The sequence below is a fragment of the Azolla caroliniana genome, unplaced genomic scaffold (assembly GCF_043228905.1).
Source record: "Azolla caroliniana isolate FFs.n. ecotype wild unplaced genomic scaffold, voAzoCaro1.0.p SCAF_22, whole genome shotgun sequence".
In the NCBI taxonomy this organism is placed as follows: Eukaryota; Viridiplantae; Streptophyta; class Polypodiopsida; order Salviniales; family Salviniaceae; genus Azolla; species Azolla caroliniana.
In genome coordinates, this window is record NW_028230457.1 from 3,359,791 (window position 1) to 3,419,391 (window position 59,601).

General features: G+C 44.8%; 1 protein-coding gene across 3 annotated transcripts; it reads left to right on the forward strand.

Moving 5' to 3' along the window:
* Positions 1 to 41,882: 41,882 nt before the first annotated feature.
* On the forward strand, positions 41,883 to 51,735 carry LOC147849835 (uncharacterized). Of its 3 annotated transcripts, XR_015531740.1 has the most exons (16): positions 41,884 to 41,951; positions 41,989 to 42,444; positions 42,535 to 42,726; positions 43,594 to 43,715; positions 43,791 to 44,080; positions 44,503 to 44,570; positions 44,787 to 44,844; positions 47,919 to 47,958; positions 48,111 to 48,153; positions 48,443 to 48,538; positions 49,530 to 49,655; positions 50,051 to 50,121; positions 50,200 to 50,361; positions 50,496 to 50,569; positions 50,903 to 51,184; positions 51,343 to 51,476. XR_015531740.1 is itself a non-coding variant. In XM_087337217.1 (15 exons), the coding sequence occupies exons 2-15, from the start codon at positions 42,283 to 42,285 to the stop codon at positions 51,507 to 51,509; spliced, it is 1,668 nt and encodes a 555-aa protein (XP_087193343.1). In that variant the 5' UTR covers positions 41,883 to 41,951; positions 41,989 to 42,282; the 3' UTR covers positions 51,510 to 51,735. The 3 variants fall into 3 exon arrangements, 2 of the variants coding, with proteins under 2 accessions (XP_087193343.1, XP_087193342.1); XM_087337217.1 differs by lacking the exon at positions 50,903 to 51,184 and having other exon boundaries at positions 41,883 to 41,951; positions 48,114 to 48,153; positions 51,343 to 51,735; XM_087337216.1 differs by lacking the exon at positions 50,903 to 51,184 and having other exon boundaries at positions 41,885 to 41,951; positions 51,343 to 51,735.
* The last annotated feature ends 7,866 nt before the right edge of the window (positions 51,736 to 59,601 follow it).

A 59,601-nucleotide genomic window follows, 5' to 3' on the forward strand; every position in this document is an offset into this window, starting at 1 on the left:
TTTTTTCTAACTATAGACTCCATGCTTTTCCTATAGATAGACTATATGCTTTATCTAAAGTGATCATGCTTTTTCTATATTGTGCGTTTTTTATTGACTATAGCGTTCATGCACGCTAGATATGCATGCATTTTTCTTTTAACTAAAGTTTATCCTACGTGAACTTAACTTTCTATGTGGGACATCTACTTTTTAACACTAATGAAATGCTAGTGTAATGGTAAGGTTTCACATTATTAACATGGAGGTGCAAGGTGCAAATCTTGCTTTAGACATGTTTGATTTATTTTGACATTTTCTTCTATTTCTTCATATTTACTAAAACGTTACTTTATAAGTTTTTCATGTAGTGTACGAAATACACTACGACAGCGGAAAGAAGTGTGGGGCAATCTCAAGAAGATCTTCGCGGCCAATACAATTGCCCGCAAGCTCCAGCTTCGTCAGGAGTTGAATGACATTCAACAAAGGGACATGTCAATCAGTAGCTACGCCTTGAAGATCAAGGAGTTGTTCGATGCCCTCGGGTCGATCAATGTTGGCATTGACGACAAAGAAATGGTGTAGATATGCCTTGGAGGCTTGGCACCTCGTTTCAGCGCAATAAGGTGGGAAGAGAGAATCTCCCACCTTTTTCGATCTCCAGTCAATATTGTTGGTCGAGGAAAATCACACCTGACAAAGGAGCAACGCACCAGAGGGTCAGATGCTCTACTCCCAGTCGGATGATAGAAGAAATTTCGGCCGTGGAAATAGAGGTTGTTTAGGACAAGGCTGTCACGGTCAACAGACCCAAGAGTGTAACTCCCACCAATGGCAAGCAGACAGGAACAATCCCAGAGAGTTCGGCTGAAGGGGGAGTCATGACGCCAGACCAAGCAATCGTAATAACCCAATCAAATGCGGATACTACGGAAAACTCGTTCACTACGAAGAGGAGTGCCGAAAGAAGAAGCGAGAGTCGGCTTCAACCAACTGATAGTTCACGAACTACGCATCGAATTCCGACTACGACAATTGTAGCGGAATGTTCATGAATTACGCATCGAATACCGACTACGACGATCGTAGTGGAATGTTCATGATGAGGCACAAAGCGCACTCAATGGCGACACAAGGTGAAACAAGCACCATGCCCTCAGAGAATGTATGGTTTGTTGACTCGGGAGCATCTAACCACATGACATCTCATCAAGATTGGTTTTGGGAATTACGAAAACCCGAACGTCCCGGATATGTCGAGACGGGTCATGACATGACTCATCCAATACAACATATCGAGAACGTCCCATTCAGAAACGATGGCAAACAAATCTACCTCTAGAACGTACTGCATGTTCCTACTATCACGAAAAACTTGGTCTTGGTCGGCCAGATTGTCAAACAAGGAATGCAAGTACAATTCAACAATGATGGGTGCTTTATTGAAAGAGGCGATTGAGTCGTTGCTCACGGCGGTCATGAAGGTCGTATGTTTGTCCTCAAATCGAACGAGGTAAAATCAGCCATGTTTGCAAAGGGCCTCAAGTCGAAACCGATTTAACTTGTGGCACAAGAGAATTGGTCACATCAATTTCCAGAAGCTTCAGAACATGCAATTGAAAGGAGTCATAATCAGATTCCTGAACTTTATTGCGAAGGAGATTATGAGCGTATGTGTAGCGTGCTAGTTCGGAAAGCAACGCAGACATCCATTCCCGAAAGAGCAGAATATGAGCAAAGGGATCCTGGATGTCGTACATTCAGATGTATGGGGACCGGCCCAGACAACCACAGTCGGCGGATGCCGATATTACGTCACGTTCATCGACGATTTCTCTAGGCACACCTAGATCTACCCGATGAGATAGAAGAGCGAAGTGTTCGGACACTTCCAGAGGTTCAAGGCTGAAGTCGAAAAAACTACGAGTCGGCACATACGTTGCCTTCGATCAGATGGAGTTTACGGTTAATCTCCTAAAGGAAGGAATCCGACGAGAATTTTCATGTCGTCACACACCTCAGCAAAACGGTGTAGCCAAGCGGAAGAACCAACACACAGTAGAGGTTGCACAAGCAATGATGAACAAGAAGAACCTGCCGAAATAATATTGGGTAGAAGTGGTGAACACGGCTGTATACCTCATGAATAGGTGCACAACCTCGGGAGTATACGATGCAACCCCCCATGAGAAGTTTCTTGGTAAGAAGCCGGACTTATCACATGTTTGTAATTTCGGCTCAATAGCTTATGTGCATATTCCCGATCATACGCAACAAAAGCTCGACCCAAAGTCGGAGAAATATATCCTCATGGGATACTCGCTCGAACAGAAGGGGTACAAATGCTACAATCCATCTACCCGAAAAGTTCAAACAAGTCGAGATGTCGTTTTCAACGAGTCCGCATTCTGGTATGCCCCAAAGACAACTTTGACTCTATCTCCGCTCGATTTGGAATACCCTGAAATAGAGGCAGAAGCCGAAGATCGACTTGCACGCATGTTCGACGAAAGCCCAATCATGACCCGAATAAGTGGGCCACAGGAACCTACGAGTGATCAAAGCACATGTCGGCCGAGTTCGAAGCTGGACAAAGGGAAGGCGGAAATGGTGGAGTATGAAGACGATCACTTAGACGACAACAAATCGACTCACTCCTTCGATAGTGTGTTCGAGGGCCTCGACATCCGGACACATGGAGCGAAGAAAGCCTTAGTATCTGCGAATGAGAAGAACCCTGTAAGCCGTTATGGCTACAACGAGTACATGGTGTATCATTGCGCCTTTATGATGAAGGTAGGGTCAGTATGGGAGCTGGAAACCCTTTCCGAAGCCATAAAGGATCCGCAATGGGTCGACGCGATGAATGAAGAAATGCAAGACCTATGCAAAAATGAGACATGGATCTCGTTCCTCCCATTCCGCACAAGAAATCAATTGGTTGCTGATGGATTTACAAAGTCAAACACAATGCTGACGACTCCATAAATCGCTTCAAAACACGGCTCGTTGCGAAAGGATACGCACAAACACACAGAGTTGACTACGAAGAAACCTTTGCTCCAATGGCAAAGATGACATCTATGCGAACCGTGGTTGCAATCACAGTAGCAAAAGGGTGGCACCTTCATCATATGGACTTGAAGAACGCTTTCCTCCACCCGGCTTTAGAGGAGGAAGTGTACATGATCCAACCACCCGACTTTAAATCGCGCAATCATCCGAACGTCGTGTGCCAACTCAAGAAGCCACTCTACAGCCTCAAACAAGCATTGCGTGTGTGGCATTCGAAGATCACGCAATATCTTCATCAAATTGGATTTCGAATGTCAAAATCTGATAACTCTCTGTACATCCAAAACAAGTCGGATAGCCCAATTGTCATCATCCTATACATGGATGATTTGGTCATCGGAGGAAAGGAGCTCGCCGAGATTAACAAGGTCAAATCACTTCTCTCCGGTAGATTCGAAATGAAAGACATGCACAAGCTACATTACTTCTTAGGCATCGAAGTAATTCGGACACCATCCGGGATAATGATCTCACAACGACACTATGTCCTCAACTTACTCTACAAGTTCGGGATGACGGAGTGCTCCACCCCGTTTGACCGTAATCTCAAGCTTGATGTCGATTCTGGCACAACCGAGCGCGAGCCCACTCATTATCGCTAATTGATCGGCAACCTCATCTACCTAACCATTACGCGACCCGACCTCAGCTATTCGGTCGGCCTACTCAGCCAATTCATGTAGAATCCACGAAACCTTCATCTTCATTGCACAAAGAGGGTACTTCGGTACGTTGGTGGTGCGATGGATTACGACGTTAGATACAGGTCAAATACGATAATTCGACTTGAAGGGTACATAGACACAGACTAGGCAGGTTATAAAGCGAATAGACGTTCAACATCAGGATTCGTCTTCTCCCTCGGCATTGAAGCAATCTCATGGAGTAGCAAGAAGCAACAGACAGGCGCACTGTTGAGCACGGAGGCTGAATATAGGGGCGTGGCGGTCATCGTGTGCGAAGCCGTATGGCTCAAGTGTATACTGAAGGATCTGGGCGTACCCATCAAGGATCCAATCCGTCTATACTGCGACAACATGAGCATTATCTACCTGGCGCAGAACCCCATATTCCATGTGCAGACTAAGCATGTCGAAGTGCACTACCACTTCATCCACGAACGTGTACAGGACGAAGATATAGACTTACACCACATCAACACGAATCTACAGGTAGCCGCCATTTTCACGAAAGCCTTGGGTATTGACAAGCTGCAGCAGTTCGCGTCGAACCTTGGCCTATCTCTTCCCGACTAGCCGAGCTTGATGGGTAGTATAGAACAGTGAACCGATCGATTGATCGAAGCTGAACAAGGAACTTACGCAACCGAAAAGCCGAACAATCGAAGTTCGAAGCGTTCCGAAGACCGATCCGAAACAATTTTTCGATATTCGGAAGTTGTGTTCGAAGGGGCATGTTGAGAATAGAACTCAACTTCCTATAGAAATAGGTTTCACACTAGCTCATGGACATACCATGCTAGTTTTGTAAATAGTAGAAAGGGCCCTTGCCCTAGTTTAGTTGGTATTTAAACCAACCTTTTGTAACGTTGTTACTGTTGGATGATAATTGTTATGTACACATAACGTTGGTGAGGGTAGGTCACCAATATTTACATTAGTGAAGGCTATGTTCACTAATGTTAAAAAGGGGACTAATGATTGGATAGAAGGAATGGTAGGTGCATGCACTATCATGATTTGGACAACCAATGAATGGAGAGCCTTTTAGAAAGGCACATCTATTCAAGGGGCCTAGGAAAAAGTATAAATATGAGGCTTAGCCACCCTCATAATCACATTACGTCGGAAGGTTGTTGTCTTAGACACCGGTGGTGCAGGCTAGGCTTTCGTCTCGACGATCGTGTTTATCTTTTCCAAGGTATTAATCATCCTAATATCCGGCGGTATGGGACGTCGGTGGTAGGTTGGCTATGTGTAGATCATATCTCGGGGGTGGTCGGGTGGAACGGGTTCTTCTATCCATTCTATTTTCCTTCTTTTACTTTAGTTTGGTCTATTGATTAGTAATAGACTCTTAACAATAATATACAGTCTTCTTGGTTAAGAACTTTCTCTCTCCTTTCTCTCTGTTGTGTAACACACACAATCCTTCCACTACATATAATCAGTCTCATTTCTTTACATAAGAGCTCTAAACATTCCTCAGTCTGATGGATAAACTGAACGAGTTAATCAAATTATTGCGGACATGCTTCGAGATTATGTAGTAAAAACCCCTTCTAAGTGGGAGAAATACCTTCCTATCTTAGAGTTTGCATATAATAGCTCTAAACATACATCCATTGGTTATAATCCTTTTATGTTGATGTATGGTTTTCAGCCATGTGCCCTAGTGGATGTCACAATTCATTGCGATACAACTCAAGACATGAACCAAATGTTGCATATTGCCAAAGAAAATGTTCAGTCAGCTCAAGATCGTGCTCAATTTTTTGCTGATCAGGATAGATGTCCTCATGCATTTACTATTGATCAAAAAGTTTTTTTGTGTGTCCCTATTGACTCTATGTCATTGTCTACGGGCAAGTGCGCTATGTTAGCCCCACAATATTGTGGCCCATTTGAAATCCCTAAGCGAGTTGAGTCATTTGCTTATCACATTGCCTAACCCCATAACGTTGGTATTCATCTTGTTTTTCACGTCAGTCGTCTAAAACCATTTTTAGGCTCTGGTGATAACACCATCGTAGTCCAAGATCTTGTAACATTAGAGGCTTTTTCTTACAAACCTCATGTTCCTGAACGAATTCTTGATTCTCGTTTCCTTCTTTTTACTTTATTTTGGTTTATTGACTAGTAATAGACACGTAACACTAAGTGCCCAACACAAAATGTTTGCATGAATTGGTTAAGAAAGACAACCATGTTTGGTAAATTGGGGTGGATGGTTGTTAAAAAGATAAGAATTTTGATTATTCATTGGTAGTTTGTTAGCTTGCATATAATAGAGTGAGAGTTGGCTCAAATATTCAAGTTGTTTTCAAGTGGGGCATCGATCCACTCACAATCCTCCATACCAATGTGGAACAAGTTCCAGATGCATTAATGATGGTTGGAGAGCAAGATTTTGAGAGGCATGTGGTTATCTTTATTAAGCATCCATCAAACATCTTATATATTAAGTATTTTCCATTTGTAGCATGATCCATGAAGACATTTGTAAAAGTAAATATGCGGAAGCTAAGACAAAACTGGCTCACCGGATAGCAACAGAATACAAACACAGGTTTAATGGAAACCTTACACACAAGAGACAGAGACAGAGAAAGAGCATAACACAACTCAATTCAAAAAATAATAAGATTATGTGTACATACAATGTCCTACATAACACTTTTTATACGAGTCCTTAAAAGGACTGACAGAAATACTGACAAATACTTCAATGCTCATATGAGCGACTGACACTGACTCCAAGGAATCTGCCTATGTACTAGGCTAGATTCGTAGGCCTCTAACGGCCTACCGGTTACAGTCCGATCCGTCTCTCCAATCCGGATACCTATCCGGTTCTCTGTTCTGGACTCCGATCCAGCTCTGGCTTATTCAATCGATCCGGATCCAGTTGAGCTTGTCTGCTCAACACTTCCCCTCAAGCTTAACTTAACTTGAGGTCGGATCGCAGTGTCAGTGTCAATGGTAGCCGATTCTCTCCTCCGGCTCTCCCTGGCGTCCTCCCGCCTGGCTTGCGCTCCTCGACCCATCTGGTTCCGCTTTCCACGACCCGTCCGGTCCCACGCACCTCGACCTTCTCGGTCGGCTTGTTTGCTCATAAGGCCCTTTTTAGCTCCTTCACTGTTGTGACTTCGACGCTTCTCGACCCGTCAGTTGCTTCGTATCGGCGTCAACTTCCGCTGCCTCCTCATCTCTTTGGCCTTCAGTTGATCTGGCTACTCCAAATCAAACTCCTCTTCAGAATCGACTGCCTCCAATTCATTCCAGGCTCTTCCAGCTCTTGTTCGAATTGGTTATCTCCAATTCGTCTTCATCCTTCAGACCCTTCACGACATCGGCCCATGTCTGTGTCTTGGTCATTCCGGCTTTGCCTCCCCCTTTTCTCGTTGGTTTCGGCTTGGGCTCTCCGCTCTGGTAGCTCCCCCTGCGTCCGGTCTCGGCTTTCTCAACTGTCCCGTGCACTCCGGCTTCTTCAGTCGGGCCGAAATCGAAATCGGTTTTCGACTCAGCTTTTCGGTCCTCTTCCTCATTCCTCTCATTCCACCCCCTCAAGTTCGGCATATCGAGGTACTACAGACGTAATGCACTAGAAAATTGCCGCAACTTGTCCAAGCCGAGGGGTTTGGTGAAGATATCGACCACCTGCCGATCCGTCGGAACATGTAGCGTTTCCACTTCACCAAAGAGAGCGCGCTCTTGGACAAAATGATAGTGCACCTCGATGTGCTTAGTCCGGGCGTGAAAGATGGGGTTCTTTGCCAACTAGATGTTGCTGAGGTTGTCGCAATAGATCGTCGTCGGGATCAAACACCTCCACTCGCAGATCCTTTAGGAGCCTCATGAGCCATATGGCTTCGCACGGTGCGATAGCCGCTCCTCGATACTTGGCCTTGGTGCTCGACAATGCCATTGTCGACTGCTACTTACCACTCAAGGCGACCTCATCGCTTCCAAGTGAAAAAGCATATCCATATGTAGACCTACGATCACCAACATTTTTGGCCCAATCGGCATTTGAGTAGTCGACAAGTTGTTCGGCTACACCGGTCTGATACATCAACCCCCTGTCCTTAGTGCCGCTAATGTACCTGAGTATTCGATGCGCACACTGAAGATGCTCCACAATCGGATGCGCCATGAATTGACTAATCAATCCAACCGGATAACTGAGGTCTGGCCAGGTGATGGTCAGATATATAAGGCTTTCGACTATTTGTCGAAACCTTGTCGGGTCACATGCCATTCTGGAGTCGGGGTGAAGCTTCACATTCTGGTCCAGAGGAGTCAAGACGGATTTGCATTCTGTCATACCGAATTTGAAGAGCATACTCAGCACATAATGATGTTGGCTTATCAGTATGCCTTTGGGGTTGTGGATCACGTCGATCCTGAGGAAGTAATGAAGGTCCCCAAGATCCTTCATGTGAAACAATGCAGCAAGTTGGGATTTGACATGGCCGATTTCGTCTAGGTCGGCGCTGGCGATGACTAAATCATCAACATAAAGTAAAATACTAACTGACTTGTTCCGACCTTGCCGGATGAAGAGTGAAGAGTCTGATTTTGATGGAGCAAACCCCATCCGACGCAATCTCTGCGTGAACTTCACGTTCCAGGTGCGCGGGGCTTGCATGAGTCTGTAGAGGGTCTTCTTCAATTAGCATACAACCGATGTGTTCACTCCAGACTGAAATCTGGGGAGCTGAACCATATACACCTGTTCCGTAATATCACCTTGTAGGAACGTGTTCTTGACATTCATTTGATGTAGATGCCGCCCCTTCGCCGTTGCCATCGCAAGCAAGACACGGACGATCATCATCTTTGCTATCGGCGTGGACGTCTCATCGTAGTCAATGTCGTGTTGCTGCACGTAGCCTTTGGCCACTAATCGGGCCTTGTACTGGTTGACGGAGCCCTCAGTGTTGTATTTGACCTTATATACCCAAGGGCAACCGATCAGCTTCACTGCTTTCGGTACGTCCACTAAATCCCACATCCCATTTTTCGTGAGTGCGTGCATCTCTTCCTCCATAGCGGCATGCCAATTTGCGTCCTTCACCGCTTCTGCGTAGCTCTTCGGCTCACGCACTGCTGCCACCTACACCATGTACGCATAAAGATGCGCCATATACTCATTGTACCCGTACCTTGTCACAAGGTTTTTTTGGCGAGTGGATTGGCACAATTCCTGATTCGCCGATTTCGTGGCCTCCTTGGCTGATTCCATCCTCTTCCTCAGAGGTGCATGTTCGGTTCTGTAAGAGTTGGATTTGCTCCGATCTGACTCGGCTCAACCGGTGTCATACTCCAACATTTTCTTCTTCCCTTTTCTTTGTACGTGAACCGTATCCTCGATTCCTTGCGCAGGGAGAGCATGGCCGACTCTTCACTACTCGTCGGCTCATCATCTGGTTGTTTGCTCCGGCTCAACCAATCCGGATTCGGTCCACTCATCCGGAGAGAAGTCAGACTATCTGGTTGTCTGCTCCTGTTTGGATTTTGCGACGCTTCTCTCTGTTCTGGATTCCACCGGATCATCAATTGCAATCGGCTCGGGCTTGGATGGAGAGAAGTACCAAGATGTAGATTCATAAAAAACGACATCTCGGCTAACTCGAACCGCTTTTGATCGGGGGTTATAACACTTATAACCCTTCTATTCATCCAAGTAGCCGATGAGAATGTACTTTTCTTCTTTCACGTCTAACTTCCTTTGTTTTTGCTTCAGTACATGCACATATGCAATGCTACCGAACACCCAAGGTGTGCCAAATTCGGCTTCCGCTCAAAGTAGAGTTCGTGCGGCAACACCTTTGCCCCTCAGGCAGATATCTAATTCTGGATGTAGACGGCTGTCTGAATCGCTTCGGCCCAATAAAATTTGGGCATGCTTTTCTCCTCAAGCATCGCCCTTGCCGCTTCTACCAACGTCTTGTTCCAACGTTCGGCCACGCCGTTCTGCTCCGGTGTGTATCTGCAAGAGAATCCTGTCGGATTTTCGTCTGCAGATAACTCGTGAACTGGCCAGAAAAGTACTCTTTTCTGCCATCGGATCTCAGAACCTTCATCTTTCTTCCAGTCTCACGTTCGACAAGGTTCTTCAAATCCCAGAAACACGAGAAGACTTCACTTTTCTTCTCGATTAGATAGATCTAAGTGTGCCGTGTGAAATCGTCAATGAAGGAGATGAAATACCGACTCCCACTGATGCTCACGTTCTGCACCGGTCCCCACACATCCGAATGGATGAGATCAAGCCGGTTTCGGTGTTGATTCTTCTCATTGGGGAATGGAAGCCTATGCTGCTTCCCGAGCTAGCGCGCTTCACTGGCCTTTCCGGCCATTGAACTTCGGCAGTTCGAAAATTACATGTGTCGACTGCAACTCCTGAAGCTTCCAGAAGTTGATGTGGCTGATCCGCTTGTGCCACAAGTTGATGTTTGACTCAACCCTCTGCCCTTTCGCAAACATTGCGGTGCCAACATCATTTGTCTCGAGGATAAACATCCTCCCGTCTCGACGCCCTTGCGCGATGACTTTGTCCTCTTCTTCGATGAAGCACCCGATATGTGTGAATCAGAAGTGCATCCCTTGGTCAACAATCTGTCCAACCGACACAAGATTCTTTGTGATTTTTGGGACATGCAGAACGTTCATCAGCTTTCCCTTTTGGCCGACATGGCTGAGACGGACTTCACTGATGTACTCGATGGTATGAGGAGTGTCGTCTCTGGTTTCGACAATTCCCGGTTGCTCCGGTTTTTCCAAGAATGAAAACCACTTTTCGTGGCTCGTCATATGGTTTGATGCTCCGGAGTCAACATACCATACCTCATTCAGTTTCGAAGTGTTAGTCTTCATTGAATTAGCCTTGTGTTTCATCACAAATGTTGGGCCCGATCCATCTCCAAAACCGGATCCTTCCGGTCCTTCCGCGTAGTGCGAGCTTTGTTAGTTTCCCCAACCGACCTTGCCTGATTCGGATTTGTCTGCATTGGTGCGCTTCTTCCAGCACTTGCTCTCTCTGTGGCCCTTCCGGCCACAGTACTATCATGACCTTATGTTACATGGGTCGAGCTCTTACCATTAGGCTATGTATTGTAATACGAATGATATTATTTTCATTTAAGTTTTACTATAGAAAATTGATGTATATTCTAGATTTCTCTGGAACATTCTAGAAACTTCAGGACTACTCCTGAGAACACTATAAAATGAGGCGGAAGGCATTATTTCGAACCAAATCGGTTCAACGCCAGTCTTAAGCCTCATAGCTACTATTGTATATTCTCTTAGCATAATATATATCTTTTGTTATCATCATTCTCTCTCTCTGTCTCTCTGTCTCTCTATCTCTCTTTCTCTTCCTCACTCACTCTTTCCTTCTCTCGAGAGTTCTACACCTCCCTTAGTACTAATCCTCATCTTTTAGTACTAAATCCTTCTCTGTCTTAGTACTGTTCCTAACAATTTGAACTGATTTCCTTCTCCTTTCTTCTCTTCCTTTATCTTCTTACTTCTCCCTCCCTTCATACTAATCTCTTATTCCTCTTTTCTCTCATACTATGGCCACTGTTAGCGCTCAAGAATATCAATCCATTTTTTCGGAGTTGCAATACTTGAAAGAGAAGTTTCTCGCAATGGAACAAGAAAATCAACGACTGTTGGGGGACCTTCAACAAATCTCCTTAGAGAAGCAACAGACGCAACAACAACATGGGGAACTAGTGTTACACGTGCAACAACTCGACGCAACCATAGTCACGATGCAACAACAAGGACCCGGTATGCAAGGGGTTCATAAAGAACCCAAGATCGGCCTTCCCATGAAATTTGATGGAACGCGATCGCAGTTTAGAGGATTCCTTAATAAGGTACGATTAGTCATTCAAATGCATCCTTCCCGATATCCCACCGATGCATCACGAGTGGGTTTAGTAGGCACGTTGTTAAGTGGCTCAACTTTGGCATGGTTCACTTCGTTGTTAGAAAAGAAATCTCCTTTACTAAATTTTTTTGAAGAGTTTTTAAGTGAGTTTAAAGCCTGTTTTGGAGATACTGATAGCATAAGGACAACAATCAACAAAATTCGACAATTACGTGGTCACGATGTTTCGTGCACGCGTGTTACTTGGGCGGGACCACGGGGGTCTTGGACTAGGGAGTACTCAAGGGATAGAGAAGACCTGAGGTTTGCTTTACGACAATACTACTTCCTAACCCCTTCCCGAGCAAGGTCTCGTTGCCCTTTATTTTGTGAGGCTGGTGGCTCTCATTGATCACGACTCGTCGACCTTTCGAGATCACCGCACGAGCCAAGTGATCAAACGGGTGTTACCGATTAGGAACACGGTCTTCGGTCAGTCCTTCGACCTAGACCTCCAAGTGATTGTGGAACAACGAATGGGGCGTCTATGCGTAATGCGTAGGGGAATGCTCCCCGTAACCTATCAGCGTATAAGGGGGACGACTACAACCGACTCCTTAGCAATGGTTACACTTACGTTCTTACACGCTCAGATATTCCAGATACAGAGTAAATTAGCCGTAGCTATACACAGACTTTCAGAGAAGATAGAATTCTATTATGATACGCTTCTTTACATTCCAAAAATACACGCTCCCTTTATATACGCAGGGTCTATTTAGCCGTTCATGCTTCCTACGTGAACCATTACATGCGTTATGATCTTATATTATTTCCTATTCCTACGCTCTTGTCCGTCGGTTACTATTCCGGCGGACAACACCTGGCACGCCTGTGGGACAGTGCCTTGGCACGTCGGACCCATCCCGTTAATCTTCTTCCAAAATGGCTCGGATGTTTGGCTCTGCTACAGTGTCCGCATCCGGAGGCGACGTAGGGCCCGTAGGTGCATCGTGGTGTGGCTCCTGTGTTTGGTCGGAATGGTTTCTCCCGCTGTCGTAGGCGTCGTGTGGGGGCGGTCCGGGTTCGGTGGCCTCTTCTTGAGCTGGCGGGTTGGGCTCCGTCGTCGTCATGCTTGCGGTCAGCTGCGACTCTGTCTCAATCGTTACTTCCTCCGTGGTGTCAGCCGTCTTTGTACGTTCTGGGGAGTGGGGCTGCGATTCCGCCTGGCCCGCACTGTTCTCTGTGTGGTCCGACGATAGCGTGGGCTCCTGCGGATGGAGCTCCTCTTGGGCAGCGGTTTCGCTGTCTGGTACTGTGGGGGACTCCGTTCGTCGGTCCGCGCAGTTTACCATCATTGTAATTTCTGGTGATCTGGCCTGAGGTTCCTCTTCCTCGACCATGCCTGGAATTGGCGTCGCGCTGGATTCCTCATTTGTTCGCGTGTTGCTGGCTTGTGTGATCTAGTGAAATAGCTCCTCTTGGCTTTCACCAAAATCATCCAAGAGTTGCGCGAGCTCTTCGAAATTTTGGTCCGCTAGCGCATGATAGTCTTGTGCTAGGTCCTCGCGTATGGCCGCAATGCTCTCCTCATTTAGCTTATAGAAACCTCGGCCGTCTTTTTGCCGGTTCTCCCAGTCTGCACGATACGCGTGCAATTCCGCTGCTTGGGTTGCCCACTCCATCCATCCTTTTTCCAACGCCGTTTTCAATTGTGCTGTGAACCTCTCCCGATTTGTTTGGAGAAGGATACACATGTTGTTTGTGATGGCTTGGCAACGGTTGTGTGCGTCCTCCATCGACTTCTGGAGGTTTGCAATTTCTTGCTACCTAACCGCCGCCGCTTCTTCGTATGTGGCCTTCAGGCCCGCCCATAGCTGGGATTCCTTTGCATGTTGTTCTTCTAATTTCCCCATTTCATTGTTTAGGTGGATTTCGAGCTGATGCCTTCTTTCCTGTTCGACCACCAGCTGCTCGTCGAACCATACCTTCTTTTTCTCTAATAAGGCCCGGAGTCCCGCGATTGCCGCCTCCGATTTCTTCGCCTCATCCCATAATTGGGCATTTTCGTCTTTTGTCCATATGTGCTGAGTTACCTCCGTAGCAAGTTTCTCTTCAAGGGTTTTTACTGCCTTCCGGCCATTAGCCCGGATCTCCTTTCCTCTGTTTGAGGATTGGCGCAGTTCAGCTCGAAGGCGGTCAATTTCTGATTCCGCTAGTTGCACGACCCTTTTCGCTTTTGAGGCGATGGCGGTCTGAGCCTCAATTTCTTCCTTCAAAGTATTGATGGTGTGGTTTGGTGGCGGAGTTGCGTGTTGCGCCGTAGTCGCGTTAGCTTCCAACTCCGCGATGCGTTTGTTGGCTTTTTGCAGCTCGGCTTGGGTCATTTTCACCTTCTTCCAGACATTCTTATTTTTAATGGCCATCTCCTTGGCGCCCGTGCTGACCTTTGCCAGTTCCCTATGGACTTCGACTAGGGCCGTGTTTAGTGGGGGTAGCTCCATCCCCACTCGGCGTACCCCGACGTTCCTCTGTCTACCGACCCTGGCTAGTCGATCCTCATCGTCGCTCTCCGCCATTTGTGTTAGGGCGCGCTCGATCATCTGGCGCTCCGTGTGCTCCTCGGCCATTCGTTGGGAGGCTTTTTTATGTTGTGTTGCCAGGAATTCCATGAGCTCAAAAGAGGTTCCGAACTGTAAGAGGGCGTTGAACTCATGGGCCGTATCCGGGATATTTGGATATGCCAAAACCTCGCTTTCCGCCGTCAATACGACTTTCCCTCGTTGGGACTGGGTCGTAATGATCGGTCGTGGCTCCCGGATGATTTCGAAGGTGGTATTGGGCTCTGTAGCTGCGGAGCCATCGCCTTCTGTTGTTGTCTCTGCCGCCGTGGGGACGTCTTTGACCAATCCCCACCCATCTTTCCTATCCAATCTACGCCGTTTCGGTCTGGGGCTATCCTGCTGTGTTTTGGTGTTTGGCTCTAGGGCTGCTTCCATAGAACGTGCCGACCATTCATCCTGCGTTGTCCGTGTGTCTGGTTGGGCGGGGGGTGTTGTCCGCGTGTCTGGTTGGGCAGGTTGGGGTTCCTCTTCCCACTCTAGGGCTGCTAACTCCGCTAACCTGCGCTTCGCGGATCAGGGCGGGGGCGTGGGTCGGCTGGGTTGCGATGCCTGCAGGCCTCGGGGTGGGAATAGTATCGTAAGGTACTGTTGTATGATCGACCTAAGCTTTTTTCCGGCCTGATACGCATGCAGGCCTTCCCTTAACGTTGGCCCTGTGATGACCACCCAATCGACCGCACACCCTTCAAAGGTATCGATAATGATGCTCGCCTTCTGTTTGGGCATCCCATATGCATTGACATGTATGCAACCGACCTCTAACAGGAACTTGGCAACTTCACGGAAGAAGGGATCTGGGATCTGCTTCGTTCTATAGGCCTTGGCGGAGGAGGAATAGGGCCTGAAATATCGTTGCAGCGCCTCTATAGGAGGGATTTCGAAATGCCTTTCGCCTAGAGATGACATATCCAACTTTTTCCAGATTGAAGAGTTGGTGACCGTGTCGATGTTAAGCTTCCTGGCGATGTTTCTAGCATCCGGGTGTGGGGGTGCCTCTGCGACCCGGATATACCCATCCAGGCGTTTCTCCACGAGCCATCGGCGTAAGGCAGTAGAGATGAAGATCGGCATCGCCAGAGTAGGTTCGTGGGAAGGTGACTGGTGGTTGCGGTGGGCTGGAGCTCTGTGATAGGATGGAGGAGAAGGTGAGGGGGAGGAGCGATGGGAGCGTTGATAGTTAGAGGGTGGGTTTCTGTTTTGTGCAGAAGATCTTCTATTTCCTTCTTTTTGTGGCCTAGGGTTCATTGGGCGGTGAGCCATCGTGGTGCCGCGTGTTCTTGAACTAGGAGTTTGTGCATGCATTTAGTCCTTTTAATAGTGTCCTTTTCGTAACGGTTATATATAGCTTATTTTTACATTATGGTACAAGTGGGGCCGCCCATTTACGCTGCGGGTTCTCCGGCTTTGTCCTGTTTGGTGGTGAATGGGTTAGGTGGCGCAGAGCCCAGGTAAGGTTTAAGGCGAAACCTATTCACCTTTTGTTGTACTACTTCCCCAACCAGCGTACCTAGTTGGAACGTGCCTTGCTCTGTTCCAATTATCCAGTATGGGCCGGTCCAGCGGAATCGTAACTTCCCTAGCATATGGCCCATGCGGGTTTGGAAAACCAGCACCGCTCGACCGACGGAGAACTCCTTTTCCCTTGCGTTCCGATGTCGATCCACAAACGCTTTACGCAGTCGTTGTTCCTGCTCCAACACAGCCATGCTGTGTACGCATTGTTCCCCGAGTTCGAGTAGCTGGTGGAGCCGTACCTCCTCCGACTTGGCTTCCGAAAGTCGGTCCTGTACCTGAATCCGCAAACTGGGTACCTGAAATTCGACCGGCATCACAGCCTCCAGCCCAAACGCTAGTCGAAACGGTGTTGATTGTATGCTTGTTTTGTAGCTAGTTTTGTACACCCATAACGCACTCTGTAATTTTGTATCCCAATCTGTTCTATTTTCATTGACGATTTTCTTCAAGATGGTCTGCAACGTCTTGTTGGTGGATTCCGCTAACCCATTCACCTGTGGATAATATGGCGTACTCTTCTTATGGACTACGGCGTAATGATGTGTTAGTTCCCGAACCACCGTATTGAGAAATTGACTCCCCTGGTCACTGATGAGCTCAATCGGGCAGCCGAACCGGCACCAGATGTGCTCGTAAAGGAATCTAGTTGTGACGGCCGCCGTATTTTCTCGTAGTGCATTTGCTTCTACCCACTTGGTGCAATAATCTATAGCTACCAATATGTATTTATTGCTCATACGGGCTGCCGCCGGTGTGAAGGGCCCCACAAAATCCAATCCCCATTTTTGGAAGGGGTCTAGCGGTAATACGGGCTGGTGTGGCATCCTTGCGCCCTCCGTGGGTTGGCCCATCCGTTGACACAAATCACACTTTCTACAATACTCGAATGCGTCCTTCTGCGTTGTTGGCCACCATAAGCCCGCCTGCCATATTTTCCAGGCTGTAACGTCGTCGGCGTAATGGCCGCCTGCCGTGCCGCAGTGCGCCTCCCGTTGTCGTAGTGTATTTTGTACACTACGTGAAAAACGTATATAGTATTAGATTCAATAAAAAATGAAGAAATAGAAGAAAATAGCAAAATAAATGGAACATGCATAGGGCAAGATTCGAACCTTGCACCTCCATGTTAATAATGTAATGTCTTACCATTACACTAGCATTTCATTAGTGTTAAAGCATAGATGTCCCACATAGAAAGGTAAATTCACGCTAGGATAAACATTAGAAAAACGCATAACAAAAGAAAAAGCTACACATACACATCTAGCGTGCATGATAAAAAACGCACAAGTTAGAAAAAAGCATGATCACTTTAGATAAAGCATATAGTCTATCTATAGGAAAAGCATGGGGTCTATAGTTAGAGAAAAAGCATGGATTACTAAGACTTCCTCATCACTACATAAGGATGGGGAGCACAATGTAATTGTGTGTGAAAAATATTTGGAAACTAGATATGTTTCTAAAAAACACCAATTAATAAACTATACTCGTGGGATTCACGAGAATTCTATATCATTCTCTTTCAACCGAAGTTTATATTCTTATATTCATATTGATTAATCTAATACAATACACTCGTGGGATTCACGAGTTTGCTATAACTCTTTCTTACAACATATTTATATTCTTATTAGCCTTAAAACTCTCTTCTTCCTAGTCCAAAACCCCAGTGGTTCCCACCCGACTCACGCAAACGATCCGGAGCCGAAAGGCACGACACAGTTGGTGAACCCGACGTGAAGACGGGTGGCAAGGAGATGGAGGCTCAACAAGCTAACAATATGATGGCGATGTTCGAACGGATGCTTCAAGAACAACGCACGATGTCGGAGATTTTGGCATCAGTAGAGCGGCTCGTGCAACGCAATGGGCAATTTAATGGTAAGGATGTGTCGCGATATTTGCAGGACTACAAGGCGGAGATGCTCCGGTGCCGGGCTTCGGAAGGACTGCAAGTGACATCCTTTAACCGGGTGACGACCGACGGGCTTCAAGGGAAAATCCACAAGATACAACAACAAAACTCGACATGGGAGTCCTTTGAAGAAGCTTTACGGGAGGCATATGACTATGAGAGATGGACGGGACGAGATCGACGAGAATTCGACGAATGGGTGGCGTCGGAGAAGACTCACCGAAGTGCAACGCAAGCGTTCCTAGAGTTCGAGCATCGTTTTGCTCGACTCTCGGAGCGGGAACGAAGATTGGTGGGAGAAGATAAAGTCTTAATGTTCGTAAGATCGATCGATCGGAAAGAAAGGATGGACATTGGGATCGAACTCGAAGATGATGACGGTGCGAACGGCCTTACCGAGGATTGGGCTAAAGTCGAAAGGGTATGCCGAAGACATGATGAAAGGAAGCTGAGAATCTCGTCAACAACGACATGGCCCATGAAGGATGGTCGATTGAGGAAAAACGATGAAGCCAATATGAAGGCCGAAATACAACATGATGGTACCACGGGAGAAAGAGTGGAACAAGACACCCACTCGTCTTGTGAAAGAACGATGGCGAAGGATAAGGCCGATAATTCAAGTGTAGAAGGAAATTTCGGGATACAAGTGCCTGAGACATCGGGTCAAAAAGGGGTAAGCATAATAGATGTTTGCATAATTGATGCAGATAAAGAGTGTGAAGCGGATGTGATTAAGGAGGTAGCCACAAAAGACGAAATCGAATTGGAGGTGGCTATGGACGAATCAATGGCGGATTGCCATATCGAGACTTCCCCACCACTGATTCCAGAGACTCCGGCGGTTGCGATCGAAAGGCAACGTGAGACCGAAGAGACGGAAGGTGGCGGAGAGAAAACGAATGTCGAAGCCGACGAATACGATGAAGAGATAGCCGAGAAGAATGCTAAGGGTGAAACTACGAAAGAAGGTAATACCGAGGATTCATGCCAACAATATCTAGAGACTTCGGCGGTTGTGTCCGAGAACCAACGTGAGACCGGAGAGACGGGAGATGGCGGCGAGGAAGGTAAAGTCGGAAGTCGGTTCGGATGGAAAATGATCCATCCGAAATTCCAATCTAAAAGAAAGTGCGACAATGCGGAGGTCGGGTCTACGACGGGAGAAGCGCGTAATACAGAGCACGCTCTACGGCGAATAAAGAAACGCGTGTTATGGCGAATAAAGAAGCACGCGCTACGGCGAGAAAAGAAGCATGCATTACAACCACACGAGGACCGAACAACGAGCACATATCGGAGGACCTACGTAGCGAACAACGGAAAGAAGTGCCGAAAGTCGAACCGGACAAGGCAGGTGAAAACGAAGAAAAGAAAGCAAATCCGGACGAAAAGAAAAGAAAAGAAACCGATCCGAAAGAGCACTGAATCGGTAAAAACCGATCAACCGAGTCCGGATCGACCGAATACAAATCGGAAAGGAAGCCGAACTAAACGAAAGACGATCCGACGAGACCGAATCGGAAGTAAGCTAATCCGACTAAACCGAAAATCCGAAAAGAAGTCGAGATTGATGAAGAAAAGAAAGAGGGCAAGAAAAGATACTACCGCGGATGACAAGGATCAAGCGGACCATGCAAAAAGCGAACGAAGACTATGGTGGATCGGATGTCGACAATGGTTCGGGTGGAAAGAATGGATGTGCTCCAAATGGAGAGACAAAGTCAACATAACAAGAGAAGTCGAGGGTACTACGAGCCGGCAACGAAACCAATCGGGTAGAGACCGGACGGAGGAGACTAACAAACACCAACAACTTCGGCACATACCGGAGGATGTGCGGGTTTGGAGGGGGTGAGTGTCGTAGTGTATTTTGTACACTACGTGAAAAACGTATATAGTATTAGATTCAATAAAAAATGAAGAAATAGAAGAAAATAGCAAAATAAATGGAACATGCATAGGGCAAGATTCGAACCTTGCACCTCCATGTTAATAATGTAATGTCTTACCATTACACTAGCATTTCATTAGTGTTAAAGCATAGATGTCCCACATAGAAAGGTAAATTCACGCTAGGATAAACATTAGAAAAACGCATAACAAAAGAAAAAGCTACACATACACATCTAGCGTGCATGATAAAAAACGCACAAGTTAGAAAAAAGCATGATCACTTTAGATAAAACATATAGTCTATCTATAGGAAAAGCATGGGGTCTATAGTTAGAGAAAAAGCATGGATTACTAAGACTTCCTCATCACTACATAAGGATGGGGAGCACAATGTAATTGTGTGTGAAAAATATTTGGAAACTAGATATGTTTCTAAAAAACACCAATTAATAAACTATACTCGTGGGATTCACGAGAATTCTATATCATTCTCTTTCAACCGAAGTTTATATTCTTATATTCATATTGATTAATCTAATACAATACACTCGTGGGATTCACGAGTTTGCTATAACTCTTTCTTACAACATATTTATATTCTTATTAGCCTTAAAACTCTCTTCTTCCTAGTCCAAAACCCCAGTGGTTCCCACCCGACTCACGCAAACGATCCGGAGCCGAAAGGCACGACACCGTAAAACTGCTTCTTTCTTATCCTGACGTACCCCACGTCGCCAAATGTCGTCACTTCCTTTGTGATATAAAACTCCTTCTACGAGGCAGAAGTGACGGCATCAGACGGCTAGTTGTTTCTTCTCATCCGTGCGTAATTGCGGTGGAGGCAATCCCGTAGTAAAAAAGTATGTCATTTCCATAAGCCACCGGTTTGGAAAGGTCGATTCCGTTCTTTCTGCTAGTGCTGCTACACGCAGGATGTCGGTGTCCGGAAAATCGTCGTCATCTTCTTGTACTGTTTCTCCATTCTCGAGTTTGCTCAAAAAATCTGCCACTGCGTGTTGCGTCCCTGGTCGGTGCTGGATTACGAAATCGAATTCTTGAAGTAGCAGCATCCATCGCGCCAATTTCCCCGTTAGGGCTTGTTTCTCCACCAAATACAGTAGCGCCGAATGATCCACGTGGAACGTGAACTTCCTCCCTAGTAAATAGTGCCGGAATTTATTGATGTTATAGATCATCCCTAGCGCCTCCCGCTCCGTTGTGGAAGAATTACACTTTGTTGTTGATAATTTGCAACTAGCGTAGTACACTGGCCGGTACCAGTTTGGTTCGGTGAGCTGCATTAGCGCACTCCCTATTGCTATGTCTGAGGCGTCGACGAATACGTGGAATGGCTTCGCCCAAATTGGTGGTTGTACGACGGGAGCCTGTGTGAGCATTATCTTAAGTGCCTCATAGGCCTTGTCCTCCGTTGTGGTCCATTGAAGGGAGTCCGATGTACGGCAGCATGTAACGGCGTGGCGAAGTCTGCCAAATATCGTATCATCCGAGTATGCCACCGTATTTGTCCTAAAAACCGGCCAAGTGATTTCGTGTTTGTCGGGTTTTGGCTTGTGTAATCGCGGAGATCTTGTTCAGATTGACCGCTATTCCCTCCTTGCTAACTATGTGGCCCAGGAGAGTCCCGCTGGTCACGCCGAAAGCACATTTCGCGGGATTCAGGCTTAAGCGTGTGGTGCGGCAACGTTCCAGGCACAGTTGCAGGTGCGTAAAATGGTCTATTGTTCTCCCATATACCGCAAAGTCGTCTAAAAAAACTTGCATGAACGCTGGAATGTATTCCCCAAAGATCTCCGTAATTGTCTGTTGAAATGTTGCCGGCACCATCTTTAGCCCGAACATCATGACGACTACCACATAGACTCCTTAGTCCGTGACAAATGCCGTCTTTTCTTGGTCCTCGGGATGCATGCGTACCTGGTTATACCCACTGAAGCCATCTAAAAAATTGTACATCTCATGTCCTGCGACGGCGTCCAGTACACTATCGGTGAAGGGTAAAGGGAATGCGTTTGTAATGGTTATGGCGTTTAATTTTCGGTAATCCACGCATACCCGTATTTTGCCGTTTTTCTTTGGAACGACCACTATCGGGCTTCACCATGTGGCATGAACCCCGCCTTCAGGAGTTTGTCAATTTCTTCTTTTACGCGGGTCGCGTAGTTCAGGTTCATGCGGTAACGGCGCTGCTGGACGAGTTTTGCGTCGGTTGCTAAATTGATCTTATGCTGATAGAACTTGGGATCTAACCCCTTCATGTCCTCGTGAGCCCAAGCGAACACATCTTTATATTTCGTGAGTAGTGCGATCATCGTTTTTTTCTGGTCCGGCCTTAATTCCTTTGCGATGGAGAGGAAACGGGGTTCCGACTCCGTACCCACATTTACTTCTTCCTGGGCGGAAGCGGTGACTCGTCATGAAATCTCCATTTCCCTTTCGAATGCCGCCCGTGCTCTGCTGAGTTCCAATATGGACTCTGGGTTTGGTTGGTAAACCTCGTTGTGGAGAATAGTGGCCATGGCATATCCTACCGCGGTTGCGATGACGTCGATTTCGAACAGTGGAATGATCCGTGGGTGCTCATCTAGGTATGCCTCTAATTCTACATCCTCCACCCCAGCCACCATATTTATATCTTCTACGTATAATGGTTGTTGAGCGGCAAGCTCAACCGGAGCCGGATCGACTGAATAAGCCGGAGCCGGTAAGCGAGACGGATCGGGCGAAACAGATCGGTATGACGGTGAACAACCGAACCGGCAAGCAGTGGAGGCCGGGTGCAATCCATAACCGGCAGTCCAATCGGAAGCCTAGTATAGGAGAGACTACTAGGTAGCTATAGTCTCGTAGTAAGTGTCAGATGCTCGTGTGAGCATTGAAGTACATGGTACTTCTGTCAGTCCCAAGAGGACTTGTATAAATAGTGCTACTTAGCACAGTGTGTAGTGTGTGAGTCTTGATATAATTTTGAAAGTGTGTTCTGCTCTCTCTCTCTCTCTCTCTCTCTATGTTGTTCTCTGTTTTACGCTTCCGCAAACACTTACGTTTTCATGGTATCAGAGCGCGAGGGTTGAGAACCTCTGCTGCAGACATTTACTCTTGAGAAGAAAACCCTAACAGGTCGAAAACAGACACAATAGAAGACATGGACAGAGGCATGGCTACGTCGCTCCCGGTGGAGAAGCTCGACAGGAGCAACTACGCATCCTGGTCTTACAAGATGCACAAGTACCTGCTTGGACACGGGTACTAGAGTTATGTCGAAGGAGCGAATGATGCGGCGCCCGACTCGGCACACAAGGACTTCCCGGTATGGGAACAGGCGGCAAGCAGGGTGATGTACTGCTTCGCGTCAAGTGTCGGCGATCAGCTGCTCAGCCACATCCGTGACGCCAAGACACCGAAGGATGCTTGGGGGAACCTGAAAAAGGTTTTCGCCGCAAGCACCACTGCCCGGAAGCTGCAACTCAGACAGGAGTTGAGCAATGTTCGACAGAAGAACATGTCCGTGGCAGACTACACGGGCCGGATAAAGGAGATCTGCGACTCGCTCGCCTCTATCAACGTTACCGTAGAGGAAGACGAGATGGTGCAGGTATGTCTTGGAGGCCTGGTGTCCAAGTTCGGAGCGTTTCGGACTGCGGTGTGTACAAGGGAGAATACGCCCTCATTCTTCGACTTACAGTCGATGCTCCTTATAGAGGAGAACCACGTCGGTGCATCTACCAGTGCTACCCGGACAGCCGTATGCTGTACACGGGAACGGATCGGCTCCGTGGGCGTGGTGGAAGAGGTGGGTCGGCACGCAATGGAGGCGGCCGGCAAGAGCAGGAACGGAGGCACTATGAGCTTGCCGATAGCAGTTCCGGGACTTCCACAAGTAGGGGGAGTCAAGGCGGTGCCGGAGGCCGGCAAGACAAATCCGCTACGGGATGTTGGTACTGTGGCAAAAAAGGCCACAGGGAAAGCGAGTGCTGGAGAAAGCGTGCCGATTCAGCCGATTCAGACAAATCCGGATCTGGCAAGACCGGTAAGGATGGCCGACAAAACTCGCACTACGCAAACGGATCAGGAGGATTCGGAACCGGAAAGGCCGGTAAGGGGCCAACCTTGGTGATGAATCACAAGGCAAACTCAATGAAGAAGACCACTTCCAAAACGGAGGAAGTGTGGTATGTTGATTCCGGCGCGTCGAACCACATGACGAGCCACAAAGAGTGATTCTCCTTTCTGGAGAAACCGGATCAACCAGGAGTAGTCGAAACCGGAGACGACACTCCTCACCCAATCGTGCACGTCGGAGAAATCCCTCTAAGCCACGTCAGACAGAAAGGGAAGCTGATGAACGTATTACACGTTCCGACAATCACGAAGAACCTGGTGTCCGTCGGTCAGATTGTCGACCAAGGGATGCAGGTGCGGTTTACGCACCTCGGGTGCTTCATTGAGGATGAGGGGGAAGTCATTGCGCAAGGGCGTAGAGACGGGAGGATGTTTATCCTCAACACCAATGACCTTGGCACCGCTCTGTTCGCGAATCGACAGAAGGTCGAGTCGGACATCGACCTGTGGCACAAGCGGATAGGCCACGTCAACTACCGGAGGCTTCAAGACCTGCAAACGAAACAAGTTGTTTTCGGTTTGCTGAAGTTCAGCGGCCGGAGAGCCGAAATTTGTGAAGCCTGCCAACTTGGGAAGCAACATCGGCTTCCATTCCCCACCGAACGGAACCGGAGCCGTAACAAGCTCGATCTCATCCATTCGGATGTGTGGGGACCGGCACAAAGTGTAAGCCTTGGCGGGAGTCGATACTTCGTCTCCTTCATTGACGACTATACTCGGCATACTTGGATCTACCTCATTGAGCGGAAGAGCGAAGTCTTCGACTGTTTCCGGAGCCTCCAGAAGATGGTGGAACGGGAATCGGAGAGGAAGATCAAATGCCTTCGGTCGGATGGCGGAAAGGAATATTTTTCCGGCCAATTCACTAGTTATCTGCAACAAAAGGGAATTCGGCGAGAGTTCAGCTGCAGATACACACCGGAGCAAAACGGTGTGGCCGAAAGGAAGAACCGGACACTCGTCGAAGCGGCAAGGGCAATGCTGGAGGAGAAGAGCATGCCCCGGTTCTACTGGACGGAGGCGGTCCGGACGGCTGTCTACATACAAAACCACATTGGTGACAAGGTGTCGGCTCATGAGCTGTATTTCGGGCGCAAGCCGAACTTAAGACACCTTCGGATATTCGGATAGCGTATGTGCATGTGCCAGATCAGAAGCGGACAAAGCTGGATGCAAAATCGGAAAAATGCATCCTAGTCGGCTATGCTCAAGAGCAAAAGGGGTATAAGTGTTATAACCCCCGGACGAAGGAAGTCCGAGTTAGCCGAGATGTCGAGTTCGATGAATCGGCATCGTGGTACTCCGTACCGACTCCGACTTCCGATCCCGACCCAATGCCGGAAGATCAGGCCAGTGAGCCTGAATCAGCCCTAGCAGAGGATGACGAAGCCGGGACTCAAGATGAGAGTCCGGAATCGTTACGGTTAAGTGGACCGAACGAGCGACTGAGTCGGTTGGACCAGTCGGATGATGAGACGGCAAGTGGTGGAGACTCTACCGTGCTCTCCCCGCGCAAGGAACCGAGGAAACGGTTCACGCGCAAAGAGAAGGGGAAGAGGAAGATGCCGGAATTTGAAACCGGTAACGATGAGTCGGATCGATGCGTATCCGATTCCGGAAAGGAGAAAGGCGGATCTTCGGCAACGAAGACCGAACTGGCCAAGAAGGGCCTCAAATCAGGTGATGGTGCGTTGCGCCGATCAACCCGCCAGAAGGATCCCGTCATACGGTACGAGTACAATGAATACATGGCGCATCATTATGTGTACATGACTAAGGTGACAGAAGTGCGTGAGCCGGAGAGCTATGCAAAAGCGGCAAAGGACGCAAATTGGCGTGCCGCTATGGACGAAGAAATGCGGGCGCTCGATGCCAACGAAACTTGGGACCTAGTTGATCCTCCCCGTCACTGTAGACCGATCGGATGCAAGTGGGTGTACAAGGTCAAGTACAACGCCAACGGTTCTGTTAACCGGTACAAAGCCCGGTTAGTGGCGAAGGGATACGCGCAGACCCACGGAATCGACTACGATGAGACCTTCGCTCCAGTGGCGAAGATGACGACGGTTCGTGTGGTATTGGAGGTTGCTGCGGCAAGGGGGTGGCATCTTCACCAGATGGATGTGAAGAACGCCTTCCTTCAAGGAGAGCTTGAAGAAGAAGTCTTTATGACTCAGCCCCCCGGATTTCAATCGGAGATGAACAAGTCGGCGGTATGCCGACTGAAGAAGTCGCTTTACGGCTTGAAGCAAGCCCCCCGAGCTTGGAACGCGAAGATCACGCACCGGTTGCGTAAGCTGGGGTTTGCTGTCTCTAAGTCGGACTCTTCGTTGTTCATCCGGCAAGGCTCTGACGGTCCGGTATGTATACTCTTGTATGTGGATGATTTAGTCATCACCGAACCGGGTCTTCCTGAAATCAACCGCGTCAAGTCCCAGTTGTCGGACGCATTCGAAATGAAGGACCTGGGGGACCTTCATTATTTTCTTGGGCTCGAAGTGATTCGGACCCTCGATGGCATATTGCTCTCACAACGACATTACGTGTTGAATATGCTATATAAGTTCGGCATGACGGATTGCCGACCTGTCTCCACACCCATGGACCGGAACCAGAAGCTCCGTCCCAACTCCGGACCGGCCTGCAATGAGAAACGGTTCCGACAGGTTGTCGGAAGCCTGATCTACTTAACCATCACCCGACCCGACATCAGCTATCTGGTCGGGATGGTAAGTCAGTTCATGCAGGAGCCGACCATGGAGCACCTTCAGTGCGCGCAACGAATATTACGGTATGTCAGCGGCACTAAGGACCGGGGACTGCTATACCGGCGAGGTATACCCAAAGAGCTCGTCGGTTACACAGATGCTGACTGGGCCGGCGATGCGTCTGATCGCCGCTCCACTTCCGGATACATGTTCTCCATAGGTAGCGCGGCCGTTGCGTGGAGCAGCAAGAAGCAGCCCATAGTGGCTTTGTCAAGCACTGAGGCTAAGTACCGGGCCGCTACCGTTGCCACTTGTGAAGCCATCTGGCTTCGGCGACTGCTGCGAGACTTGCGGATCGAGGTACCGACCCCGATCCCGATTTACTGCGATAACATGAGCAGCCTGCAGCTCGCCAGGAACCCTATGTTCCATGCTTGCACAAAGCACATCGAGGTGCACTACCACTTCGTGCGTGAGCGGGTCCTGAGCGGTGAAGTTGACCTACGGTATGTTCATACGGATCGGCAAGTTGCCGACATCTTCACCAAGCCGCTCGGATCGGACAAGTTGCAGCACTTTACCGACATGCTTGGTATTCAGCATCTCGACGTGCCGCACTTGAGGGGGAGAAGCAAGGGCAAAGTCTCTACCGAAAAGGGCAAAGGCCAAAAAACTGTTGAACCCGTCGGTAAGAGGAGAGCCGGAAGAAGAGGAGACAAGAAGATGAAGGAAGCCGAGTTGACGAAGGAAGTCGACACATCCGAACAGGTCGGAGCAAGCGGCTGTGAAGAAGAGTTGTGCACTCAGGAAGAGAAGTGCATGTTGTGCGGAGGTCATCACGACGGTACTGACCATGATACAGAGTCGAATGAAGAACTCGATTTCGGTTCATCGGCTGAAGAAGCCGAGGGAAGCATGGAGAAGGCCAAGACTCAGAAGTGGTCCGATGTGGTGAGAGGCCTGAAGCCGGAAGTCGAATCGGAGTGTACCGATTTGGACAAGAGCTGGAACGAGTCGGAGATAGCTGATTCGGATCAACAGATGGATCCGGAAGAGTCGGATCGACTGAAAGCCAAGGGGACACGGACACAGCGGAAGTCGATGCCATCGTGGGAGAACCGACGGATCGGCAAGCGCCGGAGTTACAACAACGTGACTGCTGAGATGGGCCTATTGAGCAGACATACCGACCAAGAGGGTCGAGGCGCGCAGAACCAAAGGGGTCGCGGCAAACGAGACCGGACCGGACGAGGAGCACAAGCAAGGCGGAGTGACGCCGGGAGAAGTCGGTTGGAAGAACCGACTGCCACAGAGGTCGACACTACGACCCCACCTTAGGTTGAGCTTGAGGGGGAGTGTTGAGCGGCAAGCTCAACCGGAGCCGGTAAGCGAGACGGATCGGGCGAAACGGATCGGTATGACGGTGAGCAACCGAACCGGCAAGCAGTGGAGGCCGGGTGCAATCCGTAACCGGCAGTCCAATCGGAAGCCTAGTATAGGATAGACTACTAGGTAGCTATAGTCTCGTAGTAAGTGTCAGATGCTCGTGTGAGCATTGAAGTACATGGTACTTCTGTCAGTCCCAAGAGGACTTGTATAAATAGTGCTACTTAGCACAGTGTGTAGTGTGTGAGTCTTGATATAATTTTGAAAGTGTGTTCTCTTCTCTCTCTCTCTCTCTCTGTGTTGTTCTCTGTTTTACGCTTCCGCAAACACTTACGTTTTCAATGGTGTTATACCCTTGGGTTATGGCGTACTTCCTTCTGTAGGTACGCGAACCTTGGTGCGTCCATGTCGGAAACTGATACATTTGTGTTGCCAGCTCTGCTTGATATTTGCTGCCCGAAGCCATGGTTTGCCTAGGAGCACTGGGTATGCCCCTGGGGCGTCCAAGGCGAGGAAGATTGCCGAGATGTCAAAGCGATGTCCGCCCACGATAATGCCTATTTTGCGAATTAACCCTAATGGTCGTACTGAGCGGGTATCTGCCATTCGGGGCCAGAATGGGCAAGCCTCCCATTCTAAAATGCCTAACTACTCGCAAGTTTTCACGCTAATTACAAAGCCGCCATCGATTACGCATTCCGGAATTTCCTATCCGTGTAATATTAATGTAATAGCCGGGTTGTGTTGATCCACTACCGGCGGTCCGTCGCTAACATCTGTAAGGTTTGTAGCGACGCTTACCCCGGGTATGCTTGTCACCCATTCTTCCATGGTATGGCGGAAGCGTGGGACTAGTTGTAGCAATTTCTCCATGGTTAATGTTATCTCGCAGCCTGCTAATGCCTGCCAAATGGGGTCCGGGACCGGTCCTTCGTCCTCTACTCGCTCCCTCGCATTTGCAGACTCCTTCCGCATGCGCTCTGTATTGGTTGCATTTGCTTTTTCCACCCATGCCTGGGCTTGTCGTCGTATCTCATCTTGCGCAGCCCAATCCGCCGTTTTTGTTTGCTGGCGTGTCATGACTTGCTGCACTTCCGCCGTAATCGTATTGACGGCGGGCCCCTTGCCCTTGTGTGTTGGGCATCGCGTGGCATAATGTCCGGGCTGTTGACAAATAAAGCAATGAATGCTTGATTCACCCTTCTCGGCTCCTGGTGGTGTTTGCCGCTTCCCTGGTGTGACTTGCTCCTCGCAGTCCGGCCTCATTTGTCAGAATGCACGCGGTGGTTGTTGTTGGTCCCGTCGTTGTTCCTGGTGTCACTCATCTCCCGAGCTTTCGTCGTAACACCGGTGATCTCGATATTGCCGCAGCTTACCACGATAACCATTGAAGCTGCCCTGTTTGGTTGTCGGCCAGTGATTCTCGTAGCGCCGACCCCCTTTAGCATAACTCGGATGTCCACGATAATCCTCGTCCTCTGGTTCATCTTCCTTGGAATCGTTGTGATTTCCGCGATTCTGGTGGTGCCGGTCGTCCCGTGGGTTGCGATCCATATACCGTGGTCGGTCTTCTTGCCTCCTTTGTTCAGTTCGACGTGGTGGATGCTGGGTGTCCATGTTGCGGACTGTGGGAGCAGCTCTGTTCAACATATTGTATTCGTATTGTTCGACTGTGTGAGCCTTCAAGTGGCAGATTGGGCAGTGGATTCGCATATATGCACTCCACTGCGGAATGCCCCGAGTTCAAGCAAATCGTGCACTGGATTGCTTGACGAAACTAGCGTTCCTCATCCTGGGGTAACGCTTGTCGTAAGGAGGACATAGAAAACCTTTCCTCCTCCTCGTCCAACTCGAGTTGTAACGCTCGTTCAATGACCATATCCGCCGTTTCCCCTTTCACGCTATTGTTGTTGAGCGTTGCCCGGATGGGTCGGCGTAATGCTGCTAGAAATGTTTCTCGAGCCTTGTCCTCCGCGGGGCTCCGTTCTAGTTTCCGCCGTAAATTTTGGAAACGTAAGCTGAAGTCTGCAATCGTCTCGGTCGGCAGTTGCTTAATCGTGTAGAACTGTCCGAGGATTTCGCGTTGTGGAACCCGCCGATGGAAGAACCGCAAGAAAGCGAACTGCAGTTGATCGAAGGTTGTGATTGCTGGTAAGTCCATCTGTGAATGCCAAAACGCCGCTCGCCCATCCAATGTTAACCCAAACTCCGTCATTTTCGATTGGTGCGCTACCGCCTCCGAAAGGCTCTGCGCCATGTGGTTCGCATTCTAGACATTAAGGAACATGCGAATATGGGTTGCGGCGTCGGTTTCGCCGTTAAAGCGGGGATAGGCAAAGGCCATGCTGGGGGCTACGGCGGGTCGGGAAAGACCACAGGGTGGCTGTGGTGAGCATGCTCCCCGCGTATCGTCGAGGTGTTTGGAGAGCGAAGAATCACCTTTGTAATCACGGCAGGTAGTACTAAGGTCGCTGAGGCGAGGCTTCTGTCACGCGCGTTCCTCTGCCTGGCGTGTGACGGACCGTGTGATTGGTCGGTCTTGTCGTGTTGGTTCTTTAGGGCGTCTGCGGTTAAACATCCATTCGTCGTTGCTCCTCTGTGAGAAGACACAGATCACCAAGCGTGCCAAAAGTGTTACAGATTAGGAACATGGTCTTCGGTCAGTCCTTCGACCTAGACCTCCAAGTGATTGTGGAACAACGAAAGGGGCGTTTATGCATAATGCGTAGGGGAATGCTCCTTGTAACCTATCAGCGTATAAGGGGGACGGTTACAACCGACTCCTTAGCAATGGTTACACTTACGTTCTTACACGCTCAGATATTCCAGACACACAATAAATTAGCCGTAGCTATACACAGACTTTCAGAGAAGATAGAATTCTATTACGATACGCTTCTTTACATTCCAAAAATACACACTCCCTCTATCAGAGGTTTTCTGCCCTTTATATACGCAGGGTCTATTTAGCCGTTCACGCTTCCTATGTGAACCGTTACATGCATTATGATCTTATATTATTTCCTATTCCTATGCTCTTGTCCGTCGGTTACTATTCCAGCGGACAACAACAGGTACAAGCAAGATGAGCACGCAAGATGAACGCACAAGGGGACGATAACACAAACACGAATGCCCGTACGTCTTTATGAGGAGGAGAGGTGCATGGGCATGCCCGAACGCTCCCTCGTCACAAGACGTCGAATGTACGAGGAAGACACAAACCACACGCACAAATGCTCGTACGCCTTTATGAGGAGGAGAGGTGCATGGGCAAGCCCGAAACGCTCCCTCGTCACAAGACGATCGAACGTACCATGAAGACACAAACACACACACAAAATGCTCGTACGCCTTTATGAGGAGGAGAGGTGCATGGGCACGCCCGAAACGCTCCCTCGTTACGAGACGACCGAACGTACAAGGAAGACACAAACACACACACAAAATGCTCGTACGCCTTTATGAGGAGGAGAGGTGCATGGGCAAGCCCGAAATGGTCCCTCGTCACAAGACGACTAAACATACAAGGAAGACACATGCACAAAATGCTCGTACGCCTTTATGAGGAGGAGAGGTGCATGGGCATGCCCGAAACACTCCCTTGTCACAAGACGGCCGAATGTACAAGGAAGACACGAACAAAGAAAGAAGGAAAGAAAGAAACACGAATGATATCGGCCAAAGAAATAAATACGTGTTCGATTCCAACGCAAGAGGACCCTTTATAAAATAGGGTTTGATTACAATGGCAACTTATAGTTAACCACAAGCTCAATCAAAACATAAATACTAAATGCCCTTAAAGACAAGAGCAAATCCGAACACGGCGAAGATAAACACACGAGCACCACCAAAATGCCAATCCCAACGAACCACGACCACCTGAACGGCGAGCACACGGGCTCGCAATGACAAACAGGGCAGAGCAACGTCGAACCAACGAAGCTTGGGCTCACGAGCACTTCGAGTGCTGACACGAAGAAGACGAGCACATGGCGGTGGGGGGATGAAGGGGTATGAGATGAAGAGAAGTGGTGAATAAGAAAATGAAGAGCTCCGAAAGAAAAATGGCGATAGTCTCCTCCTCCCAAAACGTCCTCCCAAATGAGCCCCCCTCGACCTCCTTTTATAGGAAAGAAGGAAGGGGGGTCGCCAATTTCGTCTTTAATGCAAAAAGGAATTTTATTCCTTAAATCACACTGCACTATAAGACTAGATTTGAATCGTGTACCTTTAGCTAGAAGTCAATGTGACTATCCACTAGCCCATTAACTCTCTCTTATATAATATATGATTCTATCTCTATAAACTCTTAGCTTGTCTCCCCTCTACTTTTTATCTCTCCTCTCTCTTACTTTTTACACGGGCTTCTATGCATCATTTCCACCCTTTCTTTTCCCTTTTCTTTTTCATGTGTGCAATTAATTTGTGTGCACACACATTGCACATGCACATTTTGACCCCCCCCTTTCGCCGGTTTTTCCCACTCTCGAGCACGCCACATCACGACAACGTCAAGGTGATCGTCCAGCCTCCGCATACGTTGAAGATTTTCGCCTACTCACCTCCGATATCCCTTGGGATGACCAAGCACTTATGGAGCAATTTCGTTATGGTCTATGTAACGATGTCAAGGATTTACTCTTGACCTTCCCTGAAGAACCAAAGTCATTGACAGAAGTAATCAGTCGCATGGTGAGATGCAACAACCGTCTTTTTGAATGACGTTTAGAACGTCAGTTCCAGATGCCAATGGCAAGATCAGAGCCCACCTATGCCTCAATGGTAGCAAAACCTTTTCCAAGGGAGTCATATAATGCATCTCCAGTGAATACTCCAACTCCGATGGAAATTGATACTACACGTCGTCGCGGACCATTATCAGAAGAAGAAAAGCAGCGACACCGAGCAAATCGACTATGTCTTTATTGCGGTGGACCAGGGTATATTGCAGTGAACTGTCCCCATGGGCCAAGAAGACAGTTGAACCAAATAGTTGCTAGTTCTAATTGTACTAAACCCTAGTCTATTTCAGTAGGAATATCTGATAGTCTTAATAGTACTAATAGCCCAAATCTATCGAACAAATTTGATGTCCTTAGTAAGTTAGAAGAAGAGTTAAACGACTAAGTCCAGCCAAAATAGGAGCCGTTTGGTTGGACAACACTAGATCTATGTAGCCCATTAGTAGTTCCATTCCCTCTAAGCAAGTTATCAATGTGTTCTTAGCCCAAGTAACAGTTAGTACTAAAAGTACCTCTCTAGTACATGTCTCAGCACTCCTAGATTCTGGAGCTAATTCTTGCTTCATGGATAGGAATTTTGCCCAAGCTCATCAAATATCCCTAAGAAAACTCTCGTGTCCAGCCTCTGTAGTAGTGATTGATGGTCATCCTATTGCTTCCGGAAATATCATAGAAGAGTCAGAGCCCGTTAATATTGTCCTAAATAATTTAGCGTGTGTAGTATCCTTTTAATATAATTAGTATCTAGAACATCCCATTGTTTTGGGATTACCATGGTTCGAATTACATAACCCAGACATAGATTGGAGAACAAGGGAAATCTCGTATCGACAAACCCGAGGATCTACTCATAAGATTGCAACCATTTCGCTACATCAGTTGCGTGAGGAAGGATGCAAGGAAGAAATGTTTCTCTTCGCAATATCAGTAAAACCCTCCAACACCACTAAAGAGGAGTCCACCGTTCAACTTCCAGAGAAGTATCATCATTATGCTGATGTGTTCGATAAAGTATAAGCCAATACGCTTCCTCACCATCGATTGTATGATTGCTCCATCGATTTACAACCAAGAAAAGGGCCACCATGGGGACCGATCTACAATTTGTCACCAACCGAGCTAGAAGTCCTTCGAGCCTATATATAGGAGAATTTGGCAAATGGTTTCATTCAACATTCGAAATCTCCAGCCGGCACACCCATTTTCTTCGTCAAGAAAAAGGATGGATCACTTCGTCTCATCGTAGATTACCGTGGCTTGAATAAGGTCACCATCAGGAATAGGTACACACTTCCCCTTATCTCAAGTCTTTTAGAACGGATCAATGGTGCAAGGTTCTTCACAAAGATCGACTTACGAGGAGCATATAACCTCGTACGGATCCGACCAGGAGATGAATGGAAGACTGCGTTTCGCACTAGATATAGGCACTTCGAGTATACAGTCATGCCATTCGGCCTCACTAATGCGCCAACAGTCTTCCAACACATGGCAAATGATATATTCCAAGATCTCTTGGATGTTTGTTTGATCATCTATTTGGATGATCTACTGGTGTATTCGAAGACCCAAGAAGAGCATGATTCTCATGTACTGTTAGTACTAAAACGACGTCGAGAACATGGTCTTTATGCAAAGCTAGAAAAATGTAGTTTTGAGTGCAACCAAGTAGAATTTCTAGGCTATGTCATTTCCTCAGAAGGCATCTCCATAGATCCAACAAAGGTCAAAACGGTGGTAGAGTGGCAGACTCCACGTTCGTTGTGAGATGTGCAATGCTTTTTAGGCTTTGCCAATTTCTACCGCAAGTTTATACATGATTACTCAAAGCTTGTTTTGCCTCTCACACAACTCACCAGGAAGGGACAATTGTTCGTTTGGTCTGAAGAAGCAGACATGGCTTTTGAGAGTCTTAAGAAGGCATTTACATCAACTCCTATTCTAGCTCATGTTGATCCGGAAAAACCATTCATCATTGAAGCAAACGTGTCGGATTTCTCCTTGGGTAGCATTCTGTCTCAACAAGGCGATGATGAAAAGCTACATCGTGTGGTTTTCCACTCATGCAAGTTTGACACCGCCGAAATAAACTATGAAAGTCATGATAAGGAGCTATTAGCAATAGTGGAATCTTTTACGCAATGGAGGCATTTTCTAGAGGGGTCTTCTCATCAAGTCACCGTATTCAGTGATCACAAAAATCTTGCCTATTTTCAGAATGCTCGTGTGTTAAATCGATGTCAAGCTCAATGGGCCCAATTTCTCACTCGTTTCGACTTCAAAATTACATATTGTCCAGGGAAGCAACAAGGGAAGGCGGATGCATTATCACAATGCTCGTATCTAGCACCGCGTCCCGGTGAGCCGGCTTTTGATAACCAAAAGCAAGTAATCCTGGGACCGGCACGATTGCAAGCAACGCAGGTCTTCGATATACCCTTGGATTCCCATGTTATCGATACCATATGTGAGGACTTGAAGACATATACTTTCGCCCAAGCCATTCTAGCACAAATTGATCCCTCTCGAGCATCTTGTTCATAGTCGCAACAACTAGGTGCGGACAATTGACAATTCGAATGTCATGATGGATTACTGTTCTTTAAGAAACTCTTGTATGTTCCTAATGGTACTTGTCGCCTTCAAGTAGTCCAAAATTGTCATGACACATATACAGTTGGGCATTTTGGTAGTACTAAAACATTAGATTTAATACAACGATCATTCTGGTGGCCCCATATGCGACAATTTGTCTAAGATTTTGTTCGGACTTGTGATACATGTTGTAGAGCAAAAATGCCAAGACATCATCCATATGGTTTATTAGAACCATTACCAATTCCAAGCAAGCCATGGCAATCCATTGCTCTAGATTTCATCATAGATCTTCCGGTCTCTAAGGGATTTGATGTGATCTTAACAATAGTAGATTGATATACGAAGATGACCCATTTCCTACCATGTATTAAGGAAATCTCTAGTGAAGAAACCATTGAAACTGTCATGCGTGAAGTATGTCGGCATCATGGCCTTCCTGATAGTATCATCAGCGATCGTGGACCCCAGTTCGTCTCGAAGTTCTGGAAGCACCTCTTTAAAATGCTTAAGGTCACATGTAACCTCTCCTCCGGCTACCACCCGCAAACAGATGGCCAAGCAGAACGAACAAATCAAACGTTGGAGCAGTATCTTCGGTGTTTTCTAAGCTATCATCAAGATGACTGGGCGAATATTCTCCACTTCGCCGAATTTGCGTATAATAACTCTGTCCACTCATCGACAAAGGTTACACCATTTTATGCTTATACGGGCTTTCACCCCCGGTGGTGTGTATTTGAAACTCTAGAGTTACCCACAAATCCTCGCACAAAGAATCGTTTGGAGAGGTTACGCAAGATACAAGCGGATTTATCTATTCATCTAAAGCACGCTCAACAAACACACAAGGTTTATGCAGATGGTCATCGGCTTCCATCCAGTTTTAACATTGGCGATCGGGTATGGCTACTACGATACACATAAAGACTACTCGCCCATGCGAGAAGTTGGATTATCGGCGATTAGGTCCTTTCTGTATTATCAGAAAAATTAATGATGTCACTTTTCGTCTCGATCTACCTCCGCAACTTCAGATACATCCGGTGTTTCATACTTGTGTCCTCGAACCCTATCAAGACATCACCATTCTAGGTCGTATTAAACAACCTCCACCCCGGATCGAACTTGAAGATGGACCTAAGTACGAGGTTGCCGCCATCCTCGATTCCAAGATTGTTCACAACAAGCTCTACTATTTAGTCAATTGGCTAGGATATAGTCCCAACAACCGTCCTTGGGAACCAATAGAGAATATGACCAATGCTTGTGCTCTTCTTGAAGACTTCCATCGTCAATATCCAGACAAACTGGGTCCTCAATCCAAAATGACTCGTGACACTCGTCGTTTTAAAGAGGGGATAGTGTCATGATATGACGACTCAAACCCATGACCTTATGTTACATGGGTCGAGCTCTTACCATTAGGCTATGTATTGTAATACGAAAGATATTATTTTCATTTAAGTTTTACTATAGAAAATTGATGTATATTCTAGATTTCTCTGGAACATTCTAGAAACTTCAAGAGTACTCCTGAGAACTCTATAAAAGGAGGCACAAGGCATTATTTCGAACCAAATCGATTCAACACCAGTCTTCCTAGCTACTATTGTATATTCTCTTAACATAATATATATCTTTTGTTATCATCATTCTCTCTCTCTCTCTCTCTCTCTCTCTCTCTCTCTCTCTCTCTCTCTTCCTCACTCACTCTTTCCTTCTCTCGAGAGTTCTACACCTCTCTTAGTACTAATTCCTTCTCTGTTTTAGAAATGTTCCTGACAGTACTTCTCTGTCTTAGTATTGTTCCTGACAAGTACCAACATTCTGTCGCAATCTTCTCTTGCCGGTTTTTGGCGCTGCTTTGACTCCCCCTACTTGTGGAGGGTTCAGAATTGTTGTCGGCACCATCATTGTGCCTCCGGTTCTGCTCTTGTCGGCTGCTTCCACTGCGTGTCGATCCGCCTCCGTGTACAACATCTTGTTTTCGGTGTGCGTGGTTCTCCTCTACTAAGAGCATCGACTGTAAGTCGAAAAATGAGGGTGTATTCTGTTACTCCACGGATAATCCTCAATCCGATGGACAAACAGAACGAGTAAATCAAATGATTGAGGACATGCTTCGAGCATATGTTGGTGCAAAACCAACAAAATGGGAACGTTATCTCCCAAATTTGGAGTTTGCTTATAATAGCTCCAAGCATACGTCGACAGGATATAGTCCTTTTATGTTGATGTATGGTTTTCAGCCACGAGCCCCAATTGATGTTAATATACATCATGATGAGTTGCGAATTACGCAAAACTTTCTTCGGGATATGCAAGATATGTTGCATATTGCACGAGATAATATAAAAACAACTCAAGATAGAGCACGTTTTTATGCTGATTATCATAGGCAACCTCGTGTATTCAACCATGCGCAGAAAGTATTTTTACGTGTACCTCACAATTCTAAGACATTGTCTACGGGTAAGTGCGCTAAGTTAGCCCCACGGTTTTGTGGACCATTTACAGTCCTCAAACGCATTGGGTCATCAGCCTATCGTCTCGCTCTTCCCCATGGTGTTGGAATTCATCCAGTCTTTCATGTGAGTCGTCTAAAAGAACTTCTAGGTTTTGGCGACAATACAATTACAACTGAAACTCTGGTTACTTTTGAAGATTTATCTTCTAAACCACATGTACCAGAAAGAATTCTCGATGTTAAAACAAAAAAATTACGTACTAAAGAAATCCGAGAATTTAAAATAAAATGGATGGATAAATCAATAAAAGATGCCACATGGGAATGCAAAAATACTCTCAGAACTAACTTCCCTAACTTTCCATTGCAAGAGTGCAATGTTTTCAAGAGGGGGAGTATGTTATGGGCATGACCATATAATATCTCGTGGTGAGAATTTCCCGAGAATTTACCGTAGTATTCTATACACGTGGATAAGTGTGAGGGTTAAACGAGAGTGTAAAGAAGGGGAGGATTACTTTTAATCCTCGGGATTGAGACAACCCATTAGGCCAAGTGTGAACTTGGCTGGGGGCCTTGGGTATCGCTATAAATAAGAGGCCTAGCTACCCTCATTTCATCACCTTGTTGACTACGTCGAGACTCTGTCTTGTGGTGGGTCAACTCTTGTAGCGAGCGCGCCAGCACCAGGTACGACTCGACGCCACGACGGTGGTATGGGACACCGATCGAGGCTCGAGTCCTTCTCAATCCCTCCGCTCGGGGGTGGTCGGGTGGATCGACACCCTTCTTTCTCTCTCTCCTTTTTATCTATTCATCTATATTCTATCCTTATCTAATGCTTACATTAGTCTATGTCTCTAATATATTCTCCCTTGTACAGACCGTCATCCGGAATGCTCCGAACTTTGACGCAAGGCCCCCGAGACAGTCTTGCACCATCTCATCTTCCTCGATAGTCACGTTGATGGAGGTAAGTGAGTCGCATATCTCTTTGATCCGGGCCGTATAGTCGACCACCGACATGTCCTTCTGTCGGATATTGCTCAACTCCTGTCGGAGTTGCAGCTTCTGGGCCATGGTGCTTGCGGCGAAGACCTTCCTCAGGTTTCCCCAAGCTTCCTGTGGCATCTTGGTGTCCTAGATATGGATGAGCATGTGATCTTCGACACTAGATGCAAAACAGTACATAACTCTACTTGCCGCTTGTTCCCAAGTCGGGAAGTCCCTGTGTGCAGCATCGGGTGCCGTATCGTTAGCTCCATTGACATAACTCTAGTAACCCTACCCAAGCATGTACTAGTGCATCTTGTACCACCAAGATGCATAAATGGATCTATTGAGCTTCCCTGTTGGGAGTGAGCTAGCCATTCCTTTGTCCATTCTAACCTTTGTTTTCTGTTCTCTACCGGGTGTTAGGGTTTGTCTTCGGAAATTGCTCGTCAGCTGGAGAGGTTCTCAACTCCTGCGCTCTGATACCATGTAAAAGTAAATATGCGGAAGCTAAGATAAAACCAGCTCAGTTGGATAGCAACAGAATACAAACACAAGTTTAATGGAAAGCTTACACACAAGAGAGAGACACAGAGTTAGAGCATAACACAACTCAATTCAAAAAATAATAAGACTCTGTGTACATACAATGTCCTACATAACACTTTTTATACAAGTCCTTAAAAGGATTGATAGAAGTATTGACAAGTACTTCAATGCTCATACAAGCGACTGACACTGACTCCAAGGAATTTGCCTATGTACTAGGCTAGATTCGTAGGCCTCTAACGGCCTACCGGTTACAGTCTGATCCGTCTCTCTGATCCGGCTCCTGGTTCCAGACACCAATTTGGATACCTATTCGGTTCTCCGTTTTGGACTCTGATTCGGCTCTGGCTTATTCAGCCGATCCGGATCCGGTTGAGCTTGTCCGCTCAACAACATTGGCACTGGTGGCAAAGACTGAGTGTGAGGCCAAGAGAAGAGGAACACGAGGGAGTTAGTTATAGAGCTTCAAGCCTAATGGACACTCCATGTTGAAGGGGACAATATTTTTAAGCCTAAATCACTTTTGTGCCTTTTTAATTATTCTTCTCGAACCTTGATTTTGGTTTTTCCTTTAACCTAACTAGAGCTCCCTCCTCCTCTTCCCCTTTCACACTAAGGAGGGGTCCAACTACTCAAAATGAGACTTATACTCGGGCTACAATGAAGTCCAATTCTTCATAGATAGTTGCAACATTATTGCAATGTATTTTTTAATTGGGTTAGTGCGAATGCGTAGTCTAGCACAAGGAGAAGAGATTTGGATTGCTTATACCATGAATGCAATGACCTAGCTACTTCGTGTTGAAAGTATGTTGTTCTTTGATGACATTCCCATGAAAAGTTGTGCTGAGTTGGATAAGGAAAAGACCGAAGATTGGAGTATGCATTGAATGTTCATATTGGATGACATATCCGATCATGTGAAAAGAGATGGGATAAACTCGAAGAAGCGCACCAAACTCAATAAGGTGAGGAGTCAAGCATTCTAGACAATCAAGGATCCTCGTTGTGAGGCACATTGTCATCCCATCTCGCTCGGTAGAAATGAGGTGAACACGCTGAAGCCCCTAAGGAAGGCATATCACGGTTCTGGAATAGCGATCGATATTACGATCGAACAAATGAACATGTTATAGGACATTCGATCGAGTGGCATCGTCAGGCACATATGTCTGGGGGCATTATGCTAGGATCAGAAGACATATCCCTCATGATAGATTGATATTGATGCGCCTAAGATCAAAGGAAGTCGAGGATCACGACTTTGGAATAACAATCGAAAATTACGGCCGAAGAACGAATGAACAAATCGATCGATCGATCACCAGGAATTACCCCCTTTTGGAAACATTTTTGGCCGATCGATCGATCGATCAATCGCCAAGACTTACCCTTTTTGGAAAAATAACCAAAAATGGCAGCATCCATAAATAAATAGAAAAAAAAACCCCCCAAAATTGAAAAAGAATTCGTTTGAACAGAACACACAGAAACAGAGAGAGAGAGACAGAGAGACAGAGACAGAGACAGAGACAGAGTGTGCGCGACATAGCGAAGGTTCACAGGATCACATCTCCATCTCCATCTCCATCTCCATCTCCGAGGATCTCCCCCTTATTTCCATCAAGTACTTATTCGAATTCGTTTCTTCTCTTCTATTCAGTTTTTCATTCCCTGCATCCATTCCTCTCTCTTGTGTGTGCTTTTTTCTTGGATCTTTTTTTTTTTTTTTTTTTCCAACGTTGTTGGTGTTATCGTAACAGAAGACTCCTTCCTTGATAGATGAATATCGGCAAATCCTTTCGCCATTGAAAAAGAGGCATTCACTCAGTATCATGAAAACTTTGCCTAATCTCAAGAAATTCAGTGGCCTTGGAAATGCTAATCTTTTGAGTCAGCAGTGGAAACGAAATGCCATTATTATGATTCGTTTTTTCCATTATTATTAAGTTTTCTCTTTTGGGGTACTACACCGCAAAAAGGAGGAAGTTAGAGATGATGAAGCTAATATAGAATCTGTTTTGGGCCAGAGAAATGAAATGCATAGAGGGAAAATTCAAAATGTAGAATTGAAGACAATCAATCTTTAGAATTCGTGTTCATTGGGAATGAATGAAGACATCGTTTCTCATTCCCCAACATCTATATTATAATAAAGACTAGGAGGATCATTGGGAATGAATGAAGACATTGCTTTTTGATTGTTTAGGTTTATAGAAATACAAAAAGTTATATACAAAATTATGTGGTTAACACCTTTATATATATTATTTATCCCCAATTCTCATGTCTTATATATAGAAATTATACGGTATTCATAACATGCCAAAAAATGTGATTTTTGATCCAAGTTGTGAAAGTACACATTAATACATCACATATACAGGAGACTGAACTTGATTCAATTATCGTCACATATACATGGACTGTCAGGAGAATTGAATATAGTCTAACCAACATTTTTCATTCCTTTCACTCTAAAGGTGAGGTTTCTATCATCACAAGCATTGTCCTTACATCTAATGCCCATTCATAGCAACTTGTCAGCAAGGCTGCCAATTCATTTACTATGAAGATAAGCACTAATATATTTCTCCTGATCAATGTTCTACTCCAGTGCGTGCTCAAATTTGTTTCTTCCTCCATTCTTGATTTAATCTATGCTGGATTAAGACAACCAGCATCTTCATTTTTCATGGATGACACACAATACATATTATGTCACAGAACCCTTTCAAGCATAGCGATGTCATCATCCACTTGAAACATTTCTTTCACTGAATTGTGATGAGAATCTTCCCTAAAAATCTTGATTAGAAAGGTCATGTGCCATATGTGGATACCACTTGAAGCTACGTGCAATAAACCTGGCATGGATATCCAATCTTGTGTGAGACTTTGTCAGTGAAATTGTTGAGATTTTGATACACCTACGTTTTATATTTTGACATACTGTATTTTGAGGGCAATCAGTTGATGTGTAGAATTATGATCACTTTGGCAACTCTGAGGATTAAAACTAAGTCTGAAATTATTAACTTGGCAAAATGGTGCCGTGGCGCATAAATGCAGATATACTCTTCTGCCACCATGGAAATTTTGCAAAATTGAAAAGATGGGCATTTCGACTCCTCGCCGTCATTCAACAAGTGTTGCTGAACATATGAAAAAATCTCTCTCTCTCAAACGAGTTAGCATAAAGGATAACTTTCCCACACCAAGGACCTTTGAGCGTGCTCGTGAAAGAAGAACCATTCAGAAGGAAAATCTTGCAAATGTGAGGATGAAAAGGAAAAAGCAGCGATACCTTTGTATGTTAATTTACCAGTATAATGTTAGTTCTCATCTATTGTCCTGTGGCTTGCAGTTGTTTTCTGAGTTGAAGATTGCCCCTGGTACATTTTCTGTGCAACCTACCAAGTCGGAACAAAAAGAATGGAAGGTTCGTGCTACTGCTCTACAAAGTCCCCAGGTTAAAAGGCTATGCAGAAACTTACAGAAGAGAAAACAACTTCTTAGAAACTTCAGTCAAAATGCAGGATATAGTGCTATTTTCAAGGTATGTCTTATTGCCATTGCATTTCCAACTTTCTGTATGTCTAGAGTGATACATGAGTACAACAAGCATATTTGGCACTTCTGAGAAGATGGGATAGATCCTGAATAGTGTTATTCCTACATCTTGGACTATAATATGACACCCAGGTCACGTTTACTGACTATAAGAGTGCATTGGGAATTGTGAGAAAGTTTGTAATCATTCTCACATAAAACACATTGAAGTTTGCTATCTTCTTGTCCAGAAGTTGATTTTGTCCATACATCCATATGCCCATCACACACAACATAGCAGAAAGGCCTTGAGCAGGGTGTTTAGAGATGATCTCCATTCAGTCTACAGACATGGAGAATGGAATCTGTCAGTGGTGCAAATGAATTGCAACAAAGTCCATGGCATTCTTGTTGATAGAGACATTATTTCTATTGTGAATATAGGTAGTTGAATTGTGATCAATCTTATTCAACCCAACCATAGATGATCAACTTTCTACCCGCACTAGACGTTCAAGTTTGCACTCAAGCAAGGTTTACATACTTGCTATATCTCAAAAGATGTCGAGGACCATATATATTCCCTTTTATTTTAATCTTTATAGACAAATATGGCATCCTCCTAGTCACATGATAGTCACAAAAAAGCATGGTTGCAGCATTCCTTCTTGTTTTCCTACGTTGGTGAATGGAAACGTATGATTTCACTGATGGCAGGCAAGAAAGTTAGCTGGTATATCAATTGAAAAGGAAAGGTTGAAGCGAAATTGTTTTGGTTTTTTGCGATGCCTTGTTATTTTAGCTTGTCTATTGTATATCTAATGAATTCAGAAAGAGATGGAGCAGAGAAATAATTGTGGTATTGTAATTGAAGAGAGCTGAGAGATCCAAAGAAGATGAAGAGCACCTATTCATGTTGGAGACTACAATGGCATACAGTCCAGTTGAGCTGGTTGCTCGAAACCTCATCGACAAGGTGGCAAATAGTTATCAAAGGTAAGTTGAGAGGTGATCAAGCGTGCATGCTTTGATTCCATAGAAACATTGTAATGTTTTGATTATTGATTTCAGAGAGAGAACTGGTGTTTGGTCACAACTTGGAAGACCTTACTCATGCCTTGGCACACCAGCAGCTTCAATCCCAAAAGATAATCCCAACCCAAAAGAAATAGGGAATGTTGATGTTGAAGGACCCTCCCCCTTTTTCCATGCAACTCATAAACCTACTACTGCTTCTAAGCTCTCTATCGTGAAAACGATGCCAGTTATGACACGAAAGTCAACACTGTTTCAGAAGGGTTCACCGTCACATCTGAACTTGCAGTGCCTGCTCCTCAAAATGGGACTTTCTCATTTGCATGGTATATTTCTACAAAGTGGAAATTCATTTTTTGAGAAATTAATGGACTACCTTAAAAGTAGCGTGTCTTAAATATGTAGCGGTTGGCACAAGCTGAAAGATGTAATGATCTTTGGCCTCTTCAGGATGTGCATTCAATAATAAGATCATAGCATACGTTAACTCTTGAACAAGATTCCTTCGCAGATTGACCAGGGAAAAAGATCTTTTTATTGTGGTGTATTAGAATGACATGCCCACACAATATATATGAAATTCCTATGGGCAGACTGCAGTGCTATGTTTTCTATTATGATGGGTGATTTCTATAGTATGATAACAATTGTAAGACATAATGAAATATTCCCTGTAGGTTTAATACCGTCTATGATTCTCGGGGTTTTAGTCTGTTCTCATTTGACTGAATCAGATTTATGTATGCAGATGTAAAATATACAAAGTTTCCCAAGAAGCCACTTGAAGCAGCTGAGCATCTACGCAAGGCAGTGAGGGTAAGTCTCACTAGTGTTTCATGGATTTTCTGTCATAGAATGCTTTTTTGTATGTATGTTTGAATTTTGTGAAATGGAATTTCTTAAGTATTTTGATGAACTTCAAACAACAAATGTAAACTCAGATTAGATTTATTGTTCTTTGAAACACAACACTTTAAATGATGTCCAGGAAGACAAAATGAGGATTTAGCTGGTTTATTTGTTTGCTTCCAGGTGAAAACACCCTTCTCACAGATTACAAAGGACACAAACCTATCTTTCCAATCCTCAGGTGCATAAATTACATTCATATTATTTGAAAATTCAAGTGTATAGGAATACCTTACTCAAAAACTATGCTTGCCTTACTTGAACCTTGTATTAACATATGTGCACATGCCTTCTCAAATAACTTGCAGATGGGGATGCTGCTTTTTCTATGTTATTCCTTTCTTTCTCAAAAAACTATTGTTCTGTTTGTTATATAAACCTTCAAGTGAATTGTAAGATACACGTCCTGTTATATGTATATGTTAGGTAATTGAGCACAAAACGTGCTTCTGTCTCTGCCATAGTTATATTCAACAGAATATATTATCTTTTCTTTGCATCTGAACCTGTTGATCTGTATGTGAAAGTATAGTCTGTGTGACATTGTCGAAATAGGAACCCTGGACCTTCTAGCTCGCTTAATGTAGGTGCGTCGACAAATGGCTGTATTTCAGCAGACATCCATGTACCAAAGCATCCTGGATTTAAGCATGTACAATTGTACTGATTTGACCCAACTTGACACTAGCAGCTTACTTCTAATATTTTATCCTGTCTTAGATCTAGCTTGGTATGGCTTGAATATAACAAATTGTTTGTTAACATTTTTATGTCTTAGCTTATACTTTCCAGCAACGTACAGATATCGTGGTGTGTATAATTGTTTAAGAATTTCTAATTTGTGGTCCCTGTTGATTCAAGGTGTTGCCCCACATTTATTCTATCAATTATTTTATGGCATGTCTATACCAAGTTTAAGACTATGCACAAGATCAATGTTTCACTAGGCTGTGTTGTTTTGACCATAAGCTTTAGTTTTTGCTACATTGGCCGAGACTGACTGTGCAAAATATTTATAGCATCTAAATTCAGTACAGGAAAAACTACGTCATCTACATATATTAATGCTAATAAAAAGGCCTCTGTAGCTGGACTGTGTGAACTCTCATGTAGAGCTTCAAGGATAATGCATATGGAATGTAATAAAAATGAAAATGAAAATGAAAGAAAATGGTATGCTGTATTGACATCTTGAAAGGGATAAAGTGACATGTGAACCAAAAGCTAGTCCGCATGAATAATATACAATATCTAGTCCGTATGAGATTGTGTTCCATGGGGCAGGGCCAAAGTGACATGTGGACTAAAAGCTAGTCCGCATGAATAATATACAATATCTAGTAAAATATAACAATATCTATTCCATATGAGATTGTGTTCCATGGGGCAGGGCCAATGTGCATGACAATTGCTATTGTCTGATCTATTGTCTTTGTTATGTCTTGGTCGAGAGCCCATTGTGTAGCCCTTAATTGACTTGTATCATGAGTAGGAGTGATGGGGCTAAAGAAAGTTGTGATTGTTCTTTGTTGATGAGTTTGTGTGTCTGTATTGTTGTCCTTCAACAACTTTTCCCTGTGTCTCTTGAATTCTATGAAGAGATTCCCCAAGCACCGTTGGTCCTCATATTCCATTACCTGCATATTTGGGCCAAATCCTTGCTTAAAGAAGTAATGGTATCGCCCTCTTATTTCATAAAAAATACTATCAATGTATAGTGTTCTTCAGATTCCACTCCTCGATGACACAATTGGCAAATTCTTTCTTCTAGAGGCATTCATACATATTTGCTTATCTCAATCTCTAATTGATGTGTTGAAGTTTGCAGCTGCCCTAGCACACTGCACAGTGCATAGGATAGATGTATGTCCATAGAGAAGAAAAAAAGATTTATTAAAGTCTTTTGAGAGAAAGAAGAAAGAAAGAAAGATATATTAATGTCTTTTAAGAGGCGAAAATGGCCTATAATACCGAACAAAAGATTACATCTTAAGTGTTGTCTCATCTTTGAGAACAACAAATCAAAAAAATAAGTAAATAATACTCCGTAAATAAGATAAAAAGAGACGAGGGAATCTGGTTTTCGGCACATGCGAGAGAAAGAAAGATATAATAACATCTTTTAAGAGGCCAAAATGACCTATAAGACCAAACGAGAGATTACATCTTAAGTGTTGTCTTGTCTTTGAGAACAACAAATCAATAAATCAAAATAAAATAAATATTACCCCGTAAATATAAAAGTAAATAAGATAAAAAGAGACGAGGGAAACTGGTTTTTGGCACATGTGATATTCTCAAGTTAGATGTATTGTAACTTTTGTCTTCGAAAGATCTCTAGCATAGGTCAATCCAGAATGGAAAGGTGTCCGAAGCGAGGGAAGCACCTGCAATGGCAGGAGATAATGGCATTTATCTGATGATGACAAGGGTGTTGAGATCGTGGTCCATGGGGCTGGGGCCTACATGCACGACAAATTGCTATTGCCTGATCAATTGTAACCCCTTTGTTATGTCCTTGTTGGGAGCCCATTTGTGTATCCCTTGATTGACTTGTAGCATTAATAGAAGTGATAGGGCTAAAGAAAGTTGTGATTGTTCTTTGTGGATGAGCTTGTGTGGCTGTATTCTTCAACAAATTTTCCCGATGTCTCTTCAGCTCTAGCAAGAAAAGTCCTAGGCACCGGTGGTCCTCATATTCCATTACCTTGCGGGCCAAAGCCTTGTTTAAAGAGGCAATGGTATCTCCCTCTGATTTCATAAAAGACACTACAGTGACAAACATAGTGTTCTTCGGATTCCACTCCTTGATGACACATTTGGCAAATTCTTTCTTCTAGAGTTATTCGTGTATATCTGCCTACCTCGATTTGTAACTGATGTGATGAAGTTCGCAGCTGCCCTATCGCACTGCGCAGCGCACAGGATAGATGTATGTCCATATAAGGTGGCCTGATGATGAATCCATCCTCCAATGTGTGGAAGAATGGCCTATATTAACGTCTTTTAAGAGGCCAAAATGGCCTATAAGACTAAACAAGAGATTACATCTTAAGTGTTGTCTTGTCTTTGAGAACAACAAATCAAAATAGAATAAGTAGTACTCACTAGATATAAAAGTAAATAAGATAAAAACAGACGAGGGAATCTGGTTTTCGGCACATGTGAGATTCTCAAGTTAGACATACTGCAGAGAAAGAAAGAAAGAAAGATATATTAACATCTTTTAAGAGAGAGAGATTTCATATAATGCAGGTGTTTGTAGCCAACAGTCCATTCAACTTCCAAGTTTTAGGTAAGATATAATGCAGGTGTTTGTATCATAGGTTTTGCATAGGGATCTGTACATGATGTTATCTCATCATTCTTTAGATTTATTAAATTAGATTTAGCACTTAACAATTAAAAGCAATTATTCTAAACTTGACATGTTTTTTATTGCTTAAGCAGTGCAATATCAGCTCAGAAGTTAGTGTCCTCGAATGCTCAGGTAGTTATTTATTTTCATTAGTTGGCTGTGCTAAACTCACATATTCTTTGTGCATGATGTTTTCCTCAAAATAAGCAATCGTTAAATATGTAATAATCTTGGTAATGTAAGTATTGAAGCACCTATATAAAACATTTGGATACTAATACATCTTGATGTAACTTTATGTAAAGCATGTGCATACACTCTTGTTCTCATAGTTCATAAAGAGGAAATCCAAGTCTTTATGTTGATATCATAAAATAAACATTTTAAAATGTCCAAAACTTTTTATTCTCTTTTTCTGTAGGTTGATAATAACAGTGGAGGTGCTACAGTAGAAAGTACTGTATCCACTAAGGATGATTCATTTAATGGCTTGCAGCTTCCACATCTCGGAGGAGAGGTAATATGTGATATAAATTGTTTGTCATTTATTATGGATCGAAGTAATGATGAGCAAAATAATAAGAGATGAAGAAAAATAATTGATTAGTATGCATAACCACACTGATCACCCCTGAGTCAAGGACATGAGACAAACATAAAATACCATCGGTGTCCCATACCACCGAATATTACCATAGTTTATACCTTGGCAATTGACTAATGGATTCAAAGAAGAGAGTGTAGCCTCATCAATAGAGTTTCGATGACGTCTCAAGATATGCCATAATGAAGGTTGTAACTAGTCCCCTTTATATAGTCCAACATCTAAGACTACCAGATCACCATATGTCTGCATGTGTCATAGGTCATTATGGGTTTGTCCCAGTTCCCAGGATAACTGGTTTCCCAACTATTCTAGCCTTAACCCATTATAATTAGTCAAGAAGTGGTTTATTAGGTTGCACGTATAACATCATTCCTATGTTTTCTCAAAAGAATTACACGAAATGGGTAAAGAGCAATTAAGGCCATCATACAAAATGGATAAAGAACTATGAATTGGGTTTCAAGCAAACTTAAATGTTTTTTACTTTATTTAGGACCCCTATGAGTGAAAATAATGACTCAATTAATTTATTTGTTTTCAGTACATGCGCAAAACATTACTATGTCTGACAGGTGGGGATAAAAAAATGATGTTCATTGTCTTATATTGATTGGACAGAAACATATCACTTAAATAGTAACCGGAAAGAATGGGATAACGAGAAAATTGAATGCTAACAAATGTAATGCAATCAAGTGAAACTAATTGATGGATGACCCCATTTATTAGGTACACTATTTCCAATGGGAGAGGAGAAACCCAACAATTTTGTTTACTTGTACTAAGTAAATGTCCATCGAGAAATCATAAATGATACCACTTAGTAGGAAAAAAACCTTATGAATGGAAAATATTGGAAAATATTACTATGCATAAAAAATCAAAATATATTTGCAAACAGGTCTCTGAATGGATGAGGCAGTTTCTTGTTTTGAAAAAAAGTCTTCAAGACAATCTAAATGACAAGCTGATGGCAAGATCTATTCGTCGAGAGCAATGTCGTTCATGTCCACCATTCAGTGCAGAGGTATGAAAGTTTTAGTACTTGTGTTTTTACATTTACTGTGTAATGTGTTCATTCTTCTGGAGTTGACGGTGTTTACTCCAGTTATCTATCCTAGCTCATAATATATTGTGATACAATTGTCAATGGGCTAAAAACTCTGTTTTATGAGATTCTATGTTTAAAGGACAAATTCTGTTCTTATATCTAAGCATTAAATTGCTCTATAAACGCTACAAGCTAGGATACATATGGAGAATATCAATCGATTGAAACTCAATCAAAAAGTGAACAGAAAATAGAGTTTCATGAAACACAAGGACTCTGATGTTTGTTTCCTATTATTGCGAATCCCTATATGCTCAAATATATTCGAAATGTCTAGTTGAAAACATAGCTAATTTTCTTGTTCAATGTAGATGTCTTCAAGGCTGCTTTTGCATTTTGAAAGTTGTGGCCGACAAACTCCCATTATAACGGAACATTTATGGTAAGCATGTTTCGTAGGTTTTGATTGCATTTTTGTGTTATCGACCCATCTTATCACAATATTCATGTTTTTAACCAGGGAGCTAGCTGAAGAAAGCCAGATCAAATCCAGGCCAACATCAGCCCCACTTCTTCCAGAACTCGAGTCCATCAGTATTTTCTATGAGAAAGTGTGTTTATTTGTCAACAATCAGAGGGATGATGATCCACTGATGGAAGTTCTTGTCCATCACATAAAAGAGTATATTCTTTGACATATCGAGAAAGTCTATATACATGATTATTTCATGCCACCCATCTATGCGTCTCATCATGCACAGCATTATATACATTGTGTGAGATTACTGTCTAAATTAGAAAGTGTTTGATGTGCAGGCTTCTGGAGAGTGGCTTGAAATTGCAAAAGGAGCTACTCGCTCGCTTGTGTAACTATATGGGTCACTTACCTGGTAAGTTGTGAGGGTTTGTTGATTGTGTGATCTCAGGGGATGTGTTGAACTGACACAAGAGTTGCATTTGGCTACATCTCATGCTAATTGTTAATACTACCTTTTCCACATTGTTGCCTAAATATCCATTTCATCCTGATCTCTCATACTGTAGTTTTGTGTTGCTGTTGCAACATATTACTCATTATAAGATGAAATATATCTCATCTTATTTTTATTTAAATTCATAATTGCTACCTTTAATCTCCTCATAGTGTTGTTCCTAATATTCGATTCTCCATGACTATGCAAATGTCAAACTATAAAATTGAGGTCTCGGGGTCCTATTTACAGGATATGGCTCTAACTAAGGGTGCATTCACATGTTCAAGTTCAAATCCTTTTTTAAGGGCCTTGGTCATAGGCCCCAAACTCTGCAGGCCGCCCCCACCAGGAAGTATACCAACATAATGCTGAATGCTGATGAGGGAGGGTTACTTCCCTCAGGGCCTCAGGCATTAGCTGTGATAATAGTCTGGTCAGCTTTGTGTGTGAGTTTGTGCAAACACACAAATAGCAATCCACCAGTCTGTGATTAAGTTTCTGAAAACACCACCGAGTTCGAACCAACAACCTGTGAGTTTTCAAGTCAAAAGGTTTTCCCCTAGGTTGTTGCATTGGATGTAATGCCATGATTTCTTTCGTCTTTTTTCTTCTGTTTTGTCTTTTTGTCTCAACATTTCCTTACCAAAGAAACATACTTTCTGGCTGATGTTTTCTTTATGCAAATGCAGAGAATGTTATTTGCACCGGGAGGATGTCAAGTATAATGCCAATTCTTTATTTTATATGCAAGGAGTTACGAGTCCCATCCACCGATTATTACATGCTTATTAGGAATTCCGGACTCGATCGATTTCAAGGGAATGGAAAGAACCTCACAAGCATTACAACCAATTAAGAGTCTTCCATCTCTTTGTTGTCAACCCTTGGTCAAGGTATAATTAGTACACTTATTTAATCCAGGGATTCTATGAATCCAAGGTGCTAATGCTACATCAAATACATCAAAGTTCCTGACACAAAGACTTCTTCTAACCCCGAGTAAATTTGGTGAAACTGTACCGAGTGTTGATTTGAGGGCGAAGCAACAAAATATATTTAAGCTCTCTATTCTCCAAAGATACGGACATGTCGGTCCTACTTATGCATCAATTGTAAATCTACATTATTGGTCTTAAAATATCAATGGTATAAGTCGGTCCTACTTATGCATCGATTGTAAATCTACATTATTGGTCGTAAAATATCAATTGTATAAATCGATCCAATTTCTGTGTAAAGTTGTATCAAATGTTGTCTCGTAAATACACTCAATTCCCTTGCATTAACGAGAGGCTTCTTACACACACTTCACCTCAGCCACAACAGGCTATAGGTTTTTGGGACATATTTGTTTATTTACCACTTCTTTGAGAATTGCTTTTACTATAATCACATCTTTATTGCTTGCATTGAAATAATACTCTGAATAATAAATACCAGGATTATGTCTAGACGTTATCGCCATGCACCACATAAAATTGTGAGTGGTGGAAAAATACCAAAAATATTATAATTACTCACAATTAATGGTGTGGTTAGTGTTTAGTGAATATTATAATTACTCAAGACGTGAAGCAATGGGTTTAAGTCTTTCTCATTTGTCCCGGGTCAAAGTTCAATGATCGAATATGTCATGTATTTTCCATAGATTAGATTGAAGGCTTGTAAAATTGGGGATTTAGCTTTCTAGATCTAATAATTGCACGTGGCTTTATTGGTGGTAAATACAAAGAACCTTAATGTTTATATAGTTTATTATAATGCATTGATGTTTTGCAAAGATTAAAAAATTATGGATACATAGAATTTACGCCGCTATCTTAAGGTTCTTTCATAGGTAGACCTTATAATCATGCAAAGCAAATGTGGGTAAGGTAAACCCGAGTTTGGTCATAAGTGAAACATCATAGCTTTTGACATGTTTTTTGTTTGTTATCGGGGCTTTTTGTCATAAGTAGATGCGTATGTATGTATATATGCATGGCTCGTGTCTAACTGCTACCAAATGTTAAAAGAGGCCTAGAGAGGGAATCACAGCCATTGACGTTGCAAAGTGCGTAGGTGAGGGTGATTATGATTTGCATTGTCTAATATGGAAAAAAAGCTGACAATGTTTGTCACAAGGAGCTCGACTTTGACAACCTTTGTCACAGGAGCCCGACTATCTAACAACCTATGACACCAAGAGCCTGACCAACTCAAGGCAAACGAGCTTGACTAAAAAATAGGCATAAAAAACTACAACAAATTCTAAGTGTAAAACAAAAATTTGCCTTCAAAATGTTACATAAAAATTACTCTAAAAAATGCTAAAAGCCCAATTGCACAAAAGTTAAAAGTTAAAACTCAATAATCACACAAACTTATATCTTCAAGCTTCAAATAACAAATCAACTAAAAACTTAAAGCTTCAAATTACACTTACATTAAAGTTTAAAACTTCAAATGTCCAAAATATCTAAAATCCAAGTCAAAAAACTTTAAATGCAATTTAAATACACACTTAAGCAGAGATTATGGCTCATGTGGGGATGATGACAAAATGCAACCATAATTTTTGCAACATATAATATTCAAGTTCTGTGAAGTCAAGGTCAATCCATCGCAACACAAACACCAAACCTTCTCAATTTCACATATTGGCAATTGCCTCTTAGCCTAACTTGCACCTCTCTGCAGTTTTTTGGTGTGGGATTTGGAAGTGTTTGGGGAGCTACCAATAATTTCTTGCGAGATGTTGACTGTTGCTCGTCTTATCGCAGCAATTTGTTGTTGTTGACTAATGGATCCACCGTCATCTTCAATGGTTGATTTCATTGCACTTGCACGATACACCATCTCAGTCAGATCTTCCAATGTCTGCATACATTCCAAAATAGTTGCACGGACGAAGGATTGTAACACTTGCCGGAGACTTTGAATAGTTTCCTTGGCTGTTTGTAATTTGAACTCCCATGATTCCATCTCTAATATAGGCTTTGTCTCCTCAACTCATTCTACCTCTGCCTTCACTTCTATTTGTGTGATATGGTCCATTTTTATTTGGGCCGCGTGATCTATAAAAAGTCTATGAACGTCTTGGACATACTGGCCATCTATACGAAAAAGTTTCAATACAAAAAATTAGGGCAATCTTCAAATACCACAAGGATCTCTGATCATTCAGGTTATCAAAATAGACAAACCAAGGATATTCAGAAATCATCAAATGCATGCAACAAGGATCTAAACCCTAAACCCAACCCTACCACGACCCTCATCCAATACAATCAACAAGGATCTAAACCCTATTCTAAACCTAGATGCAACCATCATCCAATGCATTCAAGTTATCAAAATGCATAAGCCAAGTATATTCATACAACATCAAATGCATGCAATCAATTTTCAATAACATTTTTACATTTACCCTACAAACCAAAAGTTTCATAGTTACTATTTCTGGACCACTCAAAAAAGTAAAAAACATTAAAATACATACCTCCCAACTTAGGTTTTGCTAATCGGATGCAGATGATGCAGGCGCTCATCGATGACAAGTGGTGGTCGAGGTAGATTCTTCCCTCCTAAAACCTTGGTGCTCCGTTTGAAAAATAGATCAAAATGACAAGGAATAGGGTTTTTATCGACAAAAATAACGAGTAAGGCTCCTACCCCAGGAGAGTTGGGCTCCTAGGGCTCCCAATAAGGAAGTGAGTAGGGCTCCTCCCTTTAGCTAAGTTGGGCTCCTCGGGCTCCCCATAAAATTGACATACATACATACATACATATTGTGGTGTCCCTTTTGTGAAAATGCATGCCTTTTAACACACCACCCTTTTAGCACACCCTTTTAGAACACCCTTTTGGCACGCATGTAGCTAGGCCAACCCAAAATGGGCACCTTTGTATCTTTTATAAATTGAACGATAAGTAAGAAACTAAGTAAGCTAGTTTGGATTCCTTTTATGTGCATTTCACATATTAATTGTTGGAGAAGCGGAGTAAAATTTTAGCCACTACCACCTCGTTCATGGCATCTCAATTCCGTCACGTCGCCTCCAAAGACGATACCCCTATGCAGCCTGAGTTCCCGCAACCTCATGAACAACCACCCCCTTTCCAAATGGAGCAGCTCTTGCAAGTCCTCTCCAACGCCATGCTTCAAATCAGCCACACGAATCAAGCTATGCTCTCCTTCCTCTCCGCTAACAACAACCACACTCAAGATCGGCCAGATTCCAAGGTCCGCCCGAAGTCCTTCTCCGGTTTGCCTTCTGAGGATGTCTTAGCCTGGTTGGACCACTTTGAGATGATCTCCAGTTACCATCGATGGTCTAATGAGTGTGAAGCTTTGGAAGTTCGTACCCTGCTCGAAAATGTTGTCGCCACCTGGTATGTACAATAATCAAGAGAAGTGATAGAGAACTGGGTGATCCTCCGGGATCTCCTCGTGAAAAACTTTGCCCATCAAAATTCAGCCTAAACGGCGGTGTGCAACAACTCGAAACGTTGCAACAGCAAGCACACAAACCCATGGGCAAATTTGGTGTTCGCCTCAATCAACTCCTTGTTTGTGCCAACCCTACCATGCCCAAGCATGTGAAGCTTTTCTTCTTATGGCCCCATTTGTTCCATGACATCACTCGCCACGCTCGAGACCAAGGTCCCAAGACATTCAACGACGCCATCCTCATTGCCCAATGCATTGAAGCTTGTACGTTATCTGGCTCCCAACCACGTTGGCCCCATCCATCATCGACCGACCTGCGAGCCCAATACCAGGGAGCAGCCCCCATGGACATTGATGTCCAAAACGTGCAGTTGCAGGCTTGCCACAACCTTCCCAATCGCAATGGCCAAGGGTGCTCGAAGTGTTTCTACTGCCACAATTATGGACACGTTCGACGTCACTTCCGGAAATTGCAACAACAGTCTCACAAACAACAAGTCCAGATAACCATGGTTGACGCGGAATCGTTGGCTGAGCTTCTGGGAAACTGACTTCCGGGGTGCTGATGGAATAACTAGCCCCCCACATCCAAGCGTTTGCATCTTCCAGTTCGCAGGTATGCACCGCTCTCAACACCATCAATCACTCCACCCACACCTCCCAACCACGTTGGGCCCATCCATCATCGACCGACCTGCGAGCCCAGTACCAGGGAGCGGCCCCCATGGACATTGATGTCCAAAACGTGCAGTTGCAGGCTCGCCGCAACCTTCCCAATCGCGATGGCCAAGGGTGCTCGAAGTGTTTCTATTGCCACAATTATGGACACGTCCGACACCACTTCCGGAAATTGCAACAACAATCTCACAAACTACAAATCCAGATAACCATGGTTGACGCGGAATCGTTGGCTGAGCTTCTGGGAAACTGACTTCCGGGGTGCTGATGGAATAACTAGCCCCCCACATCCAAGCATCTGCATCTTCCAGTTCGTAGGTATGCACCGCTCTCGCCACCATCAATCACTCCACCCACACCAGCTTATTAGACTCTAGTAGTAGTATCTCTTCCATTAGCACCGCCTTAGTTCACCAGTTAGGACTACCCACATCCACCGCTCCTTCCATCCAAGTCCTTTTTGACGTTCACCAACATCTATATCACTCTCACACGCAAGACCACCGCGTCTTCACCTTAGGCATTCTCACACTCACACACCACTTTTATGTCTTGCCCCACAAACTTTTCCCCCTCAACTTAGGTTGCGATTGGTTCCTCAAGCATCGCGATCTGATTGATTTTGATGCCCAAAAACTTCTTGTCCCACATGCTCCCCTATCCCCCTCCTACACGATAGGTTCCTTGTCCCCCACCTTAGCCAAGTCTAGGTGGCCCTCAATCCACAGGAGCGATTGGTCTCCATCCGCCAATTATTAGCTTGTTTTCCATCACTAACCCTCCAACCCACGCATGCTCCTACTATCTCTTTCCAAGTACAACATGTCATTCGTACTGGGGAAGCCACTCCGATCTGCATGGCTAGCTACTGACGTTCCCCCCTCGACCACGATTGCATCGATGTTTCCATCATCAACATGCTCGCCAAAGGTATTATCATTCCTTCCACCAACGGTGGGGTTTCGAAACCCCACCTCATCAAGAAGGATGATGGCACCTTCCACTTTTGCATCGTCTTCAAGCCTCTCAACAAAGTGACTATCCATGACCTCTACCCGCTCCCTCGCGTGAACAACCTCTTGGATCATCTCGGTGGCTCACGGTATTTCACCTCCCTTTACTTAGCCTCGAGATATTGGCAGATCCCCCTAAAGCCTTTTGACGCCCACAAGACCGCATTCTGCACATGCTGCGGGTTGTTCCAGTTCACTCGTATGCCGTCCGGCATGTCTGATGCGGGCAACACATTCCAACACATGGCAAACTTCATCTTCGCCACCCTTATCAGCAAAGGTGTCCTCCTTGTTTATCTCGATGACATCCTTTTCCACACAGCCACTTGGGAGGACCATCTACAACCTCTAGTTGAAGTTCTCGCTTGCATAACTAAGCATAACTTGAAACTCTAATGGAAGAAGTGTCGATGGGGAAGCACCGACCTCCATTTTCTTGGCTTCATCATCTATGGCGACGGAATCCGTATGGACCCTGCAAAGGTAGTTGCCATCACCGACTACCCCCGCCCCACCTCAATAAAATCATTGCAATGTTTTTTGGGCATGATCACCTTTTCCCTTTGCTCCATCCCAAACCTCGCCTTGGTCCCTTTTCCCCTCCGTCAACTCTTGAAGAAAGATGTGTCATTCATTTGGGATCCTGCTTACGAAGATAGCTTTTGTCACCTCAAAATCATGGTCCAGGAATTGGGGTTGCTCGCCCATCCTAACTTTGACCAGCCATTCACTTTGTAGACAGACACATCAAACCATGGGTTAGGAGCCATCCTCCTGCAAGCCAATTGCCACGGGCAAGAAAAGGCGGTCACCTTCATTAGCCGCACTCTCATGCCGGCTAAATGCAACTACTCAAACACCGAGAAGGAACTACTTGCGATCGTCTGGTCTTTCTAGTGTCTTCACCCATACTTTCATGGTGGACAGGCTACGGTTGAGACTGACCACCGGCCCTTGCTTTCTCTTATCCATCGACCTCACCCCCTAGGCCACTTGTTGCGATGGACGCTGGCACTCCAAGATTATCAGTTTCCCCTCTCCTATTGGAAAGGTGTAACCAATTTGGTCGCTGATAGTCTCTCTCGCATCAACTTCGAGGTGTCCAATTTCTCCTCGAAACATCCGATCTTCCACTGCCATTGCCACAACTCGCTACACTTCAGCAACATGACCCCGCCATCCAAGAGATAACCCATCATTTGCACTTTGTGGTAACTTGGTGTTCTTCATTCAGGTGCATCACGAGCCTCTTCTCTACATCCCTCATGCCCTACAACAAACGTATCTCCAATTTTATCACGACCACCCATTGTCAGGCCATCTAGGTTTCCACAAGGTTCTCAAAAAATTATGCCTCAAGTATTACTAGCCCAACATGCGACACTCTATCTCTACCTACATCAAACAATGTGCTTTGTGTCAACACATCAAAACTGTGGGTAAGCCCATTGGAACGCTCCAACCCATCACCGTCACGTTACCTTTCGAGCTTGTCAGATGGGATTTCATGGGAGCTTTTCCCGAAACCTCGAGGGGCAACAAGTATATCCTGGTCATAACAGAATACCTCACCAGATGGGCTGAAACTGTTGTCATTCCTGATGTCACTACGCCAACAATTGCCTCCCAACTTTTGCAGAAGGTAAATTTTCAGCATGGTTGCCATGTCCAACTCTTCTCTGATTTGGGCCGCCAGTTCCATGGGGATGTCCTCAATGTTGGTCCAACTCAACTAGGTGTCTAACAAGTGTTTACGTCCCCCTACCATCCGCAAGCAAATGGCCTCACCGAACGCCTCAACAAGACCCTCAAGCAGGAGATTGCCGCTTACATTGATCTATGCCAAAAATCTGGGGATCTAATCTTGCCTTTGGTCACCCACACATACAATACATCCGTACAGGCGCCAACATGGAACAACCCTTTTCGAGCATTCTATGGCCACGACCCTCAACTATCTCCAGAATCGTCCATTGACATCCATTCCAAACCTGCCAACATTGATAGTGCCACTTGGGGGCTCTATCGCCAACAAATGCTCCCCCTCCTTCGACAAGCCAGTTCTCGAAATCTACAAGTCACAGAACAACACCAAAGCGGCACTATGACATGGGTCGAATTACCCCGACTTATGTTGATGGAACCAAAGTCCTTGTTTACTTCCCAGTCCGACGACGCGGTGTCGTGAGAATTTTCGGCCATGGTGAGAAAACCCGAGCGGGAGGAATAAAACAAGATGTGCAACATTGCACATGAACTTAGGAAAATTGTAACATAGGAATAAAAGACAAATGTAAGGAGGAAAAGTAAGATGTAAAGGTATAAAGGTGATGTGCACTTTGTAGACTAGAGGGAGGCACATGAAGTATGGGTGTAGGGAGTAGTGGGCATTGGGTATGTCGGTGAGAGGAGTGGGAGTTAAGACCCATCAATCTCACCTCCTAAGATCAAGGTCAAATACTCTCCTTTGAAAGAAAGGGAATTTGACCACTCCTTTTTGTAATGTGCCTCACCCCTTACTACTATAAAAGGGAGTGAGGGGTCACCTTTGAAGGGCTTCCACTTTTTTGGGGTTTTTTTGGTTTGCCATTAGGGTTTCGGAATTTTGGGTTTTAGGATCTCGTTTTAGGGGTTTCATTCGTCTTCTTCTTTTTCTTTTCCCCTATCCGGTTAGGGTTTCATCTAGAGGGTTTACATTCGGCCTACGTGGCCATGGTTGTAATGCATGTGGTGTTTTTGTAATATAATCATTCGATGGATCTTGTTTTGTCTTGTCTCTAATCTTAATCCCTCGAATCTTGATCTTTCTCTTCCTTCTCGGTTGA

What these genes read in the sequence shown, in the direction of transcription:
- LOC147849835 (XM_087337216.1), top strand. Translation starts at nt 42,283, where the DNA reads ATGGGCATTTCGACTCCTCGCCGTCATTCAACAAGTGTTGCTGAACAT. An exon ending in ATCTACGCAAGGCAGTGAGG is followed by an intron (nt 44,571 to 44,786) that starts GTAAGTCTCACT and finishes GTTTGCTTCCAG; the next exon opens with GTGAAAACACCCTTCTCACA. An exon ending in TAGTGTCCTCGAATGCTCAG is followed by an intron (nt 48,154 to 48,442) that starts GTAGTTATTTAT and finishes CTTTTTCTGTAG; the next exon opens with GTTGATAATAACAGTGGAGG.